This window comes from Abramis brama, assembly GCF_963993115.1.
Source record: "Abramis brama genome assembly, chromosome: 19".
Classification (NCBI taxonomy): Eukaryota; Metazoa; Chordata; class Actinopteri; order Cypriniformes; family Leuciscidae; genus Abramis; species Abramis brama.
In genome coordinates this window covers 34,205,710-34,276,715 of record NC_139981.1, presented here as the reverse complement: position 1 = coordinate 34,276,715, position 71,006 = coordinate 34,205,710, and the positions used below count along the sequence as shown (strand labels likewise).

Here is a 71,006-nt window from a genome sequence, read left to right as displayed (position 1 = left end):
TATGTGAGTGAGTGATCAGTGAATGAGTGAGTGAGTGAGTATGTGAGTGAGTGAGTATGTTAGTGAGTGAGTGATCAGTGAGTGAGTGAGTGAGTGAGTGAGTGAGTGAGTGAGTGAGTGATCAGTGAATGAGTGAGTGAGTATGTGAGTGAGTGAGTGAGTGAGTGAGTGAGTATGTGAGTGAGTGAGTGAGTGAGTGAGTGTGAGTGTGTGAGTGAGTGTGTGTGTGAGTGAATGAGTGAGTGAATGAGTGAGTGATTAGTGAATGAGTGAATGAGTGAGTGAGTGAGTATGTGAGTGAGTGAGTGAGTGAGTGAGTGAGTGAGTGAGTGAGTAACTGCGCACACTCACAGTTTGGTGGGTAAGTAAGCAGCGGTGTCATCTTTGCTCCTGATGATGTCATTGCACCGGTCGAGTGTCTGGAAGACGGTGAAAGTGTCGCCGATGGAGTAAAGCACCGCCAGGTTCTTGGAGAGCAGCTTACGAGTGGGCGGCCCGGGGGAACTGCTGATCAACCCCGTCAGCTGCTCCACCAGCTGCTTCTGCTTCTCCTTCACATCCACCTACACACACACACACACACACACACACACTACTGATCAACCCCGTCAGCTGCTCCACCAGCTGCTTCTGCTTCTCCTTCACATCCACCTACACACACACACACACACTGCTGATCAACCCCGTCAGCTGCTCCACCAGCCGCTTCAGCTTCTTCACATCCACCTGCGCTCACACACGATCAGATCACACACACATCATGGGTAACACACACTGCACATGCATACACACACACAGTGTAAAACAGTGTACTGTGTGTTCAGCATTCATCTAATATTATCAAAAGGAGAGTTTTCCCTCGTGCGTTCTTATAGATGTCTCTGTGACAGGTGGCTGCCTCTCCACCGTGAAACACACACACGGCAGCTTGAGAAACAGTTACACACACACACACACACACTCATTCCAAAATCTCAGGTGAAAATGGTCATTTTGACCCCCTCTACAAAATAGTAATTCATCAATAAATATACATCCATTACGTTTAATATGTTGGCTTTCATCTTCATTAATGTATTTCTTTCACAAGATGAAAATGAAGATGTTTAGAGTGCTTGAGTTACACAGAATGATCTCACATCAGATCAGCAGAAACTGCAACAACAGCGTAGAACACATTACAGAAACACAAATCCTGAAGGAGTGTGCAGGGAACAAACATGATCAACGACTCCTTCAAACCGGCCTCAGATCTGAAGACACTAAACATCAAGAACTCTGCAAAGTGTCTGATCTAACATAGAAGCAGAAGTTAATTCAGATGTATCCGTTTATATAAAATGTGTGCTTTTACAAACACTTTTGTGCATGTATGTTGATTAGATTTTATAATTACAGCCATAGTTGTTCAGATGAGAATTTAGTCAAGAGATATTTTAAATGATGTGCGTTTTTACGGTTAAAAAACACATTTCCCTCATATGTGTAAAAATGGCCAATGGCTAAATATTACTCATTATTTAGAGGCAAACGCATGTGTTTCTCCATGATCGTTTACCTTGTTAGCAGCGATAAGAACTTTATCCAGGAAGCGGAGCCACTCAAAGATGAAGACGGCTCTCTTGGCCTCGGTGACGTGAGCCAGAGCTTCTTCATTCAGCAGCAGACTGTGGGCCAGCTCCATGCTTACTACACCACTGACACACACAACACACACAAGAGGAACCAGTCATATTCAGGAATCAATACGATAAATAACAAATAATACATTCAAATAAATAACAATAATAATAGATTTAAATAACAAATACATAATACTGACACACACACATTGTAAAAAATAAAGTACAAATTAAATGAAATAAACAAAAAGATTAAAATACAAAGTATGATACAAATAAATAACTTTAGAAAATCCTCATATTAATAAATAAATAAATAATAGATTCAAATCATTATAAAAGTTACATTAAAAAATAAATAGATTAAGATAAAAAATATATAATTTCCAAATAATATTTTACACATTTATAGGCCAATATGTATTTGTCACAGTATAAATTGGGTCTTTACACATACATTTAGCCTATATCTGCCTTTTAAATGTAAGGACGGGGTCCCTCGCACGAGAATGATCATATGTGGCATATAAATGTTTGAACACCCTGTTCTAATATTATAAAATGAAAATATGTCAGATATTGCGTAAAATTGAACAACAATCCTTCAGTCACATATGAATGACATGCTAAACTTGGCAGCTAATATGACAAACATTCACAACTAAACACCGGGAAATGAGGTATACATTTATCGAGAACAGACTGTCAATTATAACACGCGGCGGGCTGATATAATAAACTAGATTTAGTTTATGAAGTTAGCGTTTATCTTACCTGTTTTCTTGCGGTGACGTTGTGTGTTTGTATTGATGTTGGCGGAAGGGTTAATGCAAGCGAGTCACTTCCGCCTTCACAGCCAATGAATGGAGAGAATGCTGTCACGTGCGTGGAAGTGAACGTTAACTTCCTCCAGGGGGCGCGCGGATGTCTGGACAGCATAGGATGGACATTCAAATGTATTTTATGTTTAATAACTGAAACATAATCCTTTCCACGGGTTATTTCCAACACGAAAATCCGCCCAGCGATAACTGCAATTATTTTTTATGGAATCCTCTACACTGTAATCGCATACGAGTGTCATTGGTTTCTCAGCCAACGCTGAGTAAAATAACAGAGCCCACGTGACTACGTCATTCTGGGGCGTAATCGGGGCGCGTTCACGTCGTTTTACACGGTATGTATCCATAGACAGTAAGTATATATCCAGCTTAAAGTGTGTTAGAGAGGTTTAATTTAGATATTGATTCATGTGATTTTTGTGCAATCCATCTGTTTTGTAATTGTATATACACCGTTTTTTTGGTGGATGTGGAAAATTTCATTAGAAGGAAAGCAAATGTTATAATTATTTTTTTAAATGTATTTTTCCAATGAAAGCAATAATAATAATATTTAAACTTTTATTGTACAACTTTTTATTATTTTGGGAAAATTTCAAATACACAAGAAGAAATGGTCAGGATCCAAGCCTAAATTTATTCATTTTCTTCTGGATACTTCCTTAGTTCCTTATTGCACCATTCTGGAGAACATTGTCAATAAGAAAGCAAGAATGACTTTTGATTGTGAGATTATGACTTTTTTTTCCGTTTTTTTTTTTTTTTTTTTTTTTTTTGGATATAGGCTATTAATATGTGAATTCTGTTTACTATATTGTATACTACTAACGTTCGTTGGATAATAATAATAAAAAAATAATAATAATAATAATAAACGTCCACAGAACTTTAGCTAACTGAAACAGCTGGACGAAAAAACTGAGAACCCAAGAGCACATCAGTTCAAACTGTATTTATTGGACAAAATAATCAAAGTAAAAGGAAACAACATTTAATCAGGCAGCCGAGCAAGGGGCGAAGAGATGATGAAACATATAACAATACATGAGAGGCTGGAGAGTGAAAACACTGGCAGAGAAGGAAGATAGAGAGGGAATCTAGTGTGAGAAATCAAGCGAGAGGGGAATCAGGAGAGAGAGCTGTGCAAGAGCACGAATCACAATGGCAAGTCAAGTCTCTTTCATTTATACATCGCTTTTAACAATATAGACTGTTTCAAATCAATACTCTAATTTTTAGTACTCTAATAGCACTTGAAGCGAGCAGTAGATCACTGTTTTACAAAACTGCAGCCAAATATCCTTTTGAGTTATGATGTTAAGGCTGGAAATTTAAATAAATTCTCTACAGTAAACAGAACAAATAAAACACGTAGACAGACAGTAATGTAGACAGAAGAAGTTATAGACGCAAAGTAGGCTATAAATGAGACTGAGAAAGATGAGAGACAGAGACAAGAGAACATATAGCAATGAAGGGGGCAAACACAAATGTCATGGCTGTGAACTGCAGAGTAACTGCAACAATCAGTAGTTAAAGACATATCTAAATTATTTTAGTCACAAATATGGCGGAAAAATCTCAAATACCAACATATGATTTACTTGCTTATCACTTTTGGCCAATAGATGGCGCTGTTACCAAACTGATGTTGAGTGGTCAGTGTGAGGAGAGAATGACATGCACAAAGTTTGGTGTGGATATGAGTTTCAGGGTTACAGCCTCAGAATCAGCTTGGCATCAAAAAACGTTTTTAAAGTCCTCCTGTGGTGAAAATCTAGCTTTTAATGTTGTTTATGTGTCTATGTGGTGTTTTTAATATGCTTTAAGACAAACCATGTGTAAATTCATAAGTCGACTCCATTGCTGAGTATTTCCTCCTTAAAACTGCAGTGAACCAAAGACAGTCTCAAAAACACGCTTTGAAATCGCTGGTGTTTCTGACGTCACAAACTACCTTGTAACCAATCAGATCAATGTGTGATTGTCAACCAGTGGATCTCTGATACCCCTTTTCCACCAAGGCAGTGCTGGTGCCGGTTCGGAGCCGGTTCTACTCGCGAACCAGTTCTTTGTGTTTCGACAGCCAAAGAACCGGTTCTCGGCCAGGAAAATTGGTTCCAAAGCGGCACCAACTCTTTGCTGGACTAGAACCGTTCTTTTACCACGTCATGCTTACGTCGGGGGCTGGGGGCGGGGTTATCGTCGAACTTCTTCTCGAGCGTAACCTCTGTCTATAGTAATCCAGACGAGCAGCACAAATGTGTTCTAAACGTCTTCTTCTGACCCCAGTATAGGATCGCAAAGCCAGGAGAAACATTTGCAGAAAGACAGTGTAGTCCGTCCTTGTAATTGTTATGCTTGAAGTTGGCGCAAGCGTTTCTGGGAAAGCTAAGACGGAAGGCTTGTTCGACTTCATGCAGCTCTGCGCAGACCGATCGGCGGCTGACTTGAAGCAGTGCATGCTGGTTAGAAATTTTGTCCGACTTGATACAGCGCCGACACCACGTGACTGTGACGTGTGCCATCAAAGTACCGCGAGAGCGAATCGAGAGTAGCCGGAGAACTCAGCCAGCGCAGCTTCTCAAGAGCAGCTGCACTGGGCTGCACGAGCTCTGATGACGACACAGCTGTTCCACGATTGGCCGGATTCACCGCATGACAACGATCACGTGTGTTTCGTGTTTATTCGAAGACCTTTAGTTCCTCTAAAGCTCACAAATCAGTTTTGTATAACAGTAAACACTCTTTCATGTAGTTGTGATGGTATATTGTGTCATGTTTATCAAATTAAAACTGATTAAAAAACGTAGACTCCACTTAATTGATAGTAGCTTATGTTGAACTTTATTCTTGTTCAAACAGACGCTGTATGAAGCAGTACATAATGAAAATGTCTCTGAAACATCTGTGTATTATTTGGCAAATATTGCATTTATTTCACTTCAGCTGTGGTAAAGTATGCAAACACCACGTGAGCGGTCACTACGGGAACCAGAAAGTGTCCGACTTCACGTCTCCGTTTGCAGCTCCTCCCCGCCTGCACGCGGCTACTCTCGCCGATCGTTACATCCAGCCGCAGCCAATGTCGAACACACCTGTAGCCTATGGCAATGTACACAGTGACGTAACGACATCGTTCGCTGGGCTCTCTAGTCAGTGGAAAAACAAACAGGTTCTGAGAAGGTTCGCAAGTTGAACCAACTTTGAACCAGCACCAGTTCCGAACCAGTTCTTCTTTGGTGGAAAAGGGGTATGAGCTGAGTGAGTGAGTGGAGGCGGGGCTCATTTGCATATTCATAGAACCGCGCATACTAAATGAGGCAAGAGTGTCGAGTTACATTCAAGATATTATAAGGCATGAAGACATTCTTTTAAAGGAAAAAGAACATTTAAATATGTCATTTGGATGATCAAAGATGAGTTTTAAGATGAGATCAAATGATTGACTACAGGGGGACTTTAAACAAAAATGATGTTTAACGCTCTGCGTGATGATTTGATGACCTGGTGTTTGGTGTTCAACCTCAAACTTTGGCATAATAACTCTTTCTATACTGTGGGTTTATCTCAGCCATGACCAAACTCTCTGTTTTAAGCTATAAAGCAACAGAAGGTTTTATTCACTGCATTACATGTGTAATGATCTGCTCATCGGTGTCTCTTCGTGCAGGCGTATGTTGTGTTCGTCACGACTCTGGGCGGCCAGTGGCTGGAGCGTAACTTTGCAGTGTTTCTGTCTCATCTGCTGGAGCCGTTCGTCGGTAGGAGAAATGCACATATCCACAACATGCAGTCGGGTACAGAACCAGACAAACATCCCAGGTGGCATGTTTATCAAAAATCTTTGTATATTTGTGTTTCATTACCATGGATGCTCAAGCTAATTTTCACAATTAATTTTAGTAGCACTTTTCTAGTGCCATTTTTGGCAGAAATACTGTATTTTAGGCATGTGTATTTATCACTGTCTGAGAATCCATGCGTCCCAACATGCTGCATTTCTTTCTTCTGAGCCGTTCCTTTACCCCGTTTTCCTTGTTGCTTGCATACTTTGGGTCATTAGCATTTTGAAACGTCCACTTATGATTAAGCTTTTCTTTTTTGATTTATAAATAGAGATTACTACATTATTTGGTATAGATATGGAATTTGTAGTTGATGTTATGATGCCAAGTTTGTCACTGTTTTTTTTGGCAAATGTCCATGTCTCATTCAACCCTCAAAATTCTTTCCTTATTCATACATTTATACATTACATATATTTAAAATGTTAAATGTTATTCCAAACCTATTAGACTTTTATCTTCAAAACTTATGAAACTCATCTTCGATATTTTTAATGAAATCTGAGATATTCCTGTCTGTTCACACAAAACTCTGATGCTTCAAAACGAGACGGTAAAATACATCCATATTGAATGGAACGCTTTAATCCAAGTCTTCTGAAGAGATACGATCACTTTATATGATTAAAAGATTTAATTTAGGCTTTTATTCACATATAAACATAATGTACATAGAGCTCATCAAATATGGTAAACAAAAGCTCGGGAACCAATGAGGATTGTTCAAGCAAAAAACGGTTGAGCTTCCTTTTTCCATATTTGATGTGGACTTTTTACAATCTCTTTATGAACTTTTGTAGCTTGAAAGTTTTGATTACATGGACTTTCAATGGAGGGACAGAAGTGTTTTGGATTTCTTTAAAGTCAAACTGTAAGCAGCGTAGTCGGCTCACTATCTGGACGCCTGTGATGATGTGTGCAGGTTTTCTGGAGACGGTGACGTCTGTGCTGCTGCACCCGAGTATGGCGGCTCGTCTGTCGGCCAGGGCCGGCGAGTGCACTTCGAGTGCACGAAGCTTCGGTAGTAATGAACATCGAATATTCGAAGCTTCGGAGAGAGGGTGCTGAACACATTCTTCTCTCTAATAAAGGCAGGAATCTCTATGTGTCTGTCTGTCCGTTTGCATTTTGATTATTTCGAGAACCGTTCATCCAATCGACATCACAAGGGAGTGCAGTGTTGCATTTGGTGCAATATAGATAGACACACGAGACGCAACACATTCAGAATTAATAAACTTTTAGTAAACTACAGAACAGTATGTTTTCTGAACAAATTACTGACACAGTAAAGGGTAGATTTAAATAAAGAAAAACAAAATTTAAATAAAGAAAAACAAAATTTAAATAAAGAAAAAAACAAAATTTAAATAAAGAAAAACGAAATTTAAATAAAGAAAAAACAAAATTTAAATAAAGAAAAACAAAATTTAAATAAAGAAAAACAAAATTAAGTTAAAATAAAAACAAGATTAATTTAGATTGATAATAATAATAAAAAGGCTAATACATTTTGTTTCTATTATTCTATTTTCCACAATGTCAAAGCAACGCAGCTTAAAGGGTCACGACACCCCCCTCTTTCAGCTCAAGTCTAGCTCACAATCTTTTTGAAAAATGCAACTTAATTGGGCGTGGTGGCTGTGAGAAGAAGGGAGGGGAGAGGGTATGGTATGGTTTCATGACCCTTTAACCCAAAATACAAGCTCAGCCACTTCTGTCCATACAACCTCCGCTGTTCTGCGCTCTAGCCAGAGAATACTCCCGTTGCAGGAACACTTTAGTAGGCCAAGAGAAGAAGCAAATATATTAGGTTGGGTTCCTTCAACTGTCCATCCTAAAATTGCTATAGGCCAGGGGTGTCAAACTCATTTTCACTGAGGGCCACTTTAGCATTATGGCTGCCCTCAAAGGGCCGGTTGTAACTGTAAGACTTTTAAAATGTTAATATATTGTCTCTTTATTTGATTATTACTTATTCAAGTTACAAATATTGTATATGCATTTGCAGGGGTGTTTCTAGGTTTTAAAAACCTCAGGGGATGAGCCCGAAACATCAGGGGCTGGGTAATAATGACTTGATACAGAGAATAATGTATATTGTATATTTGCAGGGGCAAACTGGCTCAAAAATTCAGCCCTGGCACTGTAGCCACACCAGCACACATCACCACACAGTCATGTGTATTCAAATGTGAGGTAGTTAGGGGGGTTCGGGGACATGCTCCCCCGAGAAAATTTGGATTTCTCAGACCTACATATGTGCATTTTAAGGTGTTTAAAGGCCAAAAAATTTGGATAACAATAGCTTTAAAAGCATGTCAGTGGGCAGTAGCATAAATTATTTGTCAAGATAACAGATTCTTAAAAATGAGAATGAGGATAAATGTTGCAATGAATGATCCACACTACAAAATGGAAATGCAGAATGTTTCTGCTTATTGTTGACAATACACAATCACATATTCCAAACAGGAATGGCCTTAAATGAGAAATCTTTCAAGGATTATTTTGCATAGATGTTACATTTCAGTCAAACACCAGTGCAATCTTTTTGTGTCCAGAGGCAAATGAGCAATTTATATTAGCATTAAAGATTGGTTTCAGTAACTTGTTTCTTTCCTGAGTTAATCAATGTTTTTGGCACTAATCAGTTTAAAGTTCAATTGTTCACTCATAAAGACAGTCACTTGTCGCCACCTGCTGGCTTAATGATGCAAGTGGCACAAACACAGACAAGCGGAGTGATACAAATGGTGAAAAGGATAATACTGGTACATATTATATTAAATATTATGTAATATATTTTATATATTTAAAGAAATATATTATTATATTAAAATAATATAAAATATCAATATATTATTCTTAAATCAGTTCTATGCAGCAGAATCAGATTTAACAGATTTATTTTTTGACCAATTGTCAAAATAAAGTATAGTCCTACAAAGCTATTTTTATCAGAGCATGAGCAGAGCAGGGAGAGGACCAGTGAACGAGAGGATCGTGATTCGTGTAATTTTACCAGTGTTGCCCAGCACGGCTATACACATCATGTTACAGCACAGTAGTGCTATTGCAAAAAGAAACAAGTCCAGATAAATTTCATGTCGGCACTTTTTTTTTAGCGGACTGTGCCTTTCCGGTGATCGTGAGCAGAGCTCGCAACACAAACACACACACACGGAAGAGAACGCGCTGTGAACACGGAGTGGAGAGCACAGCGCACACACAGCGGAACGCGCTTAGAAGTTATGCATCTTCGGAAGCGGACTCGCACGCAAAGTCATAAAACACGCTGAGCCAGAGTCAAACCATCGCTGAACACGGAGGGGCACGGCGGCTTTTTAGTATCTTTCGGCCAAAAACCGAAAATGTTATTTTCGGCAGCCTAAATTTCATTGCATCCCTAATTTTAAGACACCCATATGCTCTCACGGGCCATATAAAATAATGTGGCGGGCCGGAATAGGCCCGCGGGCCTTGAGTTTGACACATGTGCTATAGGCTATATAAGATAGTTGTAAAAAAAGAGTATTGTAATTCACCAGATTTTATAGTGTTGAACATATTCAAGCGCAAATGAGAACCGTTTCGAGAGGGATGCCAGGTGTGCAAAAAATATTCGAATGTCAAAGCAGGGGGCGGGGCAGGGCAGCGGCAGCTCAGCAAATCAGATAGATTATTTTGTGAATTGTTCATTCCCGGTTGGCACACATTTTGCCGCCCTTACAAAAGTGCCGCTCTAGGCAATTGCCTAGTTCGCCTATGTGGACGTGCCGGCCCTGCTGTCGGCTGCCTGGTGTCTGCTCTGCGTTTCTGTCGCTCTTCCACACCAGCTCACGCCTCTGCTGGACCACAGCGCCGAGTGCATCAACAACCTGAAGAACCCGCCCGAGGCCGTGAGCGGGTACAGCTTCGCCATGGCGGCTCTGCTGGGAGGAGTCCATCAGTGTCCTCTGGGCATCCCACACTCCAAGGGCAAGGTCTGAGTCTCCAGTGCTTCCCTCCCGATCCCAGTCTGAGTCTCCACAGCTTCCCTCCCGATCCCAGTCTGTGTCTCCACTGCCTCCCCTCCCTATCCCAGTTTGAGTCTCCACTGCTTCCCTCCCGATCCCAGTCTGAGTCTCCACTGCCTCCCCTCCCGATCCCAGTCTGATTCTCCACTGCCGCCCCTCCCAATCCCACTCTGAGTCTCCACTGCCTCCCCTCCCGATCCCAGTCTGAGTCTACACTGCCTCCCCTCCCGATCCCAGTCTGAGTCTCCACTGCCGCCCATCCTGATCCCAGTCTGAGTCTCCACTGCCTCCTCTCCCGATCCCAGTCTGAGTCTACACTGCCTCCCCTCCCAATCCCAGTCTGAGTCTCCATAGCCTCCCCTCCCAATCCCAGTCTGAGTCTCCACTACCACCCCTCCCGATCCCAGTCTGAGTCTACACCGCCTCCCCTCCCGATCCCAGTCTGAGTCTACACTGCCTCCCTCCCGATCCCAGTCTGAGTCTCCACTGCCTCTCCTCCCGATCCCAGTCTGAGTCTCCACTGCCACCCCTCCTGATCTCAGTCTGAGTCTCCACTGCCTCCCCTCCCGATCCCAGTTTGAGTCTCCACTGCCACCCCTCCTGATCTCAGTCTGAGTCTCCACTGCCTCCCCTCCCGATCCCAGTTTGAGTCTCCACTGCCACCCCTCCTGATCTCAGTCTGAGTCTCCACTGCTTCCCCTCCCGATCCCAGTCTGAGTCTCCACTGCTTCCCCTCCTGATCTCAGTCTGAGTCTACACTGCCACCCCTCCTGATCCCAGTCTGAGTCTCCACTGCCTCCCTCCCGATCCCAGTCTGAGTCTCCACTGCCTCTCCTCCCGATCCCAGTCTGAGTCTCCACTGCTTCCCCTCCTGATCTCAGTCTGAGTCTACACTGCCTCCCTCCCGATCCCAGTCTGAGTCTCCACTGCCTCTCCTCCCGATCCCAGTCTGAGTCTCCACTGCCACCCCTCCTGATCTCAGTCTGAGTCTCCACTGCCTCCCCTCCCGATCCCAGTTTGAGTCTCCACTGCCACCCCTCCTGATCTCAGTCTGAGTCTCCACTGCCTCCCCTCCCGATCCCAGTTTGAGTCTCCACTGCCACCCCTCCCGATCCCAGTCTGAGTCTCCACTGCTTCCCCTCCTGATCTCAGTCGATCCCAGTCTGAGTCTCCACTGCCACCCCTCCTGATCCCAGTCCTTCGGATGAGACGTTAAACCGAGGTCCTGACTCTCTGTGGTCATTAAAAATCCCATGGCATTTCTCGTAAAGAGTAGGGGTGTAACCCCGGTGTCATGGCCACACACCATTGGCCCTTACCAATCATGGCCTCCTAATAATCCCCTTACATTGAATTGGCTCTATCACTCTCTCTCCTCTCTCCACCTATATCCGGTGTGTGGTGAGCGCACTGGCGCCGTTGTACTGTGGCTGCCGTCGCATCATCCAAGTGGATGCTGCACACTGGTGGTGGTTGAGGAGAGATCCCCTGACATGATTGTAAAGCGCTTTGGGTGTACAGTAGTACATATGAAAGCGCTATATAAATGCCCGATTCTATTCTATTCTATTCTATGATCTCAGTCTGAGTCTACACTGCCACCCCTCCTGATCTCAGTCTGAGTCTCCACTGCTTCCCCTCCTGATCCCAGTCGATCCCAGTCTGAGTCTCCACTGCCACCCCTCCTGATCCCAGTCGATCCCAGTCTGAGTCTCCACTGCCTCCCCTCCTGATCCCAGTTTGAGTCTCCACTGCCTCCCCTCCTGATCCCAGTCGATCCTATATGTCCGTGTCATTATTCTATCATTATTTTCATAACTTGTAACGAAATAAAGTCTCTCACCTCAGAAAAACGAAATTTCATGTCCTGTCATCGTTATACTGTGCTCGTAGCATGCACTCTTTAATTGCACGCGCAAATGCACCGGCACGCGCTGTATCACTTCACTAAAGCACAAAAGAAATACGAGCATGCAACGTTGTAAATTAGTAAGTTACGAAATAAAAGTAAAATACCAATAAATTACGTTATTGGTACGTCATGTGTGTTGCTATTTATCAGGAGCAGTTTCCATGTTTCTTTACCAGTTCTTCTAAGTATTGTGTATCACCATGGTAGCCTAACTGTTGTTTGTTTCCATAACAAAAGTCACAAGTTTCGGAAAGTTTTTTTCGAGTATGGGCGTGTGTGACATCAGATGCGGCGGAATTTCCTAAGGGCACTTCTCCCGGAAGGGCGCGCACACACCCGTAGACCAGAGCGAGAGAGCGAAAGCAGTACGCCCATCAAAGCGCTGTGCTCGGCTGCGCCGCAGTCACAGGACTTAAAGAAATAAACAATGTCACCAAAGAAGTGTGTTTTTGGTTGCAAGGGCAAGACAACCCTGCACAGATTCCCAAAGAACCCAGCGTTAAGGGACCAGTGGATGGAGTTTGTTTTTCCAGAGCATCAACGGAGTTGTGCAAGTGTTCTTGTTTGTTCCCTGCATTTCGACGATGATTGTTTTATAAACAAGACCCAGTTCAACGCCGGATTTGCAGATCGTCTAATGCTTAAGGATGGAGCAGTCCCAACGATAAAGGTTCACGGTCGTGCGTTGGAACCGCAGGCGGTGAGTAAAACTGCTTCAAATGTCTGTGTGTTGTTAGCTATCGGAGCATAAGCACAGCAAGTAAACAGTGAACAGCGCTCGTGATTCTTTAGCTCCGCCCACACGGCACGCCTCCAGCCGCTCGTTTTTTTCCGGAAAGACTCGGTACAGCCTATCTTTCTTTTATAAATATAATAAAACTAAAGACTTTTTGGAGATATAAAGGATGCAATACTACTCTATAGGTACTCAAGATTAACATGAGATTGACTGAAACTGAGTGTTTCACTCCCCCTTTAACAAAAACAAGTTTGGAACTGCTATTTAATAGCTTAACCTCGCAGTGCCTACTGTTTATCAGTATTTGTCATATTCTTTCAATTTTTTTTGTATGTTAAGTAAAGGGGGACAGAACTTGTGTTTCAACAATTTTTGTGTAAACAAATGTATTATAATAGGCCTATATAATTCCTAAAAAGGTGGGTCGCGGCTTGATGACCATGGGGAAATGTGGGTCCCATGGCCAAACTATTCAAAACATCATTCAATGTTGTGATAATCATAATTAATAATCACAATTACAATTTCAAGGGAATAATCGTCAATTATTATTTTTGTAATAATCGTGCATTCCTACTTTATTCAAATAAAATGTGAATGCATTTGACATTAATTGTTGTTTACTTGTTTGTTTATATCCATAATTAATTGATACCTGATTCCCTTACAAGAATTTTTGGCTAAAAAGTCACTGAATCGATTTCAAGTCACTGAATCGTTTCGGATCATATCGTTCTAAATGAACCAATATCGTCCTTGAATCATATCGGCAACCACGAATCGCGATACGAATCGAATCGTTGTTAAAACGAATCGTTACACCCCTAGTTTTAAGGGATACACTTATTGACTACAGGGGGACTTATTATGGTCTGAAGATGATCTGAGACGATTTTATGAAATTCGGATGAACGTCTAGTACGAGGTTAAAAAAAAGTAGGGTGTGTTTTGGAAAATTCAAAATGGCGGACACATTTCAAATGATGTCTTAATGTGCAATCGAATGGAAGAAATCAGAGGAAATATATTTTGTTAGAGTTTCGCTAGACCTAACATAAACGTGAGTGCAAATTTGGACAGCTGGTGGTGCTAGAGTGATTGAGTTAGAGACTCCAAAATTGCTGTGATTAATGTTCAGACTGTCCTCTATCTGTGTGCCAAAATTCACAACTTTTTACTATACGGTTCTATGGGCTGCCATAGACTCAATTGCAGAAGAAGTAGATGATGTTGAAGAAGATTAAGAAGAACAAGAAAATGATGAAGATGATGAAGGAGAAGATAATGAAGAAGAGGAAGAGGATTATGAAGAAGATAATGAAGATGATGAAGAAGAAGATGAAGAAGAAGAAGAATGCACGATGAGCAGACATGGCCACAAATACATCAAAAAGTGTTTTGTTACACTTGCGCATCAAATGTTTTAAAAATAAAATACAAAATACAGGTGTGAGAAAATTTATTTAATTCAAATGCAAGTAATTTGTAATTTGAAAATACAAAAATACAGAATATTATGTTTACAAGGAATCATTTGAAAAACTTGAAAAATCACTTCATGACTGCTTTAAGTTTTTCAGGTAAAGTATAGGTCAATTTAACAGTAGCATTCAAGTCAGAAATAACACAGAAATTGAATAATAAGATGTAAAACAGCATTGCTTGACTACATGAATATAGGCTGATCCTTATTAAAGCTACTAAAGTTATTCAGTCAAGAGCAGTGAGTGATTCATTCATTCAGTGAATTAATTCAGTAAATTTGAATGTTCCTAAAACCCCATAAATGAAATTGAGTTGATGTATAAAATCCCCTGGAAATGATGGCCTTACATCAGAATTTTATAAAGTTTGTATAGACCATTGGTTCTCAAAGTGCGGCCCAAAACATTTCTGGCGGCCCGCGATAACATCTGATAACATTTGTAAAACTGTTAAAACTGTACATTGCTTTGAAAAAATTAATCTCCGTTTAGTGGTGTTTAGCGGCATCTATAGGCATAAGCGGTAATTACAGGTGTGGTCCGACCGATCGCACTTGACCTCACTCCCAGAAGGCCATCAACAGAACGGTTGTCTGTAGATGGAGATTATGGAGCGAGAGCCAGAGCGGGAGCCTGGCCCTTCGAGAAAAAAAAACGTCATGTTAGCGAGGAGAAAAGGCAGTTTCAAGATAAATGGACAAACGATTACTTTGTCGAACCTCACGGGTCGGATAAAGTCGTTTGCCTGATCTGCAAGAAGGTAATTGCAATGCGCAAGGACTTCAATATAAAACGCCATTATGATACCAAACATAAAACCTACGATAAATTCAGTGGCAAGGAGCGCACCAGTAAGCTTGAACAATTTAAAAGAGGCTAACACTGCACAGCAGTCAGTTTTCACAAATTTGGCTAAAACCGGTGAAGCTGTAACACAGGCTAGCTACGTTGTAGCTCAAGAAATAGCTAAACGGAGCAAGCCGTTTAGTGACAGAGAATTTGTGCGAGACTGCATGTTGAAAGTGGCCGACATTTTATGTCCAGAGCAAAAAACAAAGTTCCGTGACATTAGTTTGTCGAATGACACAGTCACACGACGAATCGAAGATCTGGCCAGTGATCTGAAAGAGCAACTGGAAAAACGTGTGGAGGGGCTAGGAAAGGGAGCTTTTTCCATTGCACTGGATGAAAGCATGGATATTTCCGACGCAGCGCAATTGCTGATTTTCATCCGTACAGTCACTGAGAACTTTGACATTGGCGAGGAGCTGCTAAGCGTGGAGAGTATGAAAGACACAACAAAGGGAGTCGACATTTGTGATGCTGTGTGTCGCAGTCTCGATGCATACAAAGTGAACCTAGCATCTATGGTCGGTGTCACAACAGATGGAGCACCGGCAATGGTCGGGAGTAGAGCAGGTGCCGTGTCGCTGCTCTCTGAGAAAGTGGTCAACAACGGAGGTGAGAAACTAGTCAGATACCACTGTATAATACACCAGGAAGCCCTCGCTGTTCAGACGCTTGAAATGAAACGTCATGGACATAGTTGTGAAGACCGTTAATTTCCTGAAGTCCAGAGGTCTGAATCACCGCCAATTTAAGGCTTTTTTGGCGCAGTCAGAGGCAGATTTTGGGGACGTCATATACTTCACTGCCGTCAGGTGGCTGAGCAGAGGTGCCACACTGAAACGTTTTTTTAACTTGAGAAAAGAAATAAAAGAGTTCATGGAGTCAAAAGGACAATATGTGACAGAGTTAAGTGACACTAAATGGCTATGTGACCTAGCGTTCCTTGCTGACATGAATAATTGTCTCAGCGATCTTAATCTGAAGCTGCAAGGCCAATGGAAGCTCATTTCCACACTATTTGACAACGTCAAAGCTTTCCAGCGAAAACTTGAACTGCTGCAGGGACAGCTCAGAAAGGGAGATCTCACTCATTTTCCTGCCTGTAAGTCGCTCGTAGATGACACAGACACAGATGGGAGTCAAGTTTTACGTCAGCTGCGTTCAGAAAAGAACCATAAACTCATAAAAAAACTCAGAGAGGAATTCGACCACCGCTTCTCCGATTTCAGGGACCACGAGAAGGCATTCAACCTTTTCCAAAATCCTTTCTCATGTGTGCCTGAGGAAGAGCCTGCAGAAATGCAGTTTGAGCTCATCGACCTGCAGGAGAGCGCAGAGGCCAGAGCAGCATATCGTGACAAGAATGGCATCGAGTTCTACAAAGGACTTTCCCCATCCACATACCCTGCACTTCGCCAGCATGCTGTCAGAATGGTATCTTTATTCGGAAGCACATACATCTGTGAGAAGACCTTCTCCACCATGGCCATCAACAAATCCAAGCTGAGATCCAGGCTGACAGATGGCCATCTACATGCTGTCCTTCGTATCACAACGACGGAGATGGAGCCGGACATCAGAGGAATCGTGGCCAACCAAAAACAGCACCACAAATCCCATGGCAATTTAAAAGGGTATGTTGACCAAGTAATCAATATTCAGTGTGACTTAATGACAATCATATTAATAGCTGCGTTTCCATTACCTTCAAATTTTTATCTAATTTCTGGTCATACAGAAAATAATAATACATTATTCGCAACTACTTTTATTTATGTAAACTCATAATAACAATAAAACGTTGTGCTTTTGTAAAATAAAATAAAACAATCAATGTTTAAAAACGTGGCAAAAAGTCATAAACAAAAATCTGAAAATTCGTCGATATTTACTTTTTTTGCGCAGCAGTTGGTGTTTCAAATAAAAAATTTGGTGTTCAACTTTGCTTTTCAAAAAGACAACAACCGTTCATTTTTCGTTTTTTCAATTACGGATTAAAAAAGATAGATAATAATAGCGCAAAACATTTGCGCAAATCTGTAATAATGGAAACGCGACTGACAGGCAATGATAGATATGGATGATGATGATGACTTGTTTGGTAAGCTTCTATTTTAAAAGTTTCTTTCTTTTAAAAAGAAAAGAAACTTTTAACCCCCCCCAAACCCCTGGTATAGACGATATCCCTGTTCTATGAGGAGGCCATCAACATCCTTACCGACATCACTTATCCTTATCACACATAATTTTGCAAAACTTTTAATAAGAATTTTATAAGAAATAATAATATAATAAAATAATAATGTCAGATCCAATCCTCCATGCAGATCAAAATGGCCTAAACCTCTTTGTATATCTCAGCACAGTATTTGGACAGTACATTACTAAATTAACTGAAAGAAAGAAGACTGAGAAGGATGACAGACACGAGACAGCCGTTCTTAGCTGGAAATGAAGAACTACACAACTACATTAATGAAACTGTACAAATGCTGATCTTATTCTCCTCTTATGTGCAATAGATTCATGCACAGTCACTGGGAATCACAACAGTATAGCTTACAAAAGCACATTAATCCTGTTTCTTAAGTAGCTTCCAAAATACGACTGCAGAAGCTAACGCTACACCTCCTCCTACAATCAGTATTGCTGGAAGGAAGACCATCTCTGTTACTCCCAGGACGACGCCTCCTGTGACCAAGAGTCCTGCTCCAGCTCCTGATCCAGCTTTTGCTGCAATGCCAGCTACCACTGCTTTCATTTCTTTATAATCATTATCTTTTTTTATAATTTCTTGAAACTTCTCATTTGTGTAGTAACTCCATCTATTTTCCTCTGCCATGTTTTCAATCTTCTCCAGCAGTTCTGTGACCTGCTTCTGCTGGTTGAATGAGATGAATCTGCCACCGCAGCTGTCGATCAGTGACCGTAGGAACCCTCTCTCACGGATATACTGATCTATTGATTTACCCTTCAGTTGATCAGCGTCAGTGAACAGAATGATGGTGTGATGTAAAGCATCTTCTCCAATGTTCTTCTGAATCCATTCCTTTATGTTTTTCTCTTCATCTGTGAATCTCGTATCCAGTTTGATGACCAGCAGAAACACATGAGGACCAGGAGCAGACATGAAGACAAACTTCTCTCTTTCATCCTTCATCTTCTTCTTTAATGCACCAATAAGTCCTGGAGTGTCGATTATTTTCATGCTCTTTCCGCCCACATGTGCTTCATGAAGCTCACAGGTTTCAGTAGCAGAATGTGGTGAACTTCTCCTCTCAAAACACTCTCGACCCTCAATGATTTTTCTTGTACTGCTCTTTCCAGATCCAGTTTTACCCAGCAGCACAATCCGAGGTTTCCTAGACCCTGTCAATCACAATTTCAAATAAAAAATTACAATCAAGATATTGATTGATATTATATTGATATTGATGTGAAAAGTTATTGACGCATATGAATTAGGAACGTCTCGGTTACGTATGTAACCCTCGTTCCCTAAGTAGGGAACGGAGACGTTACGTCAGTGACGACGAATGGGGTTTCGCTTAGAAAGCCTCTCACCTTCGAGTATACAAAATGAGCCAATGGCAAGAAAATGCCATGGGTCTGCGGAATTTGCATAGCGTAAGTCCGCCCCACGTCGTGGGTATATAAGGAAGTACGCCGGCAACATGCAGATATGTTTCTTTGCTGAGGAGCCGAGACTGAACTCCGGCGTTCCAGCGGTACAGCGGAAGTGGCAGGGAGACGTAACGTCTCTGTTCCCTACTCAGGGAATGAGGGTTACATACGTAACCGAGACGTTCCCTTTCGTGGTCACTAGGAGTTACGTCAGTGACGACGAATGGGGTTCCCAATCTAATCACGCCACCTCGGCTGTCTTCCAGTGCCCTGCGTAAGTCTGAGCTCCCTGTCGTGAGACTAGCACGGACAAAGGACTCCTACTTAACACAGGAATATCAAGGTACACTGGGAAGCATATCTCAGTGGAAATATGCAATCATGCCCAACCCGAAGGGGGGGGACTTGGAATACACATATGACCCAGAGGGGCTGCATATGGAGTATCACTGGAGCATATGTCAAGCCGCAGGTGGAATATTTCAACCCCAGGGGTGGCAAGGTGTCTTGCCAAGGGAAAGACACATGCTCAGAGAGGCTTACAGTGGAAATACACATGTGGGGGTCGCCCAGAGGGGGAACCATGCATATGGAGGCGCCAAGCGCGAAAGCTGCCGGTGGCATAACTCTGGTGTTGACGTCGACAGTGCTGGAGGAGACTCAGGGCTTATTAGGCTCACCTGAGGAAAATATCGCACATATCCCATCCATGGAGAGGAATGGCGAGCAAGTGAAGACTAGTACCGGCGAGTACATGAGAAGAAACTGGCTCCACTTGGAGATTGTAGAATCTCGCGAATGTGTTAGGTGTCGCCCAGCCTGCAGCTCTGCAGATGTCTGTTAGCGAGGCGCCATGCGCTAGAGCCCAAGAGGAGGCCACACTCCGAGTGGAGTGGGCCGTCACACCAAGGGGGCATGGTCGACCTTGCTGCTGGTATGCCAAAGCAATGGCGTCCACTATCCAGTGAGACAACCTTTGCTTGGAGAGAGCCTTTCCCTTCAGCTTCCAACCATAACAGACAAAGAGCTGGTCTGAGGTCCTGAAACACGTAAGCATGGAGGGCGTGTACTGGACAGAGCAGTGCCAAGGCTGGGTCTGCCTCCTCCGAGGGCAGCGCTTGCAGGTTCACCACCTGGTCTCGAAAGGGTGTGGTGGGAAACTTGGGCACATATCCAGGCCGGGGTCTCAGAATCACGTGAGAGTTAGCCGGCCCGAATTCCAGGCACGCTTCGTCAACCGAAAATGCCTGCAGGTCCCCTACCCTCTTGATAGAGGCCAATGCAACCAGGAGCGCTGTCTTAATTTACAGGAACTTAAGCTCCACTGATTGCAGAGGGTCAAAGGAAGCACTCTGCAGGGCAGTTAGTACCACTGAGAGGTCCCAAGAGGGAATGAGAGGAGGGCGAGGAGGATTCAGTCTCCTCGCTCCTCTCAGGAACCTGATGATCAGGTCGTGCTTTCCCAGAGACTTACCTTCAAGTGTATCATGATGTGCGGCAATGGCAGCAACATACAGGCATGTCTCGTGGACGATGCTCTAGCGGAAGTGATGGTAGCCACCACCGCTGGTGGTAGGGTACTCAAACCTGCCTCGTCCCATCCAGGAGCCACACGTGGAGGTTCCAAAGATCGGGACGAGGGTGCCATAGGGTGCCCCGTCCCTGAGAAAGCAGGTCCTTCCTCAGGGGAATTGGCCAGGGAGGTGCTGTTCGCGAGGAGTACTAGTTCGGGGAACCAGGTCCGGTTGTGCCAATACGGGGCAACCAAAATGACCTGCTCCTCGTCCTCCCTGATCTAGCGCAAGGTCTGCGCAAGAAGGCTCACTGGGGGAAACGCGCCAGCTGTGCGCCAGCGCATCCGTGCCAAGCGTGCCCTTCGTCAGGGAATAAAACAGGTCGCAGTGGGACGAGTCGTGGGAGGCAAACAGATCTACCTGTGCGTCCCTGAACTGATCCCAAATCAGCTGAACCGACTGGGGATGGAGTCTCCATTCTCCAGGGAGAGGCCGGATCAGGTCTCCTGGGATATAAATGGCTCAAAGCGACCTCAGATGCTTCTGACTCCATATGAGGAGGTGGTGGGCGAGTTGCGACATATGGCGGGAGTGCAGATCACCTTGTCGGTTGATGTACGCTACTGTCGCGGTATTGTCTGATCGGACTAGTACGTGCTGACCCCTGAGCGACGTATGGAAGCAGTGCAGGGCGAGACGTACAGCCAGCAACTCAAGGCAATTGACATGCCAAAGGTGCTGGGGTCCTGTCCAGGAGCCTGCGGCAGCATGTCCATTGCACATGGCGCCCCAGCCCATGGAGGACGCATCTGTTGATACAACAACATGCCGAGAAACTCGTTCTAAGGGCACTCCGGCCCGTAGAAAACTGAGGTTCGTCCACGGGGTGAGGTCTGACTGAGGGTACAGTCCTCAACCACACCGCTGAGGAGCCCAGCCTGGGACATGGGGGAGCTGAGGAAATGAATTCTCAGACCCCCTCACATCAACCTGGCTGAGCCCATTCCTGGACCACACTTGTGGATATCACCTGGCCCAGGGATCACGCAGGTACCGATGTCACCCGTAGAGCAAGGTCAGTAGTGTGCGTGGCGGATCGACCAGCCCGGACATGGGAGGCATAGCGTCCCTGCGTGGGGGCGTGGTCGAGTTTCGCATTCTGTCAGTGTTGGCCAGGGAAGGACCAGCGTTCCACGGCGGCCTGGTCTGACAGAACTCCCGGGTCAGCACTGCCTCGAAGGCGACACACAGCACTGCATGCCTGTGCCACGATAGTGGCAGAGAACATACAGCCCATGATCGCCACGCGATCGAGTGTAGCGAAGGCAGAGGACGCCTGCAGGCCGCGATAAGTCACGGGGACTCTCGCGAGCCGGAGGTGTCCTGATGCACGTCTGGGAGAAAGGCACTGGGGCGAGTGCTGTAGAGCAACACGTGCCCAGGAACCAATCATTAAGCCTACAGCGCTCGGGGGGATGGCGGCACCACTCCAACCAACCGGACTCTCACACAGAGATCATTGAATCTTGATCTATAAACATCGCGATGGTCATGTTCCCACAATGAAAACATGACTCATCCACGAGCGCTGCCGAGCGTGATTAAGCCCAACACACGAAACAGCGCTCATGACCGTTAGGCAGATGAATCACGTGCCCACATCCAGTAAATACACGGGCGAGCCGTCTTGAAAAAGACGTGCCGTGTGCATGTCTGGAAAGAGCTCAACAGAGTGCTGAAGCGCCCAGGAAGAAACACACACACTGTCGGCAGATCACTGCACAGATCAGCAGCAGGCAATGCGATCTCGCCGGAACGCGCCGTCACACCAAAACTGAAGAGCCGCTCGTCTTGTAGAGTGAAGATGATTCAGAATGGCTTGTAGGAGTGAAGAAAACTCTTGGCTCCGAAGCGAAAACATATCAGCATGTTGCCAGCGTTGCCTTATATACCCATGACGTGGGGCGGACTTACGCTATGCAAATTCCACAGACCCATGGCATTTTCTTGCCATTGGCTCGTTTTGTATACTCGAAGGTGAGAGGCTTTCTAAGCGAAACCCCTTTCATCGTCACTGACGTAACTCGTAGTGACCACGAAAGGGAACTCCTTTCCAAACTACCTATTCAAGCAATTGGGTGACCTCTCATTTTTATTATTAAGTGTAATTATTCACATGAAAAAATACCACTGAAGTTTCATAAACAAGCTCTCATGGACGCTGGCCTGCAAGCATAACTTTTCACCAAGGAGATATTATATTTGGAGCAACAAAGACATCCTATACAAAAATAAATATTTCTTTTTTAAATTACTGGTTTGAAAACGATATTATAATACTTAGTCAGCTTTTAAACAATGATAGAAATTTATTAACAGAATTTTTTAATAAATTTAAGAGTTAAACCTAAAGAATTTGATGTTGTAATGGATGCAATCCCCCTAAAAAAGGAGGAATATCTACATTTTACAGATATCAGTTTATATATAAAATATTTATTGAGAATAGAAAAATGTTACAAAATAAGAGTCTCAAATCACTACATTAGAACAATGTAGTGTATTGATACTACAATACATCCCCCCCCCCCCACACCCCCCCCCCCCCCCCCTTCTGTGTTTGGAGATGTGCATTAGTCGAACAGTGGATACAGTAAAACGTGCTGGGATAATTTTTCCATTGCATACATACAAAAATCTCCTGACTCTTCCAAGCTTTATAATGGGAGTGAATTGTTTTTTGTTTTAAAAGTCCATCAAAGTAATGCACTTTTATCATGGATAGATACACTTTTATGATGGATAGATGCACTTTTATGATGGATAGATGCACTTTTACGATGGATAGATGCTCTTTTATTTTTTACAAAACAGAAACAGCCATTCACTCCCATTATAAAGCTTGGAAGAGCCAGGACATTTTTTAATATAACTCTTGATTGTGTTCGTCTGAATGAAGAATGTCATATACACCTGTGGCTTGAGGGTGAGTAAATCATGGGCTAATTTTAATTTTTGGGTGAACTATCCATTTAATGGGAAAGTTTCACATTCATAAAATGTGAAACTCCAAACAACATTTTTCTTACTTTAAAAATGATTTTAAGCTTTAATGTTCTGTTTTGTGTAATTGCACAAGTAAAGTTTTGTGCAAGGCAAATAGAGCTTTTAACATTGTAAGCAGCCACGATGTTGTCATGATCCCAGCCTGTGTTCCTCTGTCTTTTGTGAGAACTTTTATTTCCTGTCTGGTGCCATGATTTGTAGTTTTTCATATTGATTAGTCTCCCCAGGTGTGTTTTGTTAATTCCCTTGGTTAACCTTGTGTGTTCATTGTGTGGCATTTTTAAGTACTCAACAAAAAACTTTTCAAGAGATGATTTTGTTGCACAAGAGGATTATGATATAAGAAGACTGAACGAAATGGGATTCTTTGTTGACTTGGAAATTGGAAACTATGAACTGCTAGTCTTGAATTCAAGATCAGAAGATATGCGTCAAATCTTGTGGACTGACTACAGTCACAAAAACCAAAAAATATGGACTATAATTCACATGTAGACTAAATTAAATGGAATCAATAGAGTATAGGTAACAAAGTAAAGATCCACACACCGGTATGAAATGAAACAGATAGGACTATATTCAAACCATTTAATATACTGATCAAATATATGGGAAAATATTTTCGTAAGAGTTATGTCTTGAAAACACAGAAAGTCAAAGACACTTACAGAACTGTGCTCTTTTTTTAATCCTGCTCTGAGCGGCCTTGTACATCTCATTACTGTAGTGCTGTCCTCCGTTCACTTCCACCATCTTCTCAATCTTCTCCAGCAGTTCAGTGACCTGAGAGCAGTTTTCCTTGATCTCATTGTTGAATGAGTGAAATCTGCCTCCACACTTACCAATAAGAGCCTGGAGATCATCACTTTCTCTGATTTGCTCATCTAATAGGTTACCCTTTAGTGCATCAGCGTGAGTCAACAGAATGATGGTGTAACGTGCAGCTTCTTCTCCAAAGTTCTCCTGAATCCATTTCACAGTGTTTTTCTCTTCTTCTGTAAATCTCACATCCAGTCTGATGACTATCAGAAACACATGAGGACCAGGAACAGACATGTAGACACACTTCACTATTTCCTCCTTCAGTTTCTCCACTGTCATTGACGTATCAAACAGGCCTGGAGTGTCGATGACTGAGATGCTCTTCTCATCAATCGTTACTTCTCCACTCTCACAGGTGTTAGTAACTGACACTAGTGCAGTTTTCTCCTTAAAACACTCTCGACCTAAGATGGTGTTTCCAGTCGCACTCTTTCCTGAACCAGTTTTACCCAGAAGAACAATCCTGAGTTCAGATGAAGCTGATCCTGTGAATCAGATTATAATATTTGGGACTGAATAGAGCATTTAAAAATAATTACAAATATAAATTAAAAATGAGATCTGAAGTTTTAAATAAACTTGTTAAAAAGCTGTGCGTAGTAGAGCGGGAAACAACCTTTCTGACTTTCTCAGTTTGTGTAAATCCACTTAGGGTTCAGAGAATTTATTTTTCCCACATTCATTTCACACGTGTAGTACAATTATGTGGTTTTGTTTCATTACATACAGTGCATAATTCTTTCTTTATTAACCCTGAAAGAATGGAAGTGAAGTGTGACAACATACCCCATAGAGCATACAGAATAGTCTTATTATCAGTCTTACTGAAGACAAAAATTTCACTGTTTAATATTATTTTCAGTATTATTTTCCTTTATTAATTTTCATAATAATTTGTATAATGTATTTTGTAAAGTTAATGCAACATATGTCCCACTGATGCAAAGGTTTTCCAATGATGATGTGTACATCAACTGTTGTACAGTTGGCCTGTTCTTTATAAGGAAAGAAATATTTTCCACTGATGCATATGTACCACGAATGTATACACTAAAGGACAGTTTTCTTTATATGGAAAGTGGATTGGGCCATGTGTAAGCGTGAGATATACGTTCCATTTTAAACATTAGCAACGTTTTTCTAACTTACAAGGAACTTGTAAGGTCTTCATTGGTGTACAGCGGGGAAAATAAGTATTGAACACGTCATCATTTTTCTCAGTAAATATAATTCCAAAGGTGCTATTGACATGAAATTTTCACCAGATGTTGGTAACAACCAAAGTAAAGCCGCGTTTCCACCGCAGGAACTTTCCCCAGGAACTAGGAACTTTGGGCTGGTACTCGATGTGTTTACACCGCAGCAACCAGGGTCTAAATTAAGTTCCGGGTAAATATTTCCCCCTCCGATAAATCTATTGCGGTTCGTGTCGTGGCTTCATGCAGTAAGAGTTGTCTGTCTGCAAATATGGAATTTAATAAAAAAACTGGTGGACTGGCGACGAGTTTCAGGCTTTATTTTGTGGAAGAGGAAACTTTCTGCGCGTTCGTCCCAGCCATCTCACGGTCAATGTCCGCTGATACATATTTTATATCTAACGTTAGCATTACGAGCTTACTGAACACGCTTTATCAATGCTCGTCTCTTTTCTGCCACAGCTTTTATTATTAAGTCATTATGTTTACACATTGTCATCTATTGCAAGGCACTCCAAACCATGTTATAAATTTACTATAACAAGATTGAAATAGCGCTTTGAGGTTAGTAACAAACAACTATTTACAAGACTGTCACTATTTATGATTGATAGACGGGGTTCAGGCTTTTTTTAAGCATATTTGCGAAAGAGGAAATTTTTGCGCGTTCGTCCCAGGCATCTTACAATAACTGATAACATACGTTGTCTAATTTTATACACATACGAGTTTTCTGAACACGTATCAGTGCTCGTCTATTTTGTTTTGTTAATTACCTCGTTAGTAAACCAATACATAACTTCAGCACAGTTTGAATCTCCTCCATACTTATTATAAATGTGGTGCTCAAAACTGATTACTGTCCGTCGCAGACTGGGAGGAGCAGTTGCGCGCAGTTTACCTTCCCGGTACTTTAGACCGCGGTGTAAACGCAGAAAGCAACCGGTCTGGGGCGAAAAAGTTCCTGGGAAAAAAGTTCCTGGGACAAATTGTTCCGGGTAATTTCGGTGGAAACGCGTCTTAAGCCATACATACAAAGAAACAAACAAAAATAAGTTCAGAAATTAAGTTATGTGTAATAATGTGAAATGACACAGGGAAAAAGTATTGAACACATGAAGAAAGGGAGGCGCAAAAAGGCATGGAAAGCCAAGACAACTGCTGAAAACTTACAGTAATTAAAAAGCAATCCAGCCCCCTGTCAGTGGAAATTAATAACAGCTGGTTCAGTCCCAAATGATGGCCTACAAAAAGGTCTCATTGCCAAGACACATCTCATGATGGGTAAAAGCAAAGAGCTGTCTCAAGACCTTCGCAACCTAATTGTTGCAAAACATAATGATGGCATTGGTTATAGGCGCCATTCTAAGCTTCTGAATGGTCCAGTGAGCACTTTTGGGGCCATAATACGGAAGTGGAAAGACAATTTCACCATAAATTTGACTCGACCAGTGCTCCTCGCAAGATTTCTGATAGAGGAGTGAAAAGAATAATCAGAAGAGTTGTCCAAGAGCCAACACCAAGTTGTATGGTGTTTTTTAGGGTAATGTGCACTGCCATTTCTCCTCCAAATATGGTGTGTATTATGGCATCCAAACAGTTCAATTTTGCTCTCATGTGACCACACTATATTCTCCCAGTATTTCACTGGCTTTTCCAAATGTTGTGCAGCAAACTTTAAATGAGCTTCAACATGCTTTTCTTCAGTAATGGAGTCTTGCGTGGTGAGCGTGCATACAGGCCATGGCGGTGGAGTGCATTACTTACTGTTTTCTTTGAGACAACAGTACCTGCTATCTGCAGGTCTTTTTGAAGCTCTCCACAAGTGATCTTTGGCTCTTGGACAACTCTTCTGATTATTCTTTTCACTCCTCTATCAGAAATCTTGCGAGGAGCACTGGTCGAGGCAAATTTATGGTGAAATTATTGTCTTTCCACTTCCGTATTATGGCCCCAAAAGTGCTCACTGGACCATTCAGAAGCTTAGAATGGCGCCTATAACCAATGCCATCATTATGTGTTGCAACAATTAGGTTGCGAAAGTCTTGAGACAGCTCTTTGCTTTTACCCATCATGAGATGTGTCTTGTGTGACACCTTGGCAATGAGACCTTTTTGTAGGCCATCATTTGGGACTGAACCAGCTGTTATTAATTTCCACTGACAGGGGGCTGGATTGCTTTTTAATTACTGTAAGTTTTCAGCAGTTGTCTTGGCTTTCCATGCCTTTTTGCGCCTCCCTTTCTTCATGTGTTCAATACTTTTTCCCTGTGTCATTTCACATTATTACACATAACTTAATTTCTGAACTTATTTTTGTTTGTTTCTTTGTGTGTATGGCTTACTTTGGTTGTTACCAACATCTGGTGAAAATTTCATGTCAATAGCACCTTTGGAAATATATTTACTGAGAAAAATGATGACGTGTTCAATACTTATTTTCCCCGCTGTATATAAGCTCAAATCCTTAGTGTAGGACCCCAGAGAAACACATTGAGCTGGCATGAGAGGGGGTGAGGGGGAAGAGATGGGGAGTGAGGACAGAGAAATGGGGAACACAGAAATCTTGAATGAAGACCCCCTCGCCTGTAACCTTCCTCTTCTATGCCTGTATCTCTCCTGTGCTGACACATAAAAATAATACTTAAGAGATCTCTTGGCAAAATAACTGGTGTAGCTTCCGTGATTCAACCGTAATGAGGAAAAGCTCAATTTTGAAGTCTACACATACATAAAGTAACATTAAGCATTTTCTTTATGACGGATTTCTAGGAGGAAAACGTCTTGTTACGTATGTAACCCTGGTTCCCAGAGGAGGGAATGAGACACTGCAATAGCGGTCGCTATGGGAACACCTTCAGTGTGACGAATGTATGAAGCCCTTATACCATCACGCCAATTTGATTGGCCAATAGCCAACGCTTTGCTGGGAACAAAAAGGGGTCGGAGCGACCTTAGGAACATACCCTGTCCTAGGTCGCAACAAGACTTTAACCAACCCTGGGGCAAAGTCCATACAAGGAAGGCTGATAGAAAGAGCCTGCAGATCCCCTATTCTCTTGAGAGAGGATAGAGCCACTAAATGGCTCGAATGGCTTGATCGGCTGATTCACCAGCCCTTCCAGAAAGCTAAATCCCAAAAGGGAATTCATACAGGATGGAAAGGCCTAAGCTGTCTAGTCCCTTGCAGAAAAAGAGAAACCAGGGGGTGACGTCCTACAGAAACACCTCCCAAGGGCACATGCTCAGCAGATATAGCTGCCACATAAACCTTAAGTGTGGCAGGGTCTGAAAAACGACTCTGTAGGAACTCCAGTATTGAATTCACAAGGCAAGGAACTGCATGGGTCCAGGTTGTGTTGGCCGTACCAAGAGACAAACAGCCTCCATTTAAAAGCATACAGGCGCCTCGTAGAAGGGGCCCTAGAATTAAGCATAGTGTCTGTAATCTCAGCTGAGAGACTGGAATGCATTATTGTGTACCCCCGCTCAGGGGTCACGCTCACAACTTCTGACTGACTGACCACAACAGACTGACCAGGTCTGAGGAATCATATCTGAGTGGGCCAAAACGGGACCACAAACAACAGATGTCTCACCATGGCCATTCTCACTCTGAGAAGAACCGCAGAGAGTAACCGAATCGGTGGGAAGGCGTAAAGTCTGGTTCTGGGCCACTCCTGGGTCAGTCTCGGTCTCCCTAGACCTGAGTGGGATGAGCTGGCGATAAACAGCAGATTGCTGTTTCGCTGCCTGAAAATTTTCCACCACAGTGGTCATGGACTTGCCAGATAGGCCGTCTTTATATATGGGGGCATCCAGCATGAAGGTTTTGTCCTTGAAGAGTGAGCCAAAGGTGAGCCAAGGGCAGTGTGCTTGGTAGCTCTAAGCACCAAGTCAGAAGCCCGTCTGAGGTCCTTAACAGCCTCTGGTGTCATACCTTCCCCTTCGTCTAGCTCTTTAAGTAGCTGTGCTTGATAAGTCTGGAGTACAGCCATTGAGTGAAGAGAAGCTGCTGCCTGTCCAGTGGCCATGTACGATTTTCCAACCAAAGTGGAAGTAATCCTGCGCGGTTTGGATGGCAGCAAGGGCCGTGACTTCCAAGCTGGAGCTGAAGTCGGGGCGAAATGGGCCGCATGCGTTTCTTCAATGGCCGGCATTGCCATTTTAGAAACCGTGGCGAAATCAGCGGCAGCGGGGTTAGTAATGCGTACCAAAAATGGCAGCTTCCAAGACTTCGAAACCTCGTGGTAGAGGTCTTGGAAGAAGGGGAGAGGCTTAAGCGGCTAAGCTGGGCTGGCCAAATATCGATCTGCCAGTTTCGACTGGGCCTGAGGTTGCGCGGGCTCGCACTCCCATTCTAGTCCCAGCTTGTCTACAGCTCATTGTACGACAGAGAAGTGTGTTTCTCCTGTACGCTCGGAGGGAGAGAACTACTAAACACATCGCCTATGAGCTCCTCAAAGTCAGAGGCCGCTGAAGACATTTTACATTTAGACATTTAGCAGACGCTTTTGTCCAAAGCGACTTACAAATTAGGACTAAATTAAGCGAGTCATCGTGAAGAGGTAAAAACAATGCAAGAAGTGCTCAAAATACAAAAATGCTCACGGAAGAGATGGGTTTTCAGCTGTCTTTTGAATGTTGTCAGGGATTCTTTATTCCGGATGAGGGTGGGGAGAGCATTCCACCAGCATGGAACTGTGAATGAGAATGTTCTGGAAAGTGATTTTGTGGCTCTCTGTGATGGAACCACGAGTCATCGCTCGTTGACAGATCGTAGGCTTCTGGTAGGGATGTAGGCTCGTAGGAGTGAGTGAAAGTAGAAGGGAGCAAGGCCTGTGATAGATCTGTAAGCAAGCATCAATGCCTTGGACTTCAATGCCAGACTCAGGGGCTCGACCTGACAGAGGTTTAAGTGAGGAAATTTGCTCGATTTGTGCTCTGTGTGGGTCGCGGTTAAAACAGCGTTTGAGTGCAGGGGTGCATGACAAATGACGGGCCCATGTTCTGCATTTAACACAACTCCAACTGCTTGAACTGAAGACGGGGCTGTGAAAGGTACTCGAGCGATCTTCGGGGGTGGTCCGGCCGCAGCGGGACATGGACCCCTCTTTCCATCAGCTAGGACAGCTTCTTAGGCTCATGGTCCAGCGTGAGCTTTGGCCGAAGGCCCTGGCGCTTAGGGAGCGGGTAGCGCTTTGCTGGCTTGTAACGTTGGCCGGTCTCAGCCGCTGGGCGGGGGCTGATAGACCTGTGGCGCTGGTTTCTCTGGTTGCGGCATGCTCTTGGGGCGCCATGAAGCCGAACTGGAGTGCTTGGGCAAGAAGTGCTTCATAGCACTGGAAGCCTTCTGAGCCTCGGTGAAGCGCTCTGCAAAGCCGCTGATGAAAGGGCCGAAGAGACCTGTCGTGGAGACTGGTGAGTCGAGGAAGGCGGTCCTGTCCACGTCCCTGATCTCAGTCAGGTTCAGTCACAAGTGGCGCTCCAAAACCACCAGGCTGGCCATGTTGCGGCCGATGGCCTGGGCAGTGGTCTTCGTGGCTCGCAGTGCTAGGTCCATAGCACTGCGAAGGTCCTTGAAGGCGTCCGGATCGGGTCCTGACTCATCCATAGCATGGAGAAGCTTACCTTGGAAAACCTGGAGGATCGCCATGGTGTGTAGTGCAGAGGCGGCTTGACCAGCGGCGACATATGCGCAGCCGGCCATAGCGGAAGTAGTCCAGCAGGGCTTAGACGGGGACTAAGAACGACTCTGCTTGCTGCCTGCAGTGGGAGGGCACAAATGAGCGGTGACCGCTTCCTCGAGTGGCAGGAGCTTCACATAGACCTTCTTCTCAGCGCTGTCAACAGATGAGAGCATGGCAGAGGCAGAAGAGCGTGTTTGCGCTGAAAAGGGCGCGCGCCAGGATTTAGTGAGCTCGTTGTGGACCTCAGGAAAAAATGGAGCGGCACGCTGCTGGCGCCCCGGCAAGAACCATTCGTCAAGGCGGCTTCTAGCAGGCTCTTCTGGGGAAAGCCAGTCGAGTCCCAGCTCGTCGACAGCGCGAGTGACGACACGGAGAAGCTCGGCGTCAATACTCGTTCTGGTGTCGATCCGTTCAGCATGAGAGGGAGGGGCGGGGTCCGCGGAGAGTCAGAAGGTGTGGGCGAGGCACGCGGGGACGGACCCGGTGTGCACGCGCTCAGATCACCACGCTCATGGATCCTCTGCTCGCGCCGCTTTTCCTTCGGTGCTCGATGGGCGCCGGGGATGGAAGATGGGCGGGCTCGCTCTCTGACGTAGCGAGAGCGAGTCTGGATCGAAGTGCTGAGACCGGCATACTGTTACAGGAAAGGCAGCCGCCTTTAGTGAGTGCTGCCTCGACCTGCTCAGGACCGAGGCAGACAGCACACTGGGTGTGTCTATCCGACACGTGAAGGGGAATCCCGCAGGATTCGCAGATGGGGAGCGGCATTTGTAACAATGCGCTCTGCTCTTTTAGATGAAAGCGTAAAAGGATATCTCGTCGGATGCCACAGGGAAATGATCAGCTGGGCGAGGAAATGCCAGGCGCTGAAGCTGTTCCACTGAAGGGCTGCTCGACGACGAGAAGGCTTCTTAATCTGGAGAGGTCAGCGAAACGAGGTGAGAAACAGCTTGAGCTGAAGGAGATTAAATCTGTCATATAGCGAGTTTTCTCTGAATTTATACCCTTCAGCCATGCCTATTTTGCCACGCTCAAGGCTGGCAAGGTGCCAAGCGCTCCGCATGCCTCTGCTGACTCGCCATAGGTTCGTGCAGTTGCTGCAGCACAGCCAATCAGCTCGCTCAGATGAGCTATGATGCTCTTGCTGTGCAGCTGCAATGCGTTTTAAAATAAAGGCTTCAATTTTCTCGAGAAAAGGAGTTTCCCCATAGCGTTTGCAACGCAGTACGAGAGAACCGTTCTCGTAAGGGAACGCTTAACGTGTAATTAAAGGTGTTGTGTTCATATTCTGGGCTCATCTGCTTTTCTGTACACATTCTGTATACATTATGCTTTATTAGTTTGGTGTTTACTGAGTTTGGTCTGTTAATGCCACTGCCTTATTACTGTACATTAAGCCACGTTAAGCGTTTTTCAACTTAAGTGTTTGAGAATGTCCCTATAAGTGTCCCTTTAGAATGCATTTAACTATAACATAACCATAAATAAAGTCACTTATTGTCACTTTATTAAAAAGACATCTTTTTAATCTTTTAAGCATTTCACTTCTAATCTATCTATCTAACTTTTACTTTCAACTTTGTGTACTGTGAATATGGATGCCTCATATGACATGCTTGTGATGTTCCTCATTTGTAAGGTCCTTTGGATAAGTCTCTGCTAAATCAATAAATGTGAAATATATACTTGTAGTTCTGTCTTCTGTCCATTGCTGTATCCTCCCATGATTCAGTGGCTTCTGTCTCACAGCAGAGGATTTTCTTCCTAAAATGACATTGCATATCAGTTGTGACAGATGCAAGCTACATTTGATCAAATAGCAAATGTCAAATGCTGAGCGCTTTCAGAAATAAATGTCAAAATACACATAGGGCCCTATTTTAACGATTTGAAACGCAAGTATCAAGCGCAAAACGTAAGTAACTTTGTGGGCGGGTCTCGGGCGCTGTTGCTATTATACCGGCGGGATAAATGACTCTTGTGCCCGACGCAAATCTAAAATGTGTTGGTCTGAAGTAGCTTCATTACTCATAGGTGTGGTTTGGTCGTAACGTGAAATAAACCAATCAGAGCGTCATCTCACATTCCCTTTAAGAGCAGGCGCGCTTGTTCTATAGCGGATTCCTATTATAACGGCGGATTTGCCAGACACACGCCAGGAGCGGTTCACAGCCGAGGAGACCGACGTTCTCATCAGGGCCGTAAAACACAGAGAAGTGACATTGGGGATGGAGAAACACACCCAAATTAACTTCGGTTAAACAGGCGTACGATAATTTGGGTAAATGTGTAAGCTAGATGTATGCTTTTATAATAAACTATCTATCTATCTATCTATCTATCTATCGTAATAATGTATGATTTGCAAAAATGATAACTGCTGCGTCTGTGTGTAGATGAGAGAACTAAAGTGTATGCGCGTTGAACACACGCTACATTGATTATGGCCCTTAATATAGCGTATGAATAACATGCGCAACGTGCCACTGACTTTAAACAGTTTTTTTTCGGCCAGTGGCGGAATTGTTTTCTAAACCTGCAAAATAGCATGAGGGAACGTTTGAGCCGGAACACGCCTCCTCTTTGCGCTGAACCGCCCCCGGGGAGCGCAAGTGTATTTCTTAGTTAACCGACGTTAGGGTATATTGCCTGATATAACGATCATTGTGTCAGGACCGCTTCCCACGTACCGACTAGGTCATGAAAAGTTTAGTAGATTATTCGCGCTAAATGAATGATTAATATCATGGTGCAATGAGCAGAAACTGCTCTTTGTAAATAATTGGAATCTGTTTTGGGAGCGTCCTAGGCTTTACCGTGCTGATGGCTTACACCCAAGCAGATTCGGATCGGATCTTCTGTCAGATAACATCTCCAAAATGTTAAATACCTTTTGACTAGTAACCAAAAGTTCAAATCATAGTCTCTGCTGCACCAAATTAACTGATATAAATAGTGTAGAACATTGCATAGAAACTGTGTCTATTCCTCGTTTAGTGAGATCAAATAATAAATCTACTGCAGGATCTAGAAAAAATCTAATTGTTATTAAACCAGAAAATGTTGCTATTAGTAACCAAAAACAATTTCTAAAGCTAGGTCTTCTAAACATTAGATCACTCACACCTAAGGCAGTTATTGTAAATGAAATAGTCACGGATAATAGCTTCGATGTACTTTGCCTTACTGAAACTTGGCTTAAACCTAATGATTATTTCGGTCTAAATGAGTCTACCCCAGCAGGATACTCCTATAAGCACGAACCCCGTCTGATTGGTCGTGGCGGCGGTGTTGCAGCGGTCTATAGAGATATTCTCAATGTTACTCAGAAAACGGGTTATAAGTTTATTTCGTTTGAAATACTTGTACTAAATGTTACGCTCTTAGATGTTAGAAAAAAATCCATATTATCTCTAGCCTTGGCTACCGTATATAGACCGCCTGGGCCTTACGCTGATTTCCTAAAAGAGTTTGCAGATTTTCTCTCAGATCTATTGGTCAATGTAGATAAAGCATTAATTGTTGGAGATTTTAACATACACGTAGATAATCCAAATGATGCGTTAGGGGCTGCGTTTATAGATTTATTAAATTCCTTTGGGGTCAAACAAAACGTCACCGGACCAACTCATCGTCTTAATCACACACTCGATTTAATTATATCATATGGAACCGATCCAACCGATATAGATATCATTCCACAAAGTGATGATGTCACTGACCATTACTTGGTAACTTGCATATTACGTACTGCTGTAATATGTCATGCGGCGCCGCGTTTTCGACCAGGCAGAACAATCCTTCCATCCACCATAGATAATTTCTCGAGTTGCTTGTCTGATCTGTCTCAGCTGCTGCCTGAACCCAAACAAACAGATGAACTAGAAGAACTAACTAGCACTATGAGCACCATTCTCTCTAGAACATTGGATGTTGTTGCACCCGTTAGATTAAAAAAGGTCACAGAGAAAATTAAAGCACCATGGTACAATAATACTACGCATGTTCTAAAGAGAGAAACCCGTAATTTAGAGCGTAAATGGAAACAAACTAATTTAGAGGTCTTTAGAATCGCGTGGAAAGACAGTATGTCACGTTATAAAAAGGCCCTAAAAGCGGCCAGGGCTGAGCATCTCCGCAAACTAATAGAAAACAACCAAAACAATCCTAGGTTTTTATTTAACACCGTGGCTAGACTAACAAATAAACAGACGTCACCTGAACAAAATATCCCGTTACAGTTTAGTAGTAATGATTTCATGAACTTCTTCACTGAGAAAATAGAAAACATCAGAACCACAATTGTAAACGTTCAATCCTCAATCGCACCTTATAATTCAGCCTCAATTTTCCCCCCGCAAGAACAATTACAGTGCTTTACAACTATAGAACAAAAAGAGTTAAATAAACTTATCACTTCATCTAAAACAACAACATGTTTATTAGATCCTATACCAACTAAACTACTGAAAGAAGTGTTACCTGTAGTGGAAGAGCCTCTCCTCAATATTATTAACTCGTCTTTATCTTTAGGTCATGTTCCAAGAACATTTAAACTGGCAGTGATAAAACCTCTCATTAAGAAACCACAATTAGACCCGCATAATCTAGCAAATTATAGACCCATTTCAAATCTACCTTTTATGTCTAAATTACTAGAAAAAGTTGTGTCCACTCAACTGGGCTCTTTCTTGCAAGAAAATGATATCTATGAAAAGTTTCAGTCAGGATTCAGGCCGCACCATAGCACTGAAACTGCGCTCGTTAAAATCACAAATGATTTACTCTTAGCTTCTGACCAAGGCTGCATCTCAATACTAGTTTTACTTGATCTAAGTGCTGCGTTCGATACTATAGATCATACAATACTCTTAGATCGACTACAAAATTATACTGGTGTTCAAGGACAAGCATTAAGCTGGTTTAGATCATACTTATCAGACCGCTACCATTTTGTCTATTTAAATGGAGAAAAATCGATTATAATTCCAGTAAACTATGGAGTGCCGCAGGGATCTGTGTTGGGCCCTCTGTTATTCTCAATATATATGCTGCCACTTGGAAATATTATAAGGAAACATGGAATTAGTTTCCATTGTTATGCTGATGACACTCAAATATATATTTCATCACGGCCGGATGAAAACTCTAAATTATCCAAATTGACAGAGTGTGTTAAAGATATAAAAGATTGGATGACGCGTAATTTTCTATTATTAAATCCAGACAAGACAGAGGTAATACTTATCGGTTCAAAAAACCGCCCACAAAACCTCTCACAATACAACTTTGACATCGTAGGATGTCCTGTTACTTTATCCTCTACAGTAAAAGACCTGGGTGTTATACTCGATTGTAACCTGTCTTTTGAAAATCATATTTCGTATGTTACAAAAACAGCCTTTTTCCACCTTAGAAACATTGCTAAGCTACGTAATATGCTATCAGTTTCTGATGCAGAAAAGTTAGTTCATGCATTCATGACCTCGAGACTAGATTACTGTAATGCTTTATTAGCAGGTTGTCCTGCATCCTCAATAAACAAGCTACAGTTAGTCCAAAATGCAGCCGCTAGAGTTCTTACTAGATCAAGAAAATATGATCATATAACACCGATTTTATCATCACTACATTGGCTACCTATAAAGTTCTGTATTAATTATAAGGTATTGCTACTGACTTATAAAGCCCTAAACGGCTTAGCTCCAGTCTATTTAACGGATCTTCTATCACCCTATAATCCATCGCGCTCTTTAAGATCAATAAATTCAAGGCTTTTGGTCATACCTAGGATATCCAGATCAACCAAAGGAGGGAGAGCATTTTCACATTTGGCTCCAAAACTCTGGAATAGTCTTCCTGATACTGTTCGTTGCTCGGACTCACTCTCCCAGTTTAAAACTAGATTAAAGACGCATCTTTTCAGCCAGGCATTCATATAATATTGTTAATCTCACAGTTTCAAACTACAATCCAGCCTCTAGTTCATAAATGCCAGAGGAGAACTGGCCCCCGACTGAGCCTGGGTTCTCCCAAGGTTTTTTTTTTCTCCATTAGGTCACTTGATGGAGTTTTAGGACACCATTAGGCCACTTGATGGAGTTTTTTCGGTTCCTTGCCACTGTTGCCTTTGGCTTGCTCAGTTGGGGATATTTTGGGGATATTTAATTTTATTCTATCAATCAATAAATTCCACTAGAAACAAACTTTGTTGTATTATTTTATTTTAATACTGTGAAGCTGCTTTGATACAATCTGTATTGTGAAAAGCGCTATACAAATATACTTGATTTGATTTGATTTGATTTGATTTGACGTGCGTCTGTGGAGGGAAAAGTCAGCTGTGCGTCGGGTGCAAAATAGGAATGATACATGCGTCGGTGTACAAAGTCAATTGCGCTGGGTGCAAGATAGGGCCCATACACACACATATGCAGTGCAAAGCAAAAATACTTTGAAACTGCTTTCCCAAGCTACTCATAATTAAAAGTAGTTAAGCATCAACCAAGCTAGCCTTATAAAACTACAAACTAACAAAAAGTAGCTATAACTAAAAATAAAAAATAAAAAACTTTAAAAAAAATTGTTTTTATAAAACATAATGTGATGAACAGCAGCTTTCAATAAAATGATCTGAAAATGTGTGATGTGAAGAAATGTGAAACAACTGAATCTTACCTGATGAATCATTATCATTATCATTATCTTCATTTGAAATTAGAGGTACTGTGAAGAAACAAATGTCATTTTTTTATTGATATTTTAAAAAATTATTTACAGTATGTGTCTGATTATATCTAGGTTTTATACAGTACTGTACTTGTAAATGAACATACCTCTGTCACTCATTTTCTTTCTGTTTGGTTTTGGCTCCTCAATAAGCTGTCAATCATTCAATCACTTATTTGCCAAGCACACAATATCTGTTTAAACACGGAGTCACTTCAAATGGAAGTGAAAAGCTTATCTGGTAAATCTTGAGAGTGAAAACATAAGAAATTATTATTATTATTATTTACAATAATAAGCAGTAAACTAATGTAAACTAACTAAATCAGCAAGTAAATTTAGTTAAAGCTAAATAAATCAGCACAAACCAGCAGTGAGGCTATCAGGTCTTCTTCACGGTCAGTGCAGGGAGTGTCTGAAGCTCTTATTACACCGTCTGTAAGACAAGAGTCGCAGTCAAACTAACTCAGTTACAGAGAATGCTTCCGTCTTCTCACAACTTCTTCTTCTTCTGTGGTTTCCTTGACCTCTGTTGTAAGCTGCAGTCACTCATGAACGATTCTCCATCATAAGAAAAGTCACGTACACAGGTACTTTCCAAACCAAACACCAGTAGCGCTTCTTATAACATGTTTAAAACATTTCCTGGCATTTCCTATGCAAGCACTAAACATTTGTTGTATGTCCTGTTTATAAACAGACAAAAAACATTTCAAAACTAATTTTTTTGTCTTTATTCAGTCAGGCAGAATGAGATCCTGTACGGCACACTGACAAATCCCACTTTAATAAGCCACACGAAGCACCACTCGGTGATAATCAAAGCAGAAATAGTATATTAATGAAATAATTAGAGCTGCTGCGAAGCTTCGCCTCCAATACGACACTTGAGAGATTGCAAGCCGTACTGTATGCTGACACGGAGTTTGGTGTATTATATATTATTTCTATATGATAAGCATTGATTTTGGAAGTAGGTCCTACCTGTGTTTCAATGTCCCATTGATTGAAAATAGTTTATATAATATGGATAAAAGTAAAATGTTTTTACTGTATGGGCAACAAGGATGGGACGTAAAAACAATGATAAACATGAACATGATAACATGTCCATAACATTTCCCACATTATAGTTTTTTAAAAATGCTTACACACAATTACTCAAACGATGGCTCCTTTTCTCTAAACTCTACACAAAACCATAAAACACATACGCACAATATGCAAAATGTCACACATCTTTTGCAAATCAAACACTACAATCAGAACTATTTTAACTCTTCTAAAGATGATGTTTTTGTGTAGTAACTCTGATTATCCACATACACACCAAACTACACACAGATGTGACGGATGTAAAACACTCTCTCGTGTCTTTTGCTTGTTCAGTGTGTTTGTCACACACACATGTATGTGCAGAAATACACTGTATAAACAGTGCGTGTAAAACTGATGAACTTTTACAGTTATAGAACTGAACTGAATCAGCACTGTCGAGCTGAGTAATGGCACTGTTTGCCTGTTAGAGCTGCTTTACAGCAGAATCTCAATGTGTTTCTATTGTGAATCTGTATTGTGTAAAGTGATCGAAATAAAGCTGACAACTTGTATGTATATTCAGTATATATTTACAAAATAAACAGAAATACAAGGGTGAAAATATTAGTTGATCATCAGAAGATTGAGTTTTGATTTGTAAGTGATCAGTTTATGTGTTTCACACCTGATCGTTGGCTAACTTTGTCAGTTGAGTAAAGTTGGCAAGTTTTCCTTCTTGTCTCGTGTTATGTTGTTATATGTGTGTGGGTGTGTGTGTGTGGATGGGCGTGACCGACCCATTCAGCTCTGATCAGTCTCCAGCTGATTTCACTCACTCACGCCAGCTGCAGCCAATCTACTCTCCTATATATGCTCACAGTTTTCTCCTCTCACTTGTCAGATCGTTGTATGAGGTTCTCTGTTCGGTGTTCCTGTGGATTGGTTCGTGTCAAGAGTTTGTCTTCACCTTCACCAGCGCACCTCGTCTCTGCACTCATCTGTACATCTGACCATCGAAGTCCCTGCGTCACAATCCTGTTTCTCCGGGACATTCTTCTTTATATCTTTAATAAATACATTCTGAGTTACTTGCAACATTGCTTCCGTGTTTCTGTCTTGACATTAATGGCAGTTGGATATTTTAGCAAGTTTAAGAGTAAGCCGTTTAATTTAATGTAGGTATTGTGGAATTAGGCACAATTCAGAATATCTCAGTCTTTTGATCCTCGAGTCCCACCGCTGCGGTCTAACTCTAACAGGGATAAAGTACCATAAAACCATTTCATATGTTTAATGCTCTGTAACTGTAAGTCGTCATACACACTGTAAGCTTTGTGTGAGGAACAGATCTAAACTGAATTGATTACTCACAGTCTCAGACAGCCGCGGCGCTACCATTGGGCCCACCCATTTTCTACTATGGTTTTGTACGTTTCTTAATTCAGATCTATTTGCGATCCATTCCATTCTAAACAAACAACGCAGTTTACATGCTTCATTCTTGTTACATTATTCATTAAGATAATAATTAATAAATGCATGCATAATTATCAGTGAACTTGATAAATGTTGCAGATATGTTTTACATGCATGCACAAACAAATGCCTTTCAACTTATGTGTGCAAAATTCAGAATAAAATGAATGTGCAGCAATTTGTACAAATAGAGAGTCTGTAGGCCTACTGTGTTGTTGCCATTAAATAAGCGCATTTAGTTTCATATTTGTTAAAATATTATAATGTTATTTTTTCATCTATGTTGATTATTAAAAGTGAACACACGAGTAAGATAGGATGAGCAATATCGAGAGACATGGAGCGGGTCAGACATGATTTTGACCACTTAATTAAGTTTTGTTTTGCAGAAAGACTTTTTTGAAAAGTGAATTTTTTGAAAGTGAATTTCGTTTTGTATAAATTGTATCTTTTTTTTTAATCAACCAATTGCCTGGATATAGCAGACAACACAATCATAGAAGCGCCCGCGGTCACTTGCATTGCTCGTGAACAGGAGCGCATCTCATCCTAACTTAACGAAACTCAGCATATGCCTCACAGACATGAAATATATCTTAAGAAAGCTTGAAATGTCTTTTTAACAATTTAAAATGAAAAGAAATAGGCTACTCTCTGGTTATGTAATCAATGATCATCTTTACAGCTGTTGTTGCTGTTATATAATTTTATATAATTTTATTAAACAATAAATTAAATGAAATTGTAATTGTATTAAAAAAGCAACAAAAAATTCCTGTTTAATTTTTTTTTAACCTATGCTAATTACGCATTAAATTCAGGTAGGCTACTGAGTCGCTGTCCTCAGTGCCGCAGAAAAGCGCTGAAACGGAGATGAAGGGGAACCCGGTTTTTTTGTTGTTTTTTTGCCTTATTTTAACTGGCCCATCCAGTTTTCTGGGGGCCCACCTACAATCAAAATCCTGGCGCCGCTAGTGGTCTCAGAGCATCTCCTCTTTGCTCTCTCGGTTCAATTGTATTAATCTGCAAACGGACGTGAAACATTCAGAGCCATATAAGGAGAAAAGGGAGGAGTGGAAACTGCACTTCATGTTCATTGGCTCTTGCTTAAATCATCATCATGAGAAATTTTAATATGCAGAACCTCATGAGAACTAACCGAGAATTGACCATTTTTTTATTTTATTTTTGTTTTATTTGCAGAATTATACATGCAATAATACAGTATACAAATATTTCACATATAAAGTTCTAAATTAATCCAGAGCATCATAAGATATGAAGAACATTACAATTAACATTTATATCAAAGATGCTAAATAGTCAATTCACACATTAGGGAAAGAAAGAAAAGAAAAAAACTTCATTATTGTCTGAATGTCCCAACTGAGAACCCAACTTAATAAATTAGCAAATTGTCCAGTATGAAAGTGTCCAGGGAATTCTTTAGTTAACATTTGGATTTTTGGTTTAAAATGTCTCTGTATGTTCAAAGTATAATTCCCATTACTAGCATTTGAGATAAAAAAAAAAAAAATCTTGATCTCTGCCTCGGTTGACAAGCGTGAACATCACTTAGCATTTAAGGTTGACCTTAACATGGCTTGTTTGGTCATTGTAATGTGTGCTATTCTAAAAGGATAATCCTGCTGCCTGAAACAGTGCTGTAAGTCGAAGTACCAAAACGCATGATATTGAATTGAACTACTGTAACTCCAAAATGAACAACAATGATTTTTAAAAAAAATTATTTACAGGATTATTATTTAACCCACATTATACTTTCACACACATGTGGTTCCCCTTTTTTAAACATGTCTACAAACTGAAAGTACACATGCAGCACAAGACCGCCACCGTTAACAGGAAACACTTTCACACGTCCTCGCCGTCTCTGTTGGAGAGTGTTTTTCCCATGACAGACTCTTACCATGAGCTGCAAAGCACCTTCTTCACAGGCTCAATGTAACAGATGATAAAACGACATATTCATTATTGATATTTTCTGTTTCAGGGGTTTCTAGTGTAAGTTACAGTCCTTCACACATCTGTGCACTAAAGGGTCCATCAGTGATAATGAACTGCACTTATACATACCCTACTGGACATCAGATCATGAAAGTGTTCTGGACCAAAGGCCCATTACAACATATACATTTACACATTTGGCAGATGCTTTTATCCACAGCGACTTACATTGCATTTCAAGGTACATATTTGCATTCTTATCAGTTCTTGCTTTCCCTGGGAATCGAACCCATGAACTTGAAGTTGCAAGCGTCAACGCTCTACTGTTTGAGCAGATATGACTGGGTGACGAGAGCTTTTATGATCTGTCTGAGGACCCTGAATACAGTCAGTATCTGGGAGATAAACAGCAAAACTGCACTGAAGGGGGTGGATTGGAATCCACTGCTGCTTCAATGTATATGTAATGAGTGATTATAATCAAGGTATTAATCAATATTTTTCGTTCTAAATATCAAATGAGTTGAATGACTTCTCTGGAGATTTTACTTTGTTATAGAAGTTACCAGTGTGATTACTGAAATGTTCTTTTCATGTAGTCTTTAATTTCAGTATTTGATATCTGAATGCAGTAACAGTGCTTTCTCATTTAACCCGGCTTCCAGAAATTAAATAGGGAAATGTTTTGTTTGAGAAAGGTCTTCAACATGTTAAAACACATAGGGGTCGTTGAAGCCAATAGTTTAAGGGACCATTTCTCAGTTAAAGCCTTACTTTCCAGTTAGACTAAAATGTAGCTCTTCTTGAGAAAGAACGAGTTATCTTGATGTTTTGAGACGAGACTCCTGTTTATAGTTAGAGCCTGGCCAAATCCAACCTTGGAAAAGCTATGTCTCGGTGTGTGTGTGTTAGTCTTCTTGCTTACAGGTTAACCCTCTGGGGTCTGAGGTGTTTTTGGGGTCCTTGAGATGTTCTGACATGCCCTGACATTTGTGCTTTTTTCAGTTGCTTATAAACATATTAATGGCAAAGGTGTAATTACACTCTATTTAGCACAAACAGGGCTGCCATAATATGTGAGCAACATGTATGTACATGTTTGTATTTTTGAGAAAATAATGTTTATGCATGGTTATTGAAAAAACAAAAAATGAACATGTCTGATATAAGGCCACAAAACACATACTAAATATGTGTCAATAAGACTTCTGAATAATGCATTTTGTCGCCTAGAGTTTTTTCTTCAAAATGATGTGAAAATCATCCTGCCTAATCATTCACATAAAACAATACTTTGATTTAAATTTTGTAAGACACTTTTTGTTTGGAAAGGCAATATGCGAGTGGGCGTCAACGATCCAACACCATCATGCATATAGAGTAGTTCACACCTGAGAATACAATGCCCTGCATAATGGGGCTGCATACTTAATAAGCCTTTCATTCAGGTGTGTCACTGAGCCACAAGAAAGAATGCAAGGACAATATATATATAGTTAATTGTTCTCATACTGTATTTTCAGAAAGTTTTGGAATATATTCTCTACTCAAATGTGTAACTAATAAAACACTAAAAATTATTTAAAGAGAAGGCTTATATTGACCTTTTAAGAGTTCATCTATCCTTGTATATATATATATATATATATATATATATATATATATTTAAATATATATATATATATATATATATATATATTTGCTATTTTATTAAAAAGGTTATACAATTACAACAACAATTAAAATTTTAACAACAACAATTTTCCAGTGTAATCTTTCTTTGTAAAAACTAAAGTATACATTTTATCATATTAACAAACACTATAACATCTTAGTTGATGACTTTATTTTTAACAAAACACATATATATATATATATATATATATATATATATATATATATATATATATATAACATATATGAACAGAAATTGGCAACATTATAAGCTTATTTGATGTGGCAGTATTTTACAGTAAAAACTTTATAATCTCTCCGATTTTTCTAGTCGATTTTTACTCATCTCAGTATAGCAAAAGAGTTCGGTAAAAGCTGTTCATTCATTCACACAAAAACGCGATTCATTTTGAAACAGTATTTTTGCCAGCTGTAGTAGCTCCACAACAGCGCGCATCTGTGCATTCATTGATTCACACGCAGAAACGCGATTCATATATACAGTCTTTTTGCATGTACAGACACTATTGCGATTAGAACAAAGCAAATATAGAACTGACCTATTCCTCATCTGGATCTGTTGCTCCTCGAAATGAAACTTCCAGCACTTCTGAGGTAAATTTTCCAGGATTATTATTAAGATAGCATTATTCCTCACAGCGTCGTAAAGTACATGAGTCTGAAAGTGAACTTGCAGTGTGTGTTATCCAGCTGATGTGGCCGTTCACAGGTTTGCGTCCTCAGATCATTTGCGTTTGAATAGTGCGCGCTCTCTGTGGGCGGAGTCACATTAAAACATAATGAGCTTAGATGAGAACGACTGACATCTCTCTCTTTTCATACATATTACATAAACTGTGAATATTTGTTTTTTATAAAAATTACTTCATTTAAAAGAAGAGAATTCAAGCTTCATGCCTGTGTGTCTGTATGCCTGTTTGACTGAGTATTCGCTGAGTTATTGTTCATTTTCGGACGCGTTTCAGAATTGACTTCCCTGACACAGAGTAGGCAGAACTCGCATCATGTTTATTTTTCTTTATTTTTTCAAAAAGCACAACACTTTGTTTTTATTGTGAGTATACACAAAAATAATACACACTTAACAGGATCGATTGATGTGTGAAATTTGTTTGTAAAATCAAAGTCAGAGTATTTTTGAATCTCTTTTGAACTGATAAGAAAAAAAGCGAGCTGGTATCGCCGGCGATACTGCCGACCCCAGGGGGTTAAGGAACCACTGGCAATGTTGGAGATTGATTGAATTGTTGTTTGAGACATTCTGGCACCCAGCAACCCAAATCTGCGACCTGGAAGGTCATGATGTGCCTTACTTCAGGGTCTGAGTGTCATCTGCATAATCTATGGAGTATATCTTCAGTCTATCTGTATTATGTGTGGAAAATTACTATGTTTATCTATTTCTTGGACAATCAGAATCATTCAACCTGTAAGCAATGACGTAGCTTAGACCTTGGAAATGGTATAACTGCTGTGATCTTTGTAACTGTAAGGGGGGCGGCCTACGAACTCCCTTGTGAGTCTTGAAGCTGACTTCTGCTGATGAAACTGCAAACTATCTTCAGTAAAACTTTTCTTAATTTTTTTATAATTCTGACTCCATGTCTTCTTTCAAACATCTGGTCCTTGGGTCCTAAACTGTTAACCCCTAACAGCACCATCACACTGATACCCCTTTTCCACCAAAAAAGAACTGGTTCGGAACTGGTGCTGGTTCAAAGTTGGTTCAACTTGCGAACCTTCTCAGAACCTGTTTGTTTTTCCACTAACTAGAGAGCCCAGCGAACAATGTCGTTATGTCACTGTGTACGTTGCCATACGTCTTAGCTTTCCCAGAAACGCTTGCGCCAACTTCAAGCATAACAATTACATTGTCTTTCTGCAAATGTTTCTCCTTGCTTTGCGATCATATACTGGGGTCAGAAGAAGACGTTTAGAACACATTTGTGCTGCTCGTCTGGATTACTATAGACGGAGGTTACGTTCGAGAAGAAGTTCGACAATAACCCCGCCCCCAGCCCCCGATGTAAGCACGACGTGGTAAAAGAACGGTTCTAGTCCAGCAAAGAGTTGGTGCCGCTTTGGAACCAATTTTCCAGGCCGAGAACCGGTTCTTTGGCTGTCGAAACACAAAGAACTGGTTTGCGGGTAGGCACCGGCTCCGAACCGGCACCAGCACTGCCTTGGTGGAAAAGGGGTATGAGTCATGTGACACTGAAGAATGAACAAAGGTATTATTTCAGACTCATCACTGATAAAGATTATGGAAAATAGATTGGTGATTCAGGCGTGACTCTTGCTGTCACAGGTGACTTTCATGAGGTTTATCTCTTCTTCTGTGCATTATGTTGAATAATAATCAGTGTATGACAGCATGACTAGATATAATGTGTGTGTTGTGTTCAGATCTTCAGGTGGAGTCTCCTGAGAGAGTGACAGAAGGACATTCAGTGTCACGGTTCATGAATTCACTGTCTCTTCCTCGTCTCGTGTAATTGTGCGTGTGCGTGTGTCCTCTGATTACCACTTGATCATCAGCGCCAGCTGATCCCACTCAACTCACCTTTATATGTCTGTGACTGGTGTCTTGTGTTGTCAGATCGTTGTGGAGTCTACCGGTGTTGTTTCCCGTTCCTGTCCTATCTGGCATTTTCCGTGTTCAAAGTCCCGCCTGGATTATTGTCTCCGTGTTCAACGTTTCCCGCCTGGATTGTTTCTCGCCTCTGGTACTCCACGGATCTATTGCCTATCACTCATTCCACCACCGGGTAGCCCATCAAGGTCCCTGCGCCTCTCTGCTGCCACCGTGTTTTTGTATTGTCCTGACCTGACTTTCCTGTTTATTTTCCAAATAAACCTTTTACTTGCATCTTGCGTCCTCTATTGATTAGTGACATTCAGTCCATCTGACATGTAAAAGCAGCTGCACTTGAAACTAGGGCTGTCACTTTACGTTCGAAAATCGATTGCACAATCGATCGGACCAACCAACGCAAGTTTCGAAAACGAAAATAGGGAATCGATTTTAACGGCCTTCTCTCGGAGCGCGTCCAGATCGTCACGATACGCCACAGCGAACGCGCGTCACACAGCGACTGCAGGCTCTGACACACACACATAACAGCAAATTATACTGCTGCATAATGTGTCTCTTTTTACAACAAAACTGTGAATTCTGCTGGTATTTAGACAGTCTCATGCAAACAGATGCAGATTCGGGCTACGCGTCTACAATCGCCTATGCAGGTGAAATTTGTTTGACATTTCTAATCGTAAACAGCCATGTTGAGGACTGCACACTGCAGTAGGGGAGAGTGGGGTGATTTGTGCCAGGGGGGGAAGTAGTTCCACCCTTGTTTCTGGAAAACCATAGAAGAAATTGGTCATGTGACCACATCATTTTGAAAAGCAATCACTTTTACTCGTCCTCCAAAGAAGAGAGATACATGGCATGAGAGTTAAGCATATTTTAGTGCAAAAAACTGTTTTTTCCCTTTCAAAGTAAAATTTCTATGATTAAGGTTTTTTGATTGTAGTGTCTGAACAATTATAGACAAGTTTTAAAACATTTCACACATGTTTTAGTGCTTTAGTAGTCTACACAATGAGTCTATACAGTTAGCATGATGTTAGCTCTTAACTGCTGGATCATGCTAGTTTTTCAAACTTGTGGGTCCGGGGTGATTTGTGCCAAAGGGCCTGGGTTAAGTTGTGCCAGATCCAGACCACCTAGACCTACATTCTCACAGGGGATAATCTTGAGAAGTGAGGAGATGGGCATGCCTCATCATTGTTTTACTCAGGCCTGCCTGCTATTTGTTTAATTTAGCTAACACTGATTTCAGTTTTGAGTTTGCACTATGTTATTAAAGAGAAGTTTTATTCCGTTTTTAAGTGGCCTATGTCACAATAGGATGTTTAGAAATGAGCCTAGTCACTTTATTCTTATATGTTACATAATTGACAAACAGCGCTGTCAACAGACATCTATTGCCAAAGCCTTTTTGCCTGAAATGATTCACAAATATCATATATTGTGTTGCTATGGTGCTCTAAATGGTTGCTAGGGCGTAGCTTGATAGCTTCACAATGATCCTGAGAGACTGATTGGTCGTCTGAGTAAAATGAGCCCGCCCCCTTGTCTCTATGACACTGTGATCCAGAGTTATGTTCAATACAAAATCCCTATGCAATTGACCATAGTAGGAAAAACGCATGCTATGGTATTCCAGGGTGACAATATCTAAATAAACCTTAAATGAGTAATTTTGTATTGAATTTATCTTGCTTTCATATAGCATTATGGTTCATAACATTAAAATGTTCTGTTTTACTTCAGAAATCACTGGCACAATTTACCCCCATTGTATTCCCCCAAAGGCACAACTTCCCCCGCACCAGGGGCAAGTTGTGCCATGAGACCACTTTTTTTCCAAGAGCTATATTTCTGAAACAATTTATTTCAGATCCAAAGTTATTGTTCTCAGGGATGCACCACATCCTGAAATATATGTACATCCTTAAGTTGAAGGCATTACTGCCATGGCCTCACTTTAAAGTCACTTTGAGTAAAAACTGGCACAACTCACCCCACTCTCCCCTAATGTTTTTCATTGATGTTATGGCAGTCCTCTCAGCTTATTGTTTTTCGAGAATGTTGCACTCCTGTTTGTCATTGTGCATGAAACTACGCCCATAAATCATCATATATATTAGCTTGTCCGTGGATTTGCCCATATTTGGCGTTTAATATGGAAACGTCTTTAGACATGGAAAATCGATTTTACAGTCGATTCAATGAACACTTATGTCTCAAAAATCGAACAGGATTTTTTCACAAAAGTGACAGCCCTACTTGAAACCCACCCAAATAATACATAATTCTGATGTATTTTCATGTATCATTTTTTTTTAGGTCATTTTCCCTTGCCTAATGCATAAAATGTTCAGACGAACTGAGTGGCAGAAGAGCATGTGACTGGATTTAAGCAGAAACACTGAGAAACACTGAGCGACAGAAACACTGAGAGGCAGAAATGTATTGAGAAATGTGTGAGAAATGTATTTAATTAAAATACAAGTAATTTGTCATTTGAAAATACAAAAATACACAATATAATATTTACATGGAATTATTGAATAACTGACATTGAAAACTTCAATTAATTATCTTCAAGAGGTGGGAATTAAAAGACCAAAACCTGACTTCATGATAATGCTATATATATATAAAATAGTTCTATAAAATATAAAATATAGAAAGCAATAATTATAAACCAAAGAGTGTGTTAAGTTTTTCAGGTAAAGTATAGGTCTATTAAACAGTAGCTTTCAAGTCAGAAATAATATAGAAATTGAACAATAAGATGTAAAACAGAACACTGCTTGACTGGATGAGCTAAAGGTTGATTCTTATTATAACTGCTAATTAAGTCAAGAGCAGTGAGTGATTCATTCATTCAGTGATTAATTTATGATTAGTTATTCATTCAGTGATTCAAAAGAAAGAAAACAGAAAAAGACAAACTAAATGAGCAAGTGATATGAATGGAGTTGGACACATGAAGCTAAAGCTTTCGACTTATACTCAAATATATTAGTATTCTCCAAACAGAGAAATGCAAGCATGTGAAACATAAAATGTGGCTTAAGAATATATGTACATTTCTGAAATGCATAACTGTATAAAGTTACCTCTGATAACAGATCACTCTAAATGGTACTAAGGACTCATGCATTTTCTGTAAAGCTGCTTTGAAATGATATGTATTGTGAAAAGCGCTATACAAATAAATGTGACTTGAAATAGAATTGAATTCAGTCACACCTGACCTTGACCAATGACATATCAGTAACCAGCATTCTATTTCATAGTTCCAGGCCACCAGAGACGGTTAAACAAGTCACAAGGACTGAACCCTAAACATTGTCTGTAAATACAGCAGAGCTAACTGAAGTCAGGGAGGCAACATTTAGCCTGTAAAATCTTGTAAATGTGGAAGGTGATACTCATGTGGCTGCTGGACATACAGTATGTCTGATAGGGAGATACCAAGAAGTGGGAACAGCACAAGTAGAATGGCACTTCACAAACGCTGGAACTGGGTGACGTACCAAGTGATAAGCATTGGAAATGGTGTCTATCCCCCAATGAGATAGCCGTTGCTTAGACAAGGATGCACCTCTCCGACACGGACCAAAATGGATAATCAACTATTCGGTGGTGTGCCATAACACTGTTGTTGACACATATCGCCGCAACACTCAAGCTGGACAGTGCTGGATTAGGAGCATCATCAGAAGGGCAAATCACAGAATAGTGAGCGAACTGTGTTGACACCTTAGGCTACAAATCTGGGCTTGGCCAAAGCATAGCATGATTATCCTCTGATCACCACCTAATGCATTGTGGAATGACTGCAACTCAATGACCCTCTAGGCTGATGTTATGGCCAAAAGAAAAGGCAGTCTTTGTAGAGAGATACTTGCGTATCTGCTCCGGAGGGCTGCGGATCGCCGGAATCGGAACGCAGCCGTTCCGCAGTCAGTGAAAATACACACATTGACTTTAATGGAAACCTATTGATTCCGCAGTTGGTGGAAATTATAATCCAAACACTCTGGAAACCAATGAGCGTTCTTAGACTCAAACACAGCAAATACAGCTAAACACAGTAAGAAGATGATCAGAATTGAGCTCTATACTACTCACCAGAATATTCTAGTATCATACGTAAGCGCGTGACCCTTTTCAACTTTAACCGTCTCTGGCATTTGGAACAATGAATTAGAATAAAAAATAAAAATAAACGTATGGATAAAACCAGAACATATATTTGCACACTGATGTTTCCATGAGAAGCTAAAATGAGCTCTTTAAAAAATTGTGTGTCTCTGTCTTCAGGGAAGATAGTCACACAAATGAAGTTTCTAAGAAAAAATAAATATATATAGGCCTATATGGCAAATGTATAACTTCTTGATGGAGAGAGAAGAATGTGGTTCTGAAATCCACAGCCGGGCAGAAACTCCTAAAAGACGCTGTCAAACAGACGCATTGACCGCATGATATTCTCATCCTCAAATAAACAGAAAAGAAAGAAGAGTAATTGGAAAGAGTCACACTTTCCTGTGGGATATTACAGAAAGCAGATTTAACAACTAAACTGGGTAAGTTTTCCCGGAGTACGCTGTATACCTAAGCTTTTTAGTACCCAAAACTGGGGGAACTTTCAGGGTATGTTAGTAATCAACAACACATAACCATGACAGTCTCGTTTTTTTTAGGTTTTGTTTTCATTCTCTATTTCGGTTTGGTAGTTAGTTCTGTTTGCTAGTAAGTTTCCATAGTTACTCATTAGTATTACAGCTGTTCTTAGTTCCGTTGATTACTTTGTGTGTATTTAAGCCCTACGTTTTCTATGTTCATGGTTCAGTGTCTTCTTAGTTTTCTGTATACATTTTGTTTATTTATATATATAAGAAAAAAGTATTTAGCTATTTAGTGTAATGTATAGGCTTGGCACAATATACAGTTATACTGGTTATGAGTTAAAGGGACAATGCCTGCTTCTCTATGAACTCAGGATTAATGTCATGGTAAGTTAAACCTGCTTTCTGCAATTCTCCCTTGAAGTATTTTATGTCTGAATTTGTTTGTATTGCATTCGGATAACAGTAATGAGTGATGGAGATTAACCTTTTGACATGACTCCATGAACTCTTCAATGGTGACCACTCCATCACGGTTTCTGTCCATTTTCTGGAAAATATTTTCAAGTTAAGGATGCATTCTTCAAGCCTTGAAGTCTTACATTTACATTCATGCATTTAGCACAAAAGCAGTTTGTCAAAGTCATAATCTTACAATTTCTTTATTCACTATTCTATAAAAGGTTCTACATAGAAGCTTAAAGGGTTCTGTCACGCGTTTCATATATAGAACCTTTTAGCGGTTCCCATCATGGGATCATTTTGTGGATTTAGTTTCAATTAACTTTGTTTTAAGTCACTTTTTTATTTTGAATACATTTTATGAATTAAACAGCTTGTAAACATACTTTATCACTAGAAAGAATTAAAACAATCCCTTAAACATGAAAGTATTATGCAATCATTTAAGACATTTCACCTTTAAAAGAACCTTTTGGCATAAAGTGTTCTTCAAAATTGAGTCAAGAATTTGAAGGTTCTATTTATATGTCAGGGTTATGTTCAGTTTTCCTGTGTTTTATGCATGATTCCTTTGTTCTAGTTTTCCAGCCTTTGTTAATTACCATGTTTGTTGCCTTGGTTACTGATTCAGTTACACCTGTGGTTTATTTCATTGAGTTGTGTATTTAAGCCTTTCTTTGCAACAATCTTGTGTTCTTGTGTTTCTTTCAGTTCTTTGTCAGTTCCTGTTGCGGTATAGTCTACCCCGGTGCTTCTGTTCTTGTGCCCTAAGTGTTTGGTTTTTCTTTTGTTTGATAAAAACTTTATGCAGCTGAGTTTAGATTGTTTCCTCACGTTTTATTTCAACTGGATTGGGACAGAAGAACTGATCAAATATGGATCTATCATCAGATCGTATCCTCACAGGGGAACCAGTCCCTAGAAAGGCACACACTGGCTTTTATGGATCTCCACCACCTTGTCCACTACGATGACGCCTGTCTGTGTGTGCCTTTCTGGACAAGGTTGAACGCTGAGACGAGAGTGCGGTTGCCAGGAGTCGAGCCTCTAGGGACTTTTAAGGAGTATGTGAAGTGGGTACTCCTCCACAATGGTTCCCCCTTCACCATCTGAGAGAGTGAGGAGGAAAACGGCTACCAGCCGCAGCCACCACCACAGCAAAGGACGAACCTGAGTCAGAGCCCACCACGATATCAGCACCAGTGAAGGAAAAGACTGTGCCAAGGATCATCCCGGAGCCAGAGCCCGAAGACACTTCTGACCAGGTGTGTGAGCTGGCCACATCGTCAGTCCCAGAGGGAATCTTGATGGAGTTTGAGAGGACGAAGTGGAGCCCTATCCCCTCTACTGAGGCAGAGGAAGATTTACTGATTTTACTGATTGACTGAGAGTGTATCCTGCCTGTCTTGTCACCCTGCACTGAACCTGTCACATCACCCAGCTCCGAGTTACTGGAGTCTGTGTTCCCGCCCTGCCTCCCACTCCCACCTCCTCTGTCTGTGTCAAGTCAGCCAATTGAGAAATATCTGCCGGTTCTGTGTCGGCCAAGAGTGTCGTTCCTGAGAGATTTGTCTGCATCCTGGCCCTCCTGCTGGATATTCCGCCCTGGCTCCTCCCACATTCTCCATCTTGGCCCTGCCTGTGCTATGTTTTCTATGTTCCTATGTATTGTCCTTTGGACTTTGTTATTATTGAGGCGTGAGAACAAGCCTCCTTGATTCTAATTGAAAGAATTGAAATGAACTTCTTGTGTGTTTGAGTTCACCTGAAAGAAGTGTTCCACATGTTCTCTGGGAATATCGTCATGCAAGGATGGATACACGTACTTCCCCATCATATCATAAATCGACTTCATGATTTTCAACATCTCCTGAAAGACCGAAACCACATACACAGACAGATATTTTTAAACTTGTCTTTCTAAATGCACCAATGTGATACAGTATATTCATGTGAATGCTGATGACCCCATCAACGAACCTCTTTTGTGATGAATCCATCTTTATCATTGTCATAGAAATTAAATGCCCAATTTAGCCGGTCATACATTGAGCCTCTAAGGATGAGTGACAGTCCAGCAACAAACTCCTGTAAAATAAACAATAACAACATTATAAGAAAAATAAATCTGCTTAATAAATACATCTTTACTAAAGAGTGTTTTAGGTTCTGCACATTTTCTCTGTCTTTCTTAGTTGAGTTCATGGAGAGTTTTCTACCAGCTGATGATCTGAATCAAGTGTGAAGACAAACAGGACCAGGACTGAAAACCCCTGGTCTAGAAAGAAAACCTGGCTCTCAAATGTTCACATTATCATGCCAGTACCTCAAACGAAAGGCTACAGCTTACCTGAAAACTCAAACAGCCATTCTTGTTAGTATCAAATGCCTCGAATAGGAAATGTGCATAATTGCTTGAATCTGAGAGAGAGAGAGAGAGAGAGAGAGAGAGAGAGAAAGGGGATTTGAATTTAAAAATACTCAGCCTACTATCACAAGACTATCATTTGGGTCCAAGCAGTTTGGGAAAAGAAAGGAAACAACCAAAATTAAGGTAAAAAAGATAAAAGAAAGAAGAAAAAAAACATAAAATAATTTCTAGTTACAAGTTCAATCCATCAGCCTAATTTCAAATTCAGTGCATTGCAAGCTTTGCCACCACAGCAGCATCGACAAGCCTCAAGTATCCCTTCATTCACGCAAAAATGGGTGCATGTATGACAATAAGTTATCAAAAGTATTTTCATTTGCCAAATATCTTAACAGATATAAGCTAATAATTTTTTTGGACCCATGAACCATATCTTCTGAACATTGCGACAGAACAATTTTATAGGGGACCAGGAAATCAGAGATATGTTTTGTTCCACGTTAGGAAAAATCTAGCTTGTACAGTCGCAGAAATAACAGCAAAAACATAAACTTATTTACTATAGCGCCACCTAGAGTAAGATGGGTGTGTGTTTGAGAGAGAGAGAGTAATGGGGGAAAACCAGTCAGTATCTGGTGTGACCACCATTTGCCTCACGCAGTGCAACACTTGTGTGTTTTCAGCTTCCAGGAATTGTGTACAGAGCCGTGCATTATCATGCTGCAACATGAGGTGATGGTCGTGGATGAATGGCACAACAATGGGCCTCAGGATCTCATCACAGTATCTCTGTGCATTCAAAATGCCATCAATAAAATGCACCTGTGTTCGTTGTCCATAACATACGCCTGCCCATACCATAACCCCACCGCCACCATGGGCCACTCCATCCACAACGTTGACATCAGTAAACCGCTCACCCACACGATGCCATACACGTGGTCTGCCATCTGCCCTGTACAGTGAAAACCGGGATTCATCCGTGAAGAGAACACCTCTTCAAAGTGCCATACGCCATCAAATGTGAGCATTTGCCCACTCAAGTCGGTTACGACGACGAACTGCAGTCAGGTTGAGACACCGATGAGGACGACGAGCATGCAGATGAGCTTCCCTGAGACGGTTTCTGACAGTTTGTGCAGAAATTCTTTGGTTATGCAAACCGATTGTTGCAGCAGCTGTCCGGGTGGCTGGTCTCAGATGATCTTGGAGGTGAAGATGCTGGATGTGGAGGTCCTGGGCTGGTGTGGTTATACGTGGTCTGTGGTTGTGAGCCGGTTGGATGTACTGGAAAATTCTCTGAAATGCCTTTGGAGTCGGTTTATGGTAGAGAAATGAACATTCAGTTCACAGGCAACAGCTCTGGTGGACATTCCTGCAGTCAGCATGCCAACTGCACGCTCCCTCAAAACTTGCGACATCTGTGGCATTGTGCTGTGTGATAAAACTGCACATTTTAGAGTGGCCTTTTATTGTGGCCAGCCTAAGGCACACCTGTGCAATAATCATGCTGTCTAATCAGCATCTTGATATGCCACACCTGTGAGGTGGATGGATTATCTCGGCAAAGGAGAAGTGCTCACTAACACAGATTTAGACAGATCCAGTGAACAATATTTGAGAGAAATAGGCCTTTTGTGTATATAGAAAAAGTCTTAGATCTTTGAGTTCAGCTCATGAAAAATGGGGGCAAAAACAAAAGTGTTGCGTTTATAATTTTGTTCAGTATATAATTAACAAAAATATTAATAGAGGTATAATCAGAAGGTATATTGGAGCAATGCTGTCTCACCTCCCTGTGGGAAGAACTGAGAGTAAATGAGTTTGAAGATGTCCTCATTCACCACTCCACTGGGACATTCCTGAAACGCACAACAGTTCATAACATAAACACTGAAAACCTTCAACATAATACAATATAGTGAATTAAACATTGTTATGGAAACGTAGACAATTATTTGTTCTATATGATGGTGATATTCCCTGTTGATGTACTGGCTTTCCACCTTATATTATTTTAGTAGAGGAACACTCACATTTTTGAAGGCCCTGTAGAGGAACTGCAGCTCTTTCTTGCTGAATCTGGTCTCTTCCTGTAGTATTTCCAGACCTTCAGGTCGATGGCAAACAAAGGAAATTTGGATCTCATCCTCTTTGCTCTCTGTAAGAGAATCAACCTCTCATTCAATTATATATATCAATCATCAAAACCATTCATGAAAGTTATACATGAATTTTGAGCAATACGCGTTCTTGTCTTAGGACAACTTTGATGTAATTTTGTGATCCACTTCAAATGTTGACTACTATATATATATATATATATATATATATATCTACTCTACTACTATATATATATCTACTACTCTACTATATATATATCGCGCCTTTTACGATTTCATCAAACAAGGTGAGTAGGATCAGTCAACAAACACGGTGAGTCATGGCATCTTCTCCTCTTATTGTCACTTGCACTTCATGTAACATGTATAGCATAGCCTTCACCGTTAGCGCAAGATTTACATGATAAATGCAGGGAGATAGTCAAGCTGACAGGAAGATTTAAGAACTAGAGACACGCATCCAAACTTTAATCAAGGTTAATTGTAAGAGTGCAAGGGCTTTAGATACTGCTGTGGATGCAACTAGCTTAGTGAACTCTGTACATTGTTCGGTTCTGGCTGTAGAGCCCGTGCATCAGGGCAACTGGGTGACGGTGAGACGCTGTAGTCGCGGGACAAAACAAGTACGATGTCAGGCACAGTAATTTGCTCTGGCCCCCTTCCTGTTCGCAGGAGTGATGAGATAGTTAGTAAACTGTCCTCACTCAATGGCTGGCTGTCTAAGTGGTGTCTGCAAAATAATATAGAATTCATAGACAACTGGGAAAGTTTTTGGGGCAGACCTGACCTGTTGAAAAGAGATGGTATTCATCCCTCCTGGGATGGTGCTGCTCTTCTCTCTAGTAATATGGCACATAGTCTTAGAGATCAAACATGACAATCTGGGCCTCAGGTCAGGAAGCAGACAGACTGGCTAAACCGACCGTCTGCTAGCGGCCTCACGTCACCAAGGTCAGATAAATCCCATCACATAGAGCCTCTTTCACCTAGATATTAACATATAGAGACTGTGTCTGTTTCCCGAATTAGGACATACTAAAAACCTCCAAACCCATCTAAGGGTAAATTTTTTATTGATGTTCAACAAATAAAAAACAGATATAATACAGATGAGCAAATGATATATTCTGATGGTTGCTGAATATTCGATCCCTTACTGCAAAAGTACTTATTGTTAATGATATGATTAGAGACTATAATCTAGATGTGCTGTGTTTGACAGAAACCTGGCTAAAACAAAACGATTACATTACTTTAAATGAGTCCACCCCCCAAGATTACTGTTATGAATATATACCTCGTCTGAAACGCAAAGGGGGAGGTGTTGCTGTAATTTATAGTCATATTTTCAGAATTACTAAGAAGTCTAGTTTCAAATATAATTCCTTTGAAGTGTTGGTGCTTAATGTAACACTATCTAGTGTAAATGATAAATCACCTTTGAGATCTGTACTGGCTACTGTATACAGGCCACCAGGGCACCATACAGACTTTATCAAAGAATTTGCTGACTTTCTATCAGAGTTAGTACTGGCTGCAGATAAAGTCATAATTGTTGGTGATTTTAATATACATATGGATAATGAAAAAGATGCATTGGGATTGGCATTTAAAGACATTCTGAACTCTATTGGAGTTAGACAACACGTGTCAGGACCTACTCATCGTCGTAATCATACTCTAGATCTAATATTATCACACAGAATAGATGTTGATGCCGTTGAAATTCTGCAGCAGAGCGATGACATCTCAGATCATTATCTAGTCTCGTGTAAACTTCATTTAGCCAAGGCTGCAAAGCCGACTCCGTGTTACAAATATGTGAGACCTATCACTTCTGCCACTAAAGATTGCTTTATTAATAATCTTCCTGATCAGTTTCATCATCTCAGCATCCCAGATAGCTTAGAAGAACTCGATATTGCAACAGAAACTTTTAACTCTCTCTTTTCCAGCACTTTAGACACAGTTGCTCCTTTGCACTTAAAGAAGATTAAAGAAAATAGTCCAACGCCGTGGTACAACGAGCACACTCGGGCCCTTAAGAGAGCAGCCAGATCTGCTTTAAAAGCTGCTAGATCTGCTTATTTTTCAACCCTATTAGAAGAAAATAAACAAAACCCCAGGTATTTATTTGAAACAGTGGCTAAACTAACGAAAAATAAAGCTTCAAGCCCAGAAGTTTGCACAGCAGTAATGACTTTATGAACTTCTTCAGTTATAAGATTGATAATATCAGGGAGAAAATTATAACTATGCAACCGTCTACTACAGTATCGCATCAGGCAGTGCATTGTAGTCTCCCTGAGGAAAAATTTGATTCATTCGTTGCTATACGAGAGGAAGAATTTACTAAACTCGTTAAATCATCTAAATCAACAACATGTATGTTAGACCCTATACCGACTAAGCTACTGAAAGAGATGCTTCCAGAGGTCCTAGATCCTCTTCTTAATATCATTAATTCATCTTTTTCTCTAGGATACGTACTAAAAACTTTTAAGCTGGCTATGATTAAACCGCTTGTTAAAAAAACCACAACTTGATCGTACAGAATTAGTCAATTACAGGCCAATCTCAAATCTACCTTTTCTGTCAAAGATACTAGAAAAGGCAGTATCCTCACAACTATGTTCCTTTTTTAGAAAGAAATGATATCTGTGAGGATTTTGAATCAGGATTTAGACCGTACCATAGTACTGAGACTGCTCTCATTAGAGTTACAAATGATTTGCTCTTATCATCCGATCGCGGTTGTATCTCACTATTAGTGTTACTTGATCTTAGTGCTGCATTTGACACTATCGACCACAACATTCTTTTAAATAGACTCGGAAATTATGCTGGCATTAGTGGATTTGCATTAGCATGGTTTAAATCATACTTATCTGACCGTTATCAGTTTGCAGCAGTAAATGAAGAGATGTCGTATCGATCACAAGTTCAGTATGGCGTACCACAAGGCTCAGTACTAGGACCGCTGCTGTTCACTCTGTACATGCTTCCCTTAGGAGATATCATTAGGAAGCATGGCATTAGTTTGCACTGTTATGCTGATGATACTCAGCTCTATATTTCTTCACGCCCTGACGAAACTTACCAATTAACAAAATTAACGGAATGCATAGCTGATATAAAAAAATGGATAAGTCTTTTCACGTAGTGTAATAGCGTAGCGCGTCTGTTGCACGTCACCACGTATCACACACATGACCAGCGTCGCCCAATACATAGTTCCCACATGACGTCACAACATACGGGCATTTGCCGACCCGGCGCCATTTCTGTGGGCAGAACAATAGTAGAAGAAGCTGAAGCGAGTTAATTTCGTGATAAAAAGTGAAAATGGTGATCTCCTGCTGGGTCAATGGATGTTTAAATCGTGCCGGAGGTTCAGTTAAATTTGGATTTTACAGTATACCCGTCATTAGACTTCATGAATGTGAGAAGACTAACGTTAAGCTTTTGTCAGAACAACGACGGAGGTTATGGCTGGCGAGGATAAACAGGAAAGAAACTCCCTCAAAACACGCAAGAATTTGTTGTTTTTTATTGCGAGTGTACACAAATAGAAGTTAACACTTTGCAGTTTGAATTATGTCCTGTATGAACAAAATGACGAGATATTAAAAACATACAAAAACAACATTGTTTCCACTGTTCGATCGCGCCTGCGACTCTCTCACTCTCACACACACACACTCACACACACACATTCCAGCACGGCAATCTCAGATTATGTCCCTAAAGAACCCGCGTATAAAGTAGTTCCGCATTACATTAATTAATTTGCACGCGAGTTTTATTTATTTTCATACCGTGTATATTCATATTCATGCACATATTTCCAGGCTCGGAATTGCTCACATGTATTAAAACTCCTAGCCAATACCAGATAATGATACACATGATAATACTGTATCTGAGGCAAAGCTGCATAATCAGTGCTCAGTGCTTCCTTTGTTAGCGCATACGGATCCACACCATTTATGACTGAAATTTTCGCATTGTACCTCTCTCTGTCTTGTGTTAATAGAGTCTCTTTATAATCTCTGTCACTTTGTCTCTTCATGATTTTCGTAACATTATAAATGGAAAGAAATATTCGAAATTTGCTTGTAAAACTCATAGACAGTATGGTAAAACATTGTAAACACAGCAGCTTTTGCCCTCAAAGATGGCGTCTCCGGGGAGGTCACGTGACATTAATTGGCCTGTGGGAACTATGTATAGTGAACCTACGTGGTGACGTGCAACACAGACGCGCTACGCTATTACACTACCTGGAAAGACTCGAGGCCCAGAGAGAAGGAAATGAAAAGTGGAATAAAGTTGTTATTTTTGTTTGTTTTTGCGCATAAAAAGTATTCTCGTCGCTTTATAAACTTAAGATTGAGCCACTGTAGTCACTTGGACTATATTAACAATGTCTTTAATACATTTTCTGGGCCAGCAAGTTATAGTGTCCATAAGCCTGTGGAGGAGTGATCCAGCACTCAGATTTCATCAAAAATATCTTAATTTGTGTTCCGAAGATGAACGAAGGTCTTGCGGGGTTGGAACAACATGAGGGTGAGTAATTACTGACAGCATTTTCATTTTTGGGTGAACTAACCCTTTAAGGAGGAAATACTCAGCAATGGTGTCGACTTATGAATTTACACATGGTTTGTCTTAAAGCATATTAAAAACACATAGACACATAAACAACATTAAAAGCTGGATATTCACCACAGGGGGACTTTAAATATTTTGTAAAATTATAAACGTTTTTACTGTTGTGTTTGATCAATTTAATGCATCCTTGATGAAAAATCTCACTGACCTGACCATTTGAATGATAGTGCATCACCATAGTGTTTCCACAATAATTATACCATTGATAATAATAATAAATGTTTCTTGAGCATCAAATCATCATATTAGAATGATTTCTGAAGGACCATGTGACACTGAAGACTGGAGTAATGATGCTGAAAATTCAGGAATAAATTACACTTTATATTCACATAGAAAACAGCTGTTTTACATTGGAATAATATTTAAATGTTTTCACAGTATTTTTGAGCTTTGGTGAGCAGAAGAGTCTTTCAAAAACATCAATAAATATTAATTATTCCAAACTTTTTTTGACCTGTGTTGTACAGAGAACAAACACAGGTTTTAAACCTTTTGTGCTTTTTTAAAGCCAATAATGTGACATCTTTGCATTTATTTACAAAAGAACCACATTGACATTAAGAGAAAAACATGCTTAAAATATGATTAATATCAGAGCTGGAGCTCAGTGTGGATCTGGCTCTCGAGTCGTGTCCCGTTCCCATCATCATCCGTACTCTCCTGTGACCAAACCACTGTCCTCTCAAGATACAGTAAATACAGTAAAAGCAGAGACTTCAGACTCTCACCTCCTCCGCGGAACCAGCAGTACAGAGGGAAGAAGGAGAGCAGCATCAACACATACAGAGGTCCTACTTTTTCCTCAGGCAGCAGAAGATCGATGCCTCTGTATTCCTGTGCCATGCTTTACTAAAGCTGTGTGTGTGTGTGTGTGTGTGTGAGAGAGGTTTGAGCGACCTCCCTTCCAAAAACACACCCACACACACTCCGACCACTTTCCACTGCTCTTTCTTTACACTTCATGAGCGTTTATAGAGCAACAAAAGCCTGCATAATTCATCACTTGTTTAGAACTGGCCTGTTTTCACAGTCACACAGGACGGGAGAATACAGTCGCCGCGTCGGCCGTTATTATCGGCTCTTTTCCTCCTGATTATGTGTAAACATGGCCTAGTTCCACTGGGAAACGCTCAAAACCAGCCGCCATCCCAGCATGCAGCAAAACAACTCTTTGTATGGTGTTTATTTTCTAAAGAAAATATCAAAAATCAGTAAAACAGTGTTCAGTGTGATTCAGAATACTGTCGCCAGTCTGTGTTTGAGTCCTCAATACCATTACATTCACACACGTTAGTTCGGTTATTAACTGGAGTGAGAACTGAACTCACACCGGTATCTTCAGGACTCACGGATATTGTATTCAGTCTTTTTGTCAACTTGTTTTCTTTAAATTAGGACAGGTTTTGATAATGGCCTCATTGATCTGAACTTATACGCATGACAAATTCTGCAACTTAATTTTTGTCAAGACTGTCAAACAAAGAAATGATGAACATGCAAAACCAAGAGATCCAACAGAATATTAATAACTGATTATGTTGTAGTCAATGCATGCCTTTTTCTTTTTATATATTTTCTGCATGGTAAAATAAAACCTGTAGCTGTATTTAGTCTTTTTTTGCCAGATAAAAACCTGAACCTAGTTTAGTGTTTTGTTCTTCCCTCATATTTAAAAAGATAAAATATTTTCCTTGTATTTTGATGGATTAATTGAACTTATAGAGTCATTAAAAACAAACATCAATTTTAGCCAGTAAGACCAAAGTATTTAGACAAACACAAGATGTTGAGACACCGTTACACACTTCACTCATATATGACAACTGTTCAGTGGCTTTTTATTCGTTGATCACATGACATTTCACCTCCAGCTGGTTTGAGTCTGAAGATGTAAAACACAGGTGTGTTTGCAGAACAGAAGAAAGGAATGCATAATAAAATCTGTCACAATATCACGTTCATCTCCAGTCTCAACGAACTCTCATAATCGAGGCAGAAACTCACTGTAGTAACTCCACTTTTCCAGCATGCTTCAACACACACATTTACATTTCAGTTCTTAAACATTGTGCATATGAGAAAAACATCAAAATATTGTCCAGGATTGCCCTGTCTCCAAAAATCCTTCAATAAAGCGCGGAATACAAAATGCAGGCCACAATAACCTGTGAAAATACACTTTAGTGGAAAAAGTCTTGATATACAAATATAAAGTTCATTCTAATCAGCTAATTCTATTCAATCATATCGTCAAGAGAGACAGAAAGAATATCACAGTAACATCCAACAGGACTGAAGAAAGAGCGTGATGAAGAGGTTCACTGATGATGATGATGAAGAGGTTCACTGATGATGATGATGATAATGAAGTCTTCGCTCGTTTACGCCAGACTCCTGTGGCGAGGTTTGATTCTGGGATACAACTGTTGAGGAGGAGAAGAAAACGATTATAACACACAGACAGTGTTTCTGTGGCTTTAGCATGTCAGTTAGAAATATCAATTATAGATTCACAAATACTGCAATACAGGCTTTCATGAAGCGACACCAACGGTACGTGGAGCGACGTACAGCGCTCAGTAAAGACTTTTACACTGTGATAAACGGATCAATAACTGTTCATGTTGTAAACTTCATCAATTATGAAACTCATTCAAACGGCTGTACATCAGCTCTAAAGAGACGGTCATTATTCAGCTCATATTGATTTTGTCAATATGTTGAATTATGGGGTAAAATCATAACCTATTTATTGTGGTGTTAAATATTGTATTGACAACACATCAGTTTAATATTTACCATTGTATTCTGCATAATTAGTTAATTCTATCACTCATTTTGAGCTAGAGCGTTCTATCCACAGCCTTCTGCTTCATCAGAACAGCAGAAGTTAAATGTGTTGTTCCCAGTGTGTGCTTTCCGCATTCACACGGAGAGAAGCAGAGGTTCAGGGAGTGATCAGCTGCTCGTGTCCTGGCAGAAGCACGTACTGAGCAGAGTTTGTCACACTGGACAGTGGTGGCGATTCCCCTGGCATATCCCAGTCAGAGTCGTGTGCCCCCAGCTGGTTTACAGGCACACTCCACAAGCAGGGCTCGAAATTAACTTTTTTACTTGGTAGCACTGGTGCTTCAGACAGTTAGGAGCACCACAACTACACATTATATAGTAACAGATTTCATTTCACTGGGGCTTTACACATCCTGTGGCCAAGATTTGATGTTTGGTCTTCTGGCTCTATATCATCTCACCCCGATGATATTGGCACATGATCTGTCATTTGCATGCGTCATGTTAATCGCGACTCTGCTCTTTCTCCATGAGCTGCAACATAGCTGTAAAGCTCTTCTTGGGCGATGGTGTATGCGGTGTGTTATTTGACATATAGCTCTGCCAATAGAGCGGAACGACCTGCCGATTAACAGCCTTAATAATCGAACCTGATAAACCTGATTTGTTTGCCACACACCTGTCCCTGCGTATTCTACTTGGCACGCTATTGCTATTAATAAGCTGTATTAATCTTTGTTAATGTTAGTTAATAAAAATACAGCCGTTCATTGTTCATGTTACTTCACAGTGCATTAACTATGTTAAAAAATAAAAACAATTATTTTAATAATGTAGGCTATTAGTAGCCTAAATGTTGAAATTAACTAACAATGGTTAACAAATTAACAAAGTGCAGTTTATTAATAGTACATGTTAACTAATGTAGTTAACTAGAATTGAATAAATGGAACATTATTGTAAAGTGTTACCGATTTGTTATACACCGATTCGGACGTCTCGTGAGTTCAGTGTTGGACAGATCAGATGTTATTACCGTTCATTAAAGTGAATCGGTTCAAATGAGTCATTAGTTCACGAATGGGACGTGTCATTAGTGGACGTGTAGCCTAGCCTACGGCACGCGTTGTGTGATTATCCCGGCAGTTTATTTTTTAGCACGATTCACACTCAGCGGTAATCTCAGAACGCTCCACGTGAAACCTTGGTCTTCCGCCCTTTTTCCATCGGGTCTAATGATTTTGATTAATATGCGCGAGGGAGAGAGAGCAAGACAGCGCTCGTGTTGTTTGAAGGCGTGAGTGCGCGCGCGGCCGGGGCTCTCTCTCTCGTACTCGTATGTCAAGCGCAGTCGTTCTATTCTACATCACTCACCGATCACACAAGGCTTTGGCGGCGGAAAGAAATCCAATGCAGGAAAACCGCTGGATTGGTTATATAACGTTGGATAGAATGATGGTCCGGCCATCGCGTATCAGCGCACATAAGGTACACACTGTGACGTAATTCGCTTTTATAAAAGTTTTTTACAGAAGTGAAAACGGGTCGCACCACAACCATTATTGGCACTCGCACAAATGTCCCAAATATATTTTTAGGTCGCACAGATTAAATTTCAGGAGCATATGCGACCAAAATGGTCACAATATCGAGCCTTGACAAGGAGGCAGGCTATCTGGCTATACGGGAGTCAGGACATCCCATAGTGAGACACCGAACTGGAGACTGGAGGTCAGTCTGCATGTTGACCCCCTTCAGTTTGCATACAAACGGCACAGAGGTGTGGATGATGCCATATTAACACTGCTGCATGCCATTCCCATCTTGAAAAGCCCAGGTCATCAGGTCATTCATTAGACTGGTCTTGGTGGATTTCTCGAGTGCTTTTAATACAGTGCAACCTCACCTGATGGGACAAAAATTGCTCCAAATGGACGTGAACCCGCACCTTATTCTATGGATCCTGTCTTTTCTGACAGATAGACACCAGAGGGTCCGAGTCGACGGTCACCTCAGTTCGTCTAGGACAGTATCCACCGGAGCCCCACAAGGCTCTGTAATCTCACCGGTTCTGTATACACTATACACTAATGACTGTAGGAGCAATAACCCAGGTATAATATATACTAAATATTCCGACGATACTGTGATCATGGACACCACTCATTCACTACGAGAGTTACAGACTGAGATGGACATTTTTGCGGAGTGGTGCAAGCAGAGCTGTCTTGGCCTCAGTGCCTCTAAAACAAAGGAACTGGTTGTTGACTTCCGTAAGGATATTTCCATCATTCCCACTTTGTTAGTCAATAACCAGCCAATAGAAAGGGTTGAATCATATAGATACCTTGGGACAATACTTGATCACAAACTTACCTTCCAACTAAACAGTGAACACATTTACTCTGAGTGTCGGCAGCGCCTCTTTTATTTGAGGAAGCTCCGTAGACTCCAGGTTCATCAGTCAGACCTGATCGCTCTCTACAAATGCTTCATTGAGTCTGTATTAACTTTCAATATATCAGCCTGGTTTGGATCACTATCCAACATCCATCGCAACACACTGAACAAAATCATAACATTAAGTAGTAAAATAATCGGACAGGAGCAGGAATCACTCACCAGTATTTATAACAGGAGGACAAAGATAAAAGCAACACAAATAGCCTCAGACACACTCACACACACTGCACAGCCACTATAGTCTCCTACCTTCAGGCCAGAGACACAGATCACTCATATTCAGGACCAAGAGAGCTATGACAAGTTTTCTGCCCACATCTATTAGAAACATGAATGGCTGATAAATTTACTCACTGTATGCCCGTGTGTGCGGATTTGGTGACCATTTCTTTTTTTTAACGCAAACTTTTTTAATGTTTACTGCTTATTTATCTACTTATTTATCATGTATTTATTGTATTTTGCAAGCTTTAGTTATTAATTATTATTTATTTACATGCAACTGTATGTAATGCGTGTGTGTGTGTGTGCGTGCGTGTGTGTGCGTGCGTGCGTGTGTGTGTGTGTGTGCGAGTGTGTCATATTGTGCTGTGTTTGTGGAATTGTACATGCATTGATGCTCAACACGAATGAAGTTCCTAACGGATAAATAAAGTTCTTTGAATTGAATTGAAACGTATGCTTGAAAGAGAACAATAGGTTACTTGTGTAACCCCGGCTCTCTGAATGTCGTAATGACGACGTGTTGCTGCTCTTACACTGAGGAATGGGGAAGTCCTCCAGCCAACTGGGGCTGGCGTAATGTAATTCGGCTTCTGAGGAAGACGCGGAGGGGGCGTGTCCCATTGTGAGACACCGAAACGTACGCTTGAAAGTGAAGTTTTTTTATTTTTATAACTCGTCTGTTTAAATCATATTAAGCCTTATAGTTCTGCATAATTAAGGGCGTGGCCACTTGAGTGACAGGTGGATTGCCGCTGATGTCACTACTAGCCATTTGTCTGCTGTCTGTTAGCGTCACGTCACCTCAGCTAATCCGACTCGCTGCACATTTTCGTTTATCCGGGAGTGACGCGCGGCCAAGATGGCGACGGCCGGCTCCGCCCACTTTGGGCTTCAGAAATGCTCTTCAGAAACACTCGGGTGACGTCACGGACCATATTGTTTTACAGTCTATGGTCTCTACTCTAGCGTGGGCGAGCGTGAGTGTGTGTGTATGTGTGTGTGTGTGTGTGTGCGTGTGTGTGGCGTCACTCACCCCCAGCAGGTTTCGGGGTGCGTACCCCTCTCTGTTGCCCATGCGCACCCACCACCACTCGGTCTCGTCCTCGTCCTCCCTGCGGCTCACACTCATGCTGTCGCCCTCTCTGAAGCTCAGCTCGTCCTCCTCCTCGCTCTCGTAGTCCCACAGGCCGTACACCACGCCTCGGTTCATGATGCCCATCTTCTCCTGCACACCTGTGAACACACGAGAACACGGCGCTCAAACACACACAAGAACACAGCGCTCAAACACACACGAGAACACGGCGCTCAAACACACACGAGAACACGGCGCTCAAACACACACGAGAACACGGCGCTCAAACACACACGAGAACACGGTGCTCAAACACACACGAGAACACGGCGCTCAAACACACACGAGAACACGGCGCTCAAACACACACAAGAACACAGCGCTCAAACACACACGAGAACACGGCGCTCAAACACACACGAGAACACGGCGCTCAAACACACACGAGAACACGGCGCTCAAACACACACGAGAACACGGCGCTCAAACACACACGAGAACACGGCGCTCAAACACACACGAGAACACGGCGCTCAAACACACACACACCGCTGAGGACGCTTGAGTTGAGTTTATAAGTGTCATATATAATGCTGGAGTTATTACTAGCAACAAACAGAAGATTCTCCTACATGTAATGTTTGTACTCAGGCTGGATCTGATGGGTTTATCAAACCCTGAGCTGTGCTGGTGCTGTGGAAGCCAGTTATTATAGAGTCAGAGCGAGCATAGAGTATAGAGTCTCCTAAATCTACAATCTTTAGCTGTTTTCTGCTGATGCATGAACAAAACTTCATAAAACATTTGTTGCACGCCTGCCATTCAATAATCTTTGTGCTTTGTTACTTTAAATATGAAGCACTTGATAGAACAGTGTTGCCTCTGAGAACATGTTACATGCAGAAAATCAAGAAAAACAAGAGATTCACACAATAAGACTAACTGTGTATATATCAATGATTAGAGTTTTGGCTAAAACTGTCTAATAAAACACATAATATATTAAAAGCGTCTTTTGTGTTTCCATTATTTCTGCGGAAGTGAATCCGGGATTCGAGGTTATGATGTCACTGAGAGGTGACGCACTGACATGGCCCGTTACACTAGTTACACTGCTGATCTCACTGCATTTCAAAATTATAGTCGCACAGACTAACTGCGTTCACACCAAACACGAATAGCGTGTCAAATTCACGTCTAATCGGACGCTTGAACATGTTGAATCCATTCGCGCGTCTGAGGCGAAATCCGCTTGTCTGTTTGCAAGATGGCTGATGCTGATCGAGCATCGAGAGCGTCACCGCATCACCCTTCAGGACACCAACTACAGCCGTTCTATCCCAGCTGCAGAGCGCCTGTCCATCTGTCTTCGCTTAGAAAATGTATATGAAATTTTAAAGACAGTATATTAAATATTGAAAAACTATCAATGTTTTTCAAACTGTGGCACGGATACCACTGTTGGTGCTCTTTCTAGTGATACTCAGTTAACTGCTATATTGAATATTATATTCTGCTATATTGCTATACTCCATTTTGAATGAGTGACTCCGGGCGGGAGTTTATCCCGTCACTTCACCACGTGACAGCAGCAAGCAGGCTCCTGATTGGTTAACGCGGTGCGAACAGACGCCAATGTTCAGATTTTTTAACTCGGGCGTCAGACACGAATTTGCATCAAACGTGTGAATGCACAAAAAGCACCAAATAAAATCATTCGCGCCGCAGGACCTCCAGAGGCACGTAAACGCGTCTTTACACCGGCTCAACATTGACATCACTCGCGCCAGACGCTCTATTCGCGTTTGCTGTGAATGCAGCATAAGAGTCTCATTTAGCCAAACCATTCGTCATTTTCAAAAAATATATATATATACTTTTTAACCACAAAATGCTGGTCTTGCACTAGCTGTGATGAGACACACATTATGTAAATCAGGTTGAAAGGTCACGCGTGTTCCGGTTCAGAAATGTAGGAAAGGGTGAAAAACTAATTTTCTCCTCCAACTTCAAAATCGTCCCACATCGTTGTTTTACCTTTTATCTTTTTATCTTTTTTGTAAATGGCGTTTGACTCAGTCTTTGCACGTTGGCTTTGTAAACACTGGGGGGTGCTTCCTCCTACATCACGCGTGACCTTTCAACCTGATTACCAGCATTTGTCTGTCAAGAAAGACAGACATGAACAGCTGGGATGACGTGGAGGAGAGTAAATTATCAGGAAATTTTAATTCTGAATTGAACTTGAAGTCCACTGTAAATGATCCCATGATTGGTGCACATGTAACCGCAGGGCTCGTGTGTGAGAGTGTGTGTGTGTGTGTGTGTAACGCACCGTAGAGGAACTGCGAGCACTGTGTGTATCCCTCCTCCATCTCCTCACACTTGTCCGCTGCCGTCTGCATGTCGCTGTAGGTCATGGCGAACACAGCGGCCCCAGACTCCACCAGGAACTTACACACCGACACGTTATTACAGGAGGCCGCGCAGTGCAGGGGAGTCCTGGAAAACACACACACACACACACAGGGTTACGGATGGAAGACAAACACGCTCTCTCACACACACTCGCTCGCTCGCTCACTCACTCGCTCGTCAGATTGCACATCGTTAAAACAACAATCAGGATATTATCGCAGACGATATATATCGAACACCCCTGTGTGTGAGTGTGTGAAGCCCGTCTCACCATCCGTCGCTGTCCGCCGCGTTCACACTGACTCCGTACTGAACCAGGAATCTCACGATGTCGGTGTGGCCGGCACACACAGCGTTGTGGAGCGCAGTGATGCCCTCGTCGTTCGGCTGACTCGGGTCCTCCACCTGATGGGTCAACAAACACAGACAGACTCATCGTCTCTATTATATTACTGTCAGGGTTCTACGGTCTGGTGACACTCTGGTCCTGTCATGGCGAGTGTGTGGTTCGAGTTCGCTCTTCTGTCTGTGTGTGTTCTGTGTAGCACACAAAAATGCATCTTTTTCATTAAATGTCATTTAAATAAACGAATATTCGACTTTTATGAGCCCAAATATTCGAATACAATATTTCTGAATCTCATCCCTGGTCTTAACCCCTTATTGGCTCACTTGTCCAACCTGTCCTTCCTCGTTACCCTCCTTGTTTGCTGCCCTATTTATTCTCCTTGTGTGTGCAGTCCTGGGCCAGATTGTGGACTACACAAGTTTTGCCACACGGGGTAGTTGTTGTTGTTGTTGTTTGATTTTGATTAAATAAAAGCCCATCTTATCTCTGCATCGAGTCCTTGCCTCATCCTCCAACCCTGGCAATTACAACCAGATTCTTAAATTCATGATACTTGCACAACGGTCAAAGGATTGGAATAATTATGATTCTTTAATTTTTGTTTAAAGTCTCTTCTGCTCAACAAGCCTACTTCTATTTGATCAGAAATGCAGTAAAAACAGTGAAATATTCTTAAAATTTAAAATGGCAAGACTTTTCAAAAACA

The 71,006-nt window shown here is 41.4% G+C and overlaps 4 protein-coding genes and 1 long non-coding RNA gene across 8 annotated transcripts in view; 1 reads left to right on the top strand and 4 right to left on the bottom strand.

Moving 5' to 3' along the window:
• heatr5b (HEAT repeat containing 5B) overlaps positions 1-2,532 on the bottom strand; it is a 47,489-nt gene extending 44,957 nt beyond the window's left edge. For both annotated transcript variants that reach the window (XM_084093307.1, XM_084093308.1), the window contains exons 1-3: positions 2,397-2,532; positions 1,559-1,697; positions 352-563 (exon numbers count right to left, since the gene is read on the bottom strand). In XM_084093307.1, the coding sequence (XP_083949433.1) occupies positions 352-563; positions 1,559-1,684 (338 nt within the window). In that variant the 5' untranslated portion in view covers positions 1,685-1,697; positions 2,397-2,532. The remainder of the gene's footprint in view (positions 1-351; positions 564-1,558; positions 1,698-2,396) is intronic.
• A 963-nt stretch (positions 2,533-3,495) lies between these two features.
• On the top strand, positions 3,496-7,376 carry LOC311069832. The gene is made up of 3 exons (XR_014603563.1): positions 3,496-3,628; positions 6,138-6,228; positions 7,235-7,376. It is a non-coding gene; the product is annotated as an uncharacterized lncRNA (long non-coding RNA).
• A 10,365-nt stretch (positions 7,377-17,741) lies between these two features.
• LOC311070266 (GTPase IMAP family member 8-like) lies at positions 17,742-38,468 on the bottom strand. Its single transcript, XM_084094050.1, has 6 exons — positions 38,324-38,468; positions 38,063-38,202; positions 37,905-37,952; positions 32,913-32,990; positions 24,188-24,826; positions 17,742-18,684 (listed from the first exon to the last, which is right to left on the bottom strand). Exons 2-6 carry the CDS (start codon positions 38,073-38,075, stop codon positions 17,888-17,890), a joined length of 1,575 nt encoding a protein of 524 aa, XP_083950176.1. The 5' UTR covers positions 38,076-38,202; positions 38,324-38,468; the 3' UTR covers positions 17,742-17,887.
• Positions 38,469-49,170: 10,702 nt separating this feature from the next.
• On the bottom strand, positions 49,171-61,847 carry LOC311069906 (A-type potassium channel modulatory protein KCNIP2). Of its 2 annotated transcripts, XM_084093462.1 has the most exons (8): positions 61,709-61,843; positions 56,214-56,338; positions 55,970-56,039; positions 54,157-54,227; positions 53,787-53,894; positions 53,572-53,676; positions 51,832-51,894; positions 49,171-51,211 (listed from the first exon to the last, which is right to left on the bottom strand). In XM_084093462.1, the coding sequence occupies exons 1-8, from the start codon at positions 61,821-61,823 to the stop codon at positions 51,164-51,166; spliced, it is 705 nt and encodes a 234-aa protein (XP_083949588.1). In that variant the 5' UTR covers positions 61,824-61,843; the 3' UTR covers positions 49,171-51,163. The 2 variants fall into 2 exon arrangements, with proteins under 2 accessions (XP_083949588.1, XP_083949587.1); XM_084093461.1 differs by lacking the exon at positions 49,171-51,211 and having other exon boundaries at positions 51,442-51,894; positions 61,709-61,847.
• Positions 61,848-62,802: 955 nt separating this feature from the next.
• tp53bp2a (tumor protein p53 binding protein, 2a) overlaps positions 62,803-71,006 on the bottom strand; it is a 35,241-nt gene continuing 27,037 nt past the window's right edge. For both annotated transcript variants that reach the window (XM_084093305.1, XM_084093306.1), the window contains 4 exons: positions 70,223-70,358; positions 69,869-70,035; positions 67,492-67,691; positions 62,803-63,403 (listed from right to left, as the gene is read on the bottom strand). In XM_084093305.1, the coding sequence (XP_083949431.1) occupies positions 63,362-63,403; positions 67,492-67,691; positions 69,869-70,035; positions 70,223-70,358 (545 nt within the window). In that variant the 3' untranslated portion in view covers positions 62,803-63,361. The remainder of the gene's footprint in view (positions 63,404-67,491; positions 67,692-69,868; positions 70,036-70,222; positions 70,359-71,006) is intronic.

Bases quoted from the DNA above. Each gene is read 5' to 3' on its own strand.
- LOC311069906 (XM_084093461.1), bottom strand. From the start codon at position 61,823: ATGGCACAGGAATACAGAGGCATCGATCTTCTGCTGCCTGAGGAAAAA. The intron at 53,895-54,156 runs GTAAGCTGTAGC...TTTATTTTACAG, and splicing joins ATGGCTGTTTGAGTTTTCAG to GAGTTTGTTGCTGGACTGTC. The intron at 53,677-53,786 runs GTTCGTTGATGG...TCGGTCTTTCAG, and splicing joins ATGGATTCATCACAAAAGAG to GAGATGTTGAAAATCATGAA.
- LOC311070266 (XM_084094050.1), bottom strand. The intron at 24,827-32,912 runs GTATATATTTCA...TCTGATTCACAG, and splicing joins GACAGAAGACAGAACTACAA to GATCAGCTTCATCTGAACTC. The intron at 18,685-24,187 runs GTAAGTGTCTTT...TGTGATTGACAG, and splicing joins TAAAAAAAGAGCACAGTTCT to GGTCTAGGAAACCTCGGATT.